Source organism: Triticum urartu, chromosome 2A (genome assembly GCF_056163025.1).
Source record: "Triticum urartu cultivar PI428250 chromosome 2A, HENAU_Tu73, whole genome shotgun sequence".
NCBI lineage: Eukaryota > Viridiplantae > Streptophyta > Magnoliopsida > Poales > Poaceae > Triticum > Triticum urartu.
The window spans coordinates 637598585-637670673 of record NC_141874.1 but is presented as its reverse complement, the minus strand read 5'-3'; positions in this window follow the sequence as shown (position 1 = coordinate 637670673).

The window sequence follows — 72089 nt, the reverse complement described above, 5'->3', positions numbered from 1 at the left end:
CGAACAGCGACCAGTCTCGCCTTATCATGACAGTCAGTTTTCGGCTTTCTCTACTGAGGTGCTCGTCCGGAAGAACCGGGACACAGTCACAGTAGTTCTCCCACTTCTACCTTAGCCAATATAGCGGAACGTAAGGTACCAAAGCATGGGAGTCGGGCAAACCCAACTATTGACCCAAGACATGATTCGGAGTTGATGCATATAATGTTATAAGTTCGAGGTGCCGCACTGTGGAAAGTGTTCGAACTTCTCGCGCCGTATTATGGGGTAAACGAAAGCCCCTGGCGTACTGACCGTACCCGAATTGACGGGTGCGGATTGTCGTAAATGGACATAAAGGAAAAAAAGAAGAAGAATGAATAATGCAATAATAGACTAATGCTATGCATTGTTATTTAAATAATATGTCGAAGCGTACTGGTACAGGTAGTGCAATAAGCAGAAAGTAGGACTATTCGAAATGTCCTATCCAAGGGCAAGCTGCGTATAGAAAGCAGGTATTATTATTAGAGACCACCTGGGGGTTCCCATGTACGTCTTAGCTTCTTGCTGCCTTGGTTGTTCCTTCCCGTAATGTGTCCGGCAATCATACTGCCGGAAAGGGCTTCCAGAGAGTTAGGCCCTGAAAGAGAAAAGAAATGATAAAGATATGTAGCCCCTAGGGAGGTTAAGCCGCATTGCGGAATGTGCCCTGATCGTGCCCCGCCTATGTCCATGGTATTTTCAGTGCGTAATTATGTACGCTCGGCACGGATTTCTTTGCTTGACTGGGACTGGGACGGGGGCGAATTGCTAGGAGAGCTCTGAACGTGCCAGGCGATCCTATTGCAGTTTACTCCGGACATGCTTGAAGGTGTTCGGGGGCTGTATCGTTGAATTGGTGGTTTGCCTTGAAAGGCTGCTTTGTGCTTCTGCTGCGAGGGCCACAGTGTGCTCTTCCATGCGGAGCGAGCGTTCTGTGTTTCCATTCACTGTTATGACCCCCCCCCCCCCCGAGGTCCTGGCATCTTGAGCTTGAGGTATGCGTAATGCGGTACTGCATTGAATTTTGCAAATGTAGTTCATCCGAGTAGTGCATGATAGCCACTGCGAAACGGGACGATGTCGAAGATTAACTCCTCGCTTCGGAAGTTGTCCGGTGATCCGAATACTACTTCCAGTGTGATTGAGCCCATGCAATGGGCCTCTACACCTGGGATGATGCCTTTAAAGGTGGTTTTGGTGGGTTTGATCCTCAAGGGATTGATACCCATTTTTCGCACTATATCCTGATAGAGCAGGTTCAGGCTGCTGCCACCATCCATAAGGACTCGAGTGAGATGAAATCCGTCGATGATGGGGTCTAGGACAAGTGCGGCGGATCCGCCATGACGGATACTAGTGGGGTGATCCCTGCGATCAAAGGTGATCGGGCAAGCAGACCATGGGTTGAACTTTGGGGCGACGGGCTCCATCGCATAGACGTCCCTTAGTGCACGCTTCCGCTCCCTCTTGGGAATGTGGGTTCCGTATATCATGTTCACCGTCTTCACTTGTGGGGGGAACCCCTTCTGTCCTCTCGTGTTCGGCGGCCGGGGCTCTTACTCGTCATCACTATGCAACCCCTTGTCCTTGTTTTTAGTATTTAACTTGTCGGCCTGCTTGAACACCCATCATTCTCTGTTGGTGTGATTCGCTGGCTTGTCGGGGGTGCCGTGGATTTGACACGAGCGATCCACTATGTGATCCAAACTGGAAGGAGCCGGAGTACTTCTTTTAAATGGCTTTTTCCGCTGACTGGATCTAGAGCCTCGGAATCCGGCATTGACTGTCGTATCCTCGGTGTTATCGCCGTTATTGCGGCGCTTTGGTCTGTTACGACGTTGTCTGCTGTTGGCATCTTTGGTATCCGAAGTGCTCGGATTCCTCGATGTGTTATTGCTGCGAGCCAGCCAGCTATCCTCGCCCGAGCAAAAGCGGGTCATGAGTGTCGTGAGGGATGCCATAGACTTTGGCTTCTCCTAGCCAAGGTGGCGGGCAAGCCACTCGTCACAGATGTTGTGCTTGAATGCCGCGAGGGCCTCTGCATCCGGGCAGTCGACAATTTGTTTTTTCTTAGTCAGGAGCTGAGTCTAGAATTGTCTGGCCGATTCCCCTGGCCGCTAAGTTATATGGCTCAAGTCATCAGCATCCGGTGGTCGCACATAAGTGTTGGGGAATGTAGTAATTTCAAAAAAATTCCTACGCACACGCAAGATCATGGTGATGCATAGCAACGAGAGGGGAGAGTGTGATCTACGTACCCTTGTAGATCGATCGCGGAAGCATTATATCAACGCGGTTGATGTAGTCGTACGTCTTCGCGTCCGACCGATCCAAGTACCGAAAGCATGGCACCTCCGAGTTCTGCACATGTTCGGCTCGGTGACGTCCTCGCCTTCTCGATCCAGCAAGAGGGGCGAAGTAGTAGATGAGTTCCGGCAGCACGACGGCGTGGTGACGGTGTTGGTGAAGAACAATCTCCGCAGGGCTTCGCCTAAGCACTACGAAAACTATGACAGAGGATAAACTAGAGGAGACAGGGTTGCCGGCACACGGCTTGGTGTTTCTTGATGTGTCCTTTGTGCTAGCCCTGCCCCTCTATTTATATGTTGAGCCCTGGGGTCGAAACTTGGAGTAAAAGCCTCCACAAAGTCGGTTTCACCCGAAAGGCAAGAGTCCTTCTCGGACTCCAGGGCCAGACACCAGGGTTCCCGGCGTCTGGACCCAGATGCCAGGGACCCTGGCGTCTGGCCCCTGGACTCCGCAAAACTTCCTTTTGCGCTTTCCAAAAACCTTGTGGGCTTTCCCCTTTGGCCCAAATAAAGTGTTCTCGTACCCAAACATTTCGGGAAACATCCGGAACCCCTTCCGGTGATTTCCGGAACCCTTCCGGTGATCAAACACTATTATCACATATATCAAACTTTATCTCTGGACCATTCCGGAGTTCCTCGTCATGTCCGTGATCTCATCCCGGACTCCGAACAACATTCGGTCACCAACATACATAACTCACATAGTAATATATCGTCAATGAACGTTAAGCGTGCGGACCCTACGGGTTCGAGAACTATGCAGACATGACTGAGACAAATCTCTGGTCAATAACCAATAGCGGGACCTGGATGCCCATATTGGCTCCTACATATTCTACGAAGATCTTTATCGGTCAGACCGCATAACAACATACGTTGTTCCCTTGGTCATCGGTATGTTACTTGCCCGAGATTCGATCGTCAGTATCCAATACCTAGTTCAATCTCGTTACCGGCAAGTCTCTTTACTCGTTCCGTAATACATCATCTCGCAACTAACTCATTGGTTGCAATGCTTGCAAGGCTTATGTGATGTGCATTATCGAGAGGGCCCAGAGATACCTCTCCGACAATCGGAGTGACAAATCCTAATCTCGAAATACGCCAACCCAACATCTACCTTTGGAGACACCTGTAGAGCACCTTTATAATCACCCATTTACGTTGTGACGTTTGGTAGCACACAAAGTGTTCCTCCGGCACACGGGAGTTGCATAATCTCATAGTCATAGGAACATGTATAAGTCATGAAGAAAGCAATAGCAACATACTAAACGATCGGGTGCTAAGCTAATGGAATGGGTCATGTCAATCAGATCATTCATCTAATGATGTGATCCCGTTAATCAAATAACAACTCTTTGTCCATGGTTAGGAAACATAACCATCTTTGATTAACGAGCTAGTCAAGTAGAGGCATACTAGTGACACTCTGTTTGTCTATGTATTCACACATGTATCATGTTTCCGGTTAATACAATTCTAGCATGAATAATAAACATTTATCATGAAATAAGGAAATAAATAATAGCTTTATTATTGTCTCTAGGGCATATTTCCTTCAGTCTCCCACTTGCACTAGAGTCAATAATCTAGTTCACATCGTCATGTGATTTAAAAGCAATGGTTCACATCACCATGTGATTAACACCCATGGTTCACATCGATATGTGATCAACACCCAAAGGGTTTACTAGAGTCAGTAATCTAGTTCACATCATTATGTGATTAACACCCAAAGGGTACTAAGGTGTGATCATGTTTTGCTTGTGAGATAATTTTAGTCAACGGGTCTGTCATATTCAGATCACTAAGTATTTTGCAAATTTCTATGTCAATAATGCTCTGCACAGAGCTACTCTAGCTAATTGCTCCCACTTTCAATATGTATCTAGATCGAGACTTAGAGTCATCCAGATCAGTGTCAAAAACTTGCATCGACGTAACCCTTTACGACGAACCTTTTTGTCACGTCCATAATTGAGAAACATATCCTTATTTCACTAAGGATAATTCTGACCGCTGTCCAGTGATCTACTCCTAGATCACTATTGTACTCCCTTGCCAAATCAGTGCAGGGTATACAATAGATCTGGTACGTAGCATGACATACTTTATAGAACCTATGGCTAAGGCATAGGGAATGACTTTCATTCTCTTTCTATCTTCTGCCGTGGTCGGGCTTTGAGTCTTACTCAACTTTACACCTTCTAACGCAGGCAAGAAACTTTTTCTTTGACTGCTCCATTTTGAACTACTTCAAAATCTTGTCAAGGTATGTACTCATTGAAAAACTTATCAAGCGTCTTGATCTATCTCTATAGATCTTGAAGCTCAATATGTAAGCAGCTTCACCGAAGTCTTTCTTTGAAAAACTCCTTTCAACCACTCCTTTATGCTTTACAGAATAATTCTACATTATTTCCGATCAATAATATGTCATTCACATATACTTATCAGAAATGTTGTAGTGCTCCCACTCACTTTCTTGTAAATACAGGCTTCACCGCAAGTCTGTATAAAACTATATGCTTTGATCAACTCATCAAAGCGTATATTCCAACTCCGAGATGCTTGCACTAGTCCACAAATGGATCGCTGGAGCTTGCACATTTTGTTAGCACCTTTCGGATTGACAAAACCTTCTGATTGCATCATATACAACTCTTCTTTAATAAATCCATTAAGGAATGCAGTTTTGTTTATCCATTTGCCAGATTTCATAAAATGCGGCAATTACTAACATGATTCGGACAGACTCAAGCATAGATACGAGTAAGAAACTCTCATCGTAGTCAACGCCTTGAACTTGTCGAAAACCTTTTGCGACAATTCTAGCTTTGTAGATAGTAACACTACTATCAGCGTCCGTCTTCCTCTTGAAGATCCATTTATTCTCAATTGCTTGCCGATCATCGGGCAAGTCATCCAAAGTCCAAACTTTGTTCTCATACATGGATCATATCTCAGATTTCATGGCCTCTAACCATTTCACGAAATCTGGGCTCATCATCGCTTCCTCATAGTTCGCAAGTTTGTCATGGTCTAGTAACATGACTTCTAGAACAGGATTACCGTACCACTCTGGTGTGGATCTCACTCTGGTTTACCTACGAGATTCGGTAATAACTTGATCTGAAGTTACATGATCGTCATCATTAGCTTCTTCACTAATTGGTGTAGGAGTCACAGGAACAGATTTCTGTGATGAACTACTTTCCAATTATGGAGCAGGTACAGTTACCTCATCAAGTTCTACTTTCCTCCCACTCACTTCTTTCGAGAGAAACTCCTTCTCTAGAAAGGATCCATTCTTAGCAACGAATGTCTTGCCTTCGGATCTGTGATAGAAGGTGTACCCAACTGTCTCCTTTGGGTATCCTATGAAGACATATTTCTCCGATTTGGGTTTGAGCTTATCAGGATGAAAACTCTTTCATATAAGCATCGCAACCCCAAACTTTAAGAAACGACAACTTTGGTTTCTTGCCAAACCATAGTTCAGATTGTGTCGTCTCAACGGACTTAGATGGTGCCCTTTTAAACATGAATGCAGCTGTCTTTAATGCATAACCCTAAAACGATAGTGGTAGATCAGTAAGAGACATCATAGGTCGCACCATATCTAATAAAGTATGGTTATGACGTTCGGACACACCATTATGCTGTGGTGTTCCAGGTGGCGTGAGTAGTGAAACTATTTCACATAGTTTTAACTGAAGACCAAACTCATAACTCAAATACTCTTCTCCACGATCAGATCGTAGAAACTTTATTTTCTTGTTACGATGATTTTCCACTTCACTCTGAAATTCTTTGAACTTTTCAAATGTTTCAGACTTATGTTTTATCAAGTAGATATACTCATATCTGCTCAAATCATCTGTGAAGATCAGAAAATAATGATACCTGTCGCAAGTCTCAATATTCATCGGACCACATACATAAGTATGTATGATTTCCAACAAATTTGTTGCTCGCTCCATTGTTCCGAAGAACGGAGTCTAAGTCATCTTGCCCATGAGGCATGGTTCGCAAGCATCAACTGATTCATAATCAAGTGATTCCAAAAGCCCATCAGCATGGAGTTTCTTCATGCGCTTTACACCAATATGACCTAAACAGCAGTGTCACAAATAAGTTGCACTATCATTATTAACTTTGCATCTTTTGGTTTCAATATTATGATTATGTGTATTACTACGATCGAGATCCAACGAACTATTTTCATTGGGTGTGTAACCATATAAGGTTTTATTCATGTAAACAGAACAACAATTTATTCTATTACTTAAATGAATAACCGTATTACAATAAATATGATCAAATCATATTCATGCTCAACGCAAACACCAAATAACACTTATTTAGGTTCAACACTAATCCCAAAAGTATAGGGAGTGTGCGATGATGATCATATCAATCTTGGAACCACTTCCAACACACATCGTCACTTCACCCTTAACTAGTTTCTGTTCATTCTGCAACTCCCGTTTCGAGTTACTACTCTTAGCAACTGAACCAGTATCAAATACCGAGGGGTTGCTATAAACACTAGTAAAGTACACATCAATAACATGTATATCAAATATACTTATGTTCACTTTGCCATCCTTCTTATCTGCCAATCACTTGGGGTAGTTCCGCTTCCAGTGACCAGTCCCTTTGTAGTAGAAACACTTAGTCTCAGGCTTAGGACCAGAATTGGGCTTCTTCACTTGAGCAGCAACTTGCTTGCTGTTCTTCTTGAAGTTCCCCTTCTTCCCTCTGCCCTTTTCTTGAAACTAGTGGTCTTGTATACCATCAACACTTGATGTTTTTCTCGATTTCTACCTTCGTCAATTTCGGCATTATGAAGAGCTTGGGAATCGTTTCTGTTATCCCTTGCATATCATAGTTCATCACGAAGTTCTACTAACTTGGTGATGGTGACTAGAGAATTCTGTCAATCACTATCTTATCTGGAAGATTAACTCCCACTTGATTCAAGCGATTGTAGTACTCAGATAATCTGGGCACATGCTCACTAGTTGAGCGATTCTCCTCCATCTTTTAGCTATAGAACTTGTTGGAGACTTCATATCTCTCAACTCGGGTATTTGCTTGAAATATTATCTTCAATTCCTGGAACATCTCATATGCTCCATGATATTCAAAACGTCTTTGAAGTCCCGATTCTAAGCCATTAAGCATGGTGCACTAAACTATCAAGTAGTCATCATATTTAGCTAGCCAAACATTCATAACATCTGCATCTGCTCCTGCAATAGGTCCGTCACCTAGCGGTGCATCAAGGACATAATTCTTCTGTGCAGCAATGAGGATAAACCTCAGATTACGGATCCAATCCGCATCATTGCTACTAACATCTTTCAACACAATTTTCTCTAGGAACATATCAAAATAAACACAGGGAAGCAACAACGCGAGCTATTGATCTACAACATAATTTGCAAAATACTACCAGGACTAAGTTCATGATACATTTGAGTTCAATTAATCATATTACTTAAGAACTCCCACTTAGATAGACATCCCTCTAATCCTCTAAGTGATTACGTGATCCAAATCAACTAAACCATGTCCGATCATCACGTGAGATGGAGTAGTTTCATTGGTGAACATCATTATGTTGATCATATCTACTATATGATTCACGCTCGACCTTTCGGTCTCCGTGTTCCGAGGCCATATCTGTATATGCTTGGCTCGTCAAGTATAACCTGAGTATTCCGCGTGTGCAACTGTTTTGCACCCGTTGTATTTGAACGTAGAACCTATCACACCCGATCATCACGTGGTGTCTCAGCACGAAGAACTTTCGCAACGGTGCATACTCAGGGAGAACACTTCTTGATAATTAGTGAGAGATCATCTTATAATGCTACCATCAATCAAAGCAAGATAAGATGCATAAAAGATAAACATCACATGCAATCAATATAAGTGATATGATATGGCCATCATCATCTTGTGCTTGTGATCTCCATCCCCGAAGCACCGTCGTGATCACCATCGTCACTGGCGCGACACCTTGATCTCCATCGTAGCATCATTGTTGTCTCGCCAATCTTATGCTTCTACGACTATCGCTACCGCTTAGTGATAAAGTAAAGCATTACAGGGCGTTTGCATTGCATACAATAAAGCGACAACCATATGGCTCCTGCCAGTTGCCGATAACTCGGTTACAAAACATGATCATCTCATACAATAAAATTCAGCATCATGTCTTGACCATATCACATCACAACATGCCCTGCAAAAACAAGTTAGACATCCTCTACTTTGTTGTTGCAAGTTTTACGTGGCTGCTACGGGCTTAAGCAAGAACCAATCTCACCTACGCATCAAAACCACAACGATAGTTTGTCAATTTGACTCCATTTTAACCTTCGCAAGGACCGGGCGTAGCCACACTCGGTTCAACTAAAGTTGGAGAGACTATCGCCTGCAAGCCACCTATGTGCAAAGCACGTCGGGAGAACCGGTCTCGCGTAAGCGTACGCGTAATGTCGGTCCGGGTCGTCTCGTCCAACAATACCGCCGAACCAAAGTATGACATGCTGGTAGGCAGTATGACTTATATCGCCCACAACTCACTTGTGTTCTACTCGTGCATATAACATCAAACCATAAAACCTAGGCTCTGATACCACTGTTGGGGAACGTAGTAATTTCAAAAAAATTCCTACGCACACACAAGATCATGGTGATGCATAGCAACGAGAGGGGAGAGTGTGATCTACATACCCTTGTAGATCGATCGTGGAAGCGTTATATCAACGCGGTTGATGTAGTCGTACGTCTTAGCGTTCGACCGATCCAAGTACCGAAAGCACGGCACCTTCGAGTTCTGCACACGTTCGGCTCGGTGACGTCCTCGCCTTCTCGATCCAGCAAGAGGGGCAAAGTAGTAGATGAGTTCCGGCAGCACGACGGCGTGGTGACGGTGTTGGTGAAGAACAATCTCCGCAGGGCTTCGCCTAAGCACTACGAAAACTATGACAGAGGATAAACTAGAGGAGACAGGGTTGCCGGCACACGGCTTGGTGTTTCTTGATGTGTCCTTTGTGCTAGCCCTGCCCCTCTATTTATATGTTGATCCCTGGGGTCGAAACTTGGAGTAAAAGCCTCCACAAAGTCAGTTTCACCCGAAAGGCAAGAGTCCTTCTCGGACTCCAGGGCCAGACGCCAGGGACCCTGGCGTCTGGCCCGTGGACTCCGCAAAACTTCCTTTTGCGCTTTCCAAAAACCTTGTGGGCTTTCCCCTTTGGCCCAAATAAAGTGTTCTCGTACCCAAACATTTCGGGAAACATCCGGAACCCCCTCCGGTGATTTCCGGAACCCTTCCAGTGATCAAACACTATTATCACATATATAAAACTTTATCTCCGGACCATTCCGGAGTTCCTCGTCATGTCCGTGATCTCATCCCGGACTCCGAACAACATTCGGTCACCAACATACATAACTCACATAGTACTATATCGTCAACGAACGTTAAACGTGCGGACCCTACGGGTTCGAGAACTATGCAGACATGACTGAGACAAATCTCCGGTCAATAACCAATAGCGAGACCTGGATGCCCATATTGGCTCCTACATATTCTACGAAGATCTTTATCGGTCAGACCGCATAACAACATACGTTGTTCCCTTTGTCATCGGTATGTTACTTGCCCGAGATTCGATCGTCGGTATCCAATACCTAGTTCAATCTCGTTACCAGCAAGTCTCTTTACTCGTTCCGTAATACATCATCTCGCAACTAACTCATTGGTTGCAATGCTTGCAAGGCTTATGTGATGTGCATTACCGAGAGGGCCCAGAGATACCTCTCCGACAATCGGAGTGACAAATCCTAATCTCGAAATACGCCAACCCAACATCTACCTTTGGAGACACCTGTAGAGCACCTTTATAATCACCCATTTATGTTGTGACGTTTGGTAGCACACAAAGTGTTCCTCCGGCAAACGGGAGTTGCATAATCTCATAGTCATAGGAACATGTATAAGTCATGAAGAAAGCAATAGCAACATACTAAACGATCGGGTGCTAAGCTAATGGAATGGGTCATGTCAATCAGATCATTCATCTCATGATGTGATCCCGTTAATCAAATAACAACTCTTTGTCCATGGTTAGGAAACATAACCATCTTTGATTAACGAGCTAGTCAAGTAGAGGCATACTAGTGACACTCTGTTTGTCTATGTATTCACACATGTATCATGTTTCCGGTTAATATAATTCTAGCATGAATAATAAACATTTATCATGAAATAAGGAAATAAATAATAACTTTATTATTTCCTCTAGGGCATATTTCCTTCAATAAGTGCCCTGGAAGTTGTCAAGGAATGCGTCTTCCAGATCCTCCCAACTGCCGACGGAGTCTGCTGGCAAGCTATTCAGCCAATTGTGAGCTGCTCCTTTGAGTTTTAGTGGGAGGTACTTGATGGCGTGTAGATCGTCACCACGAGCCATGTGGATGTGAAGGACGAAATCCTCAATCCATACGGCGGGATCTGTTGTACCATCATATGATTCGATATTTACGGGTTTGAAACCCTCCGGGAATTCGTGATCCATAACTTCATCAGTGAAGCATAGGGGGGTGTGGCGCCTCTGTGTCGGGCTATATCCCGACGCAGTTCATATGAATCTTGTCTGCTGTATTCGGCCCGGCCGGATTTGCTTTTAGCGTATCTGGCGTGACGATCATCGTCCCGTGTTGGCGCGCGTGCCCGTGACCCGTATATTGACCTTGCAAGTTTTGCCTTACTGTACAATATGTCCCGCAGGTCCCGTGTGTTGCCCCGAGCCTTGGTATTTTGGATTGAGTGGCGGCGGGGTGCAGGCTGAACTTCAGGCTGAAACGCCTCTTTGGCTCGGCCACGTAGTGGCCGGTCAACCGCATCGTACGCTGGTGCATGGGGTTTCAATGCTTCCTCCTCGAGGTGAGGTAGCAACCTGCGTTTTGGGTAACTCTTGGAGGGGCGCTCGAGTTCGTATTCCTCGGCCGCAAGGACTTCGGTCCATCTGTCTGCTAGCAAGTCTTGATCAGCTTGAAGCTGTTGTTGCTTTTTCTTCAGGCTATTTGCTGTGGCCATAAGCCGGCGCTTGAAGCGCTCCTGTTCGACGGGGTCCTCAGGCATGATAAATTCTTCGTCGCCGAGGCTCGCCTCATCTTCAGAGAGAGGCATGTAATTGTCCTCCTCTGGTTCTCCATCTGCTGCCTGCTCTGGAGGGCTGGCTTGTTCATCCTCCGTCTCTACATCGTGCTGGAGGGGATAGTGATTGTCTCCGGCACTATCCGGAGTGTTATTATCTCCTGTGCCGGTATCACTACTTTTGCTGTGGCGGGACTTAGAGCGGCGCTGCTGACGTCGGCGCTTGGGTTGCTTCTTAGAGGGGTCATCCTCCGTTGTCTCGTCACCATTGCCTTATTTAGGGGTGTCCACCATATATATGTCGTATGATGATGTAGCGGTCCAGCACCCTGTGGGCGGTGGTTCCTGATCGTTGTCCATACCGTCGATGTCTTCGGAGTCGAAGTCGAGCATGTCGGTTAAATCGTCGATAGTGGCTACTAAGTGGGTGGTGGGTGGGCAGCGAATTTCTTCGTCGTCTGCATCCCATTCTAGCTGGACATAGTTCGGCCAAGGTTCTCCTGACAGGGAGATGGACCTTAATGAATTTAGCACATCGCCGAAGGGCGAGTGCTGACAGATATCCGCGGAGGTGAACTCCATGATCGGCGCCCAATCGGATTTGACGGGCACGGATATAAGCGGCTCAGAGTCCGTGGCCGGAGGTGAATCCAGTGGTTTGGCGCCACGGCTCTCGTAAGGGGTGAAGTTAGTATCTGGCTCCATCGCCACTGAGAGTGCGGTCTCCATGGCGGGGTCTATCCCTCCGCTCTCGGATGGCGCGATTTGCTCCGGATTGATGGCCCGAGTAGTTGCAGATGTGATCTCCCGAACACTGTCCGACGGCAGAGTTACGTCGTGCTCGTCGTGACTGTGCGGCACACCTGACACGGGCTCGAATCCGTCGAAGGTCAAGTCTCCGCGGATGTCGGCAGTGTAGTTTAAGTTTCCGAATCTGACCTGATGGCCAGGGCGTAGCCCTTGGTCTGCTCCAGATGGCCAAGCGAATTGGCCCACAGTGCGAAGCCGCCGAATACAAAGATCTGTCCGGGGAGGAAAACCTCACCCTGGACTGCATCGCTACCGATGATCAAAGGAGCCATCAAGCCTTATGGTGATGACATAGTGGAACTCTCAATGAGAGCACCAATGTCGGTGTCAAAACCGGTGGATCTCGGGTAGGGGGTCCCGAACTGTGCGTCTAATGCGGATGGTAACAGGAAGCAGGGGACACGATGTTTACCCAGGTTCGGGCCCTCTTGATGGAGGTAATACCCTACGTCCTGTTTGATTGTTCTTGATGATATGAGTATTACAAGAGTTGATGTACCACAAGATCGTAGAGGCTAAACCCTAGAAGCTAGCCTATGGTATGATTGCATATATTGTCCTACGAACTAAACCCTTCGGTTTATATAGACACCAGAGGGGGCTAGGGTTACACAGAGTCAGTTACAAGGGAGGAGATCTCCATATCCGTATTGCCTAGCTTGCCTTCCACGCCACGGAGAGTCCCATCCGGACACGGGACGAAGTATTCCATCTTGTATCTTCATAGTCCAATAGTCCGGCCAAAGGATATAGTCCGGCTGTCCGGAGACCCCCTAATCCAGGACTCCCTCACCCATCATTATCAAGATTCATATTGCAAAACAAAGATTTAATAGGGGACAAATCAATCACTTTTAGACCTTCATCCTTATTATCATTAAAACTTTCCGGTTTAGCGGCCATCTTATTAACTAAGGTGGCCTGCTTATCCGAGATTTCAACAATTAATTTTTCAAGATGAGCAAGATGAGACTTTAAACCATAAATTTCTTTAGACATATCATCGATCTCTTTATTCATGAAACCAATAAAACTTTTTTGTTCTTTAAGCTCGTTTCTAAAGAAATTGTTATGCTCAAACTGCAAGGACATAAAACTTCTGACGTTGTTTTCGATTTCTTCCAACCTTCTAAGATGAAGATCAACTCCTTTTGGTAAAGCCATAAGGGCAACAAGCAACAAGAGGTAAGCGAAAAAGAGGCGAACGGAAAAGAGAGGGAGAATAAAATGGAAAGGGTGAAGTGGGGGAGAGGAAAACGAGAGGCAAATGGCAAATAATGTAATGCGAAGGATAAGAGTTGTGATGGGTACTTGGTATGTCTTGACTTGGCGTAGATCTCCCCGGCAACGGTGCCAGAAATCCTTCTTGCTACCTCTTGAGCACTGCCTTGGTTTTCCCTTGAAGAGGAAATGATGATGCAGTAAAGCAGCGTAAGTATTTCCCTCAGTTTTTGAGAACCAAGGTATCAATCCAGTAGGAGACCACGTGCGAGTCACCTCATACCTACACAAACAAATAAGAACCTCGCAACCAACGCGATAAAGGGGCTGTCAATCCCTTCATGGCCACTTGCAAGAGTGAGATCTGATAGAGATGATAATAATAAGATAAATATTTTTGGTATTTTTATGATATATATTGAAAGTAAAGATTGCAAAATAAAGTAGTTTGGAAACTTGTATGATGGAGAATAGACCCGGGGGCCATAGGTTTCACTAGTGGCTTCTCTCAAGAAAGCATAAGTATTACGGTGGGTGAACAAATTACTGTCGAGCAATTGATAGAAAAGCGAATAATTATGAGAATATCTAGGCATGATCATGTATATAGGCATCACGTCTGAGACAAGTAGACTGAAACGATTCAGCATCTACTACTATTACTCCACACATCGACCGCTATCCAGCATGCATCTAGAGTATTAAGTTCATAAGAACAGAGTAACGCCTTAAGCAAGATGACATGATGTAGACGGATAAACTCATGCAATATGATGTAAACCCCATCTTTTTATCCTCGATGGCAACAATACAATACGTGTCAGTTCACTTTCTGTCACTGGGATCGAGCACCGCAAAATTGAATCCAAAGCTAAGCACTTCTCCCATTGCAAGAAAGATCAATCTAGTAGGCCAAACCAAACTGATAATTCAAAGAGACTTGAAAAGATAAACCAATCATACATAAAAGAATTCAGAGGAGATTCAAATATTGTTCATAGATAAACTTGATCGTAAACCCACAATTCATCCGATCTCGACAAACACACCGTAAAAGAAGATTACATCGAATAGATCTCCAAGAGAATCGTGGAGAACTTTGTATTGAGATCCAAAGAGAGAGAAGAAGCCATCTAGCTACTAGCTATGGACCCGAAAGTATGAAGTAAACTACCCACACATCATCGGAGGGGCCATGGAGTTGATGTAGAGGCCCTTTGTGATCAATGCCCCCTCCGGTGGAGCTCCGGAAAAGACCCCAAGATGGGATCTCTTGTGTACAGAAGGTTGCGGTGGTGGAAATAGGGTTTCGTGGTGCTCCTGGATGTTTGCGGGGTATATGGATATATATAGGAGGAAGAAATACGTCAGTGGAGCAACGAGGGGCCCACGAGGGTGGAGGGCGCGCCGCCCTACCTCGTGGCCTCCTCGATTGCTTCTTGACGTCCACTCCAAGTCTCCTGGATCACTTTTGTTTTGAAAATAACGCTACTGAAGCTTTCATTCTGTTTGGACTTCGTTTGATATTCCTTTTCGGTGAAACTCTAAAATAGGCAAAAAACAGCAATTTGGGTTAGGCCTCCGGTTAATAGGTTAGTCCCAAAAATAGTATAAAAGTGTAAAAATAAGCCCATTAACATCCAAAATAGATAATATAATAGCATGGAGCGATCAAAAATTATAGATGCGTTGGAGACGTATCATGGGCATGGCATAACTTCGGCCGACCCGACAAGATCTGCTTGCCCTCGCTCAAGCGACTCTGGGAGGCGAAGAAGGTGGCTACCGCCGAAGAAGAAGGTGTCGTGGCGCAGGCGGCGACGACGAAGGAGGAGTACGACATGTCATTCATCCTCTCCAACTCGTTGATAGAGTACCACCTCCACGTCAAGAAGTCCGATGATGATGAGTAGATTTAGGTTTTTATTATGTTTTAAGTTAGTATGAACTCTCTTTGTTTCTATTGAATTTCAACGATGTCTGTGGCACGAACTAGTAGTTGAAATTATGCGGTATGTGTTTACCAAATTTGATCTTTCATGTCGTTCGCGGTACCGCAAATTCAGTTTATGTATAGTGGTTGATAAGACAGTCTTATCTTAATGTAACCATGTAATCTAGAGATGACAGGAAAATATGGTGTATAATGGGTTCTCTCGTTATTCCTAAAAATGTGGTGAGAGATTGTTGCTAAGAGATCTCTACTCCTAATGAAGCAGTTGGTAGCCTGGTATAGTTTATTTTCGTTCGGTTTTCCTTTGTCCCACCACCCCCTTGTACTAATTGTATCTCTCCTCCTACCATCATCTATTTTAGTCTATTTTTGTTTTTGGTCTCAAGATCTACCACTTCTCCCATCGATTCTTTCAGCTCACCTCTCATGCAACGAATAAGAAAACGCACACCTCGATCTATTTCCTAGGCCGTGAAGCACGCTGCCACCACCATCGTGAAGCCCTCCACCGCCAATATCTTGCTCCTCTATCGACTGCTATTTTCTTAAGCTTGCGTTGGTTTTCCCTTAAAGAGGAAAGGGTGATGCAGCAAAGTAGAGATAAGTATTTCCCTCAGTTAAGAACCAATTGATACGTCTCCAACATATCTATAATTTTTTATTGTTCCATGCTGTTATATTATCAATCTTGGATGTTTTATATTCATTTACTAGCAACTTTATATCATTTTTGGGACTAACCTATTGACATAGTGCCCAGTGCCAGTTGTTGTTTTCTGCTTGTTTTTTACTTTGTAGAATATCAATACCAAATGAAGTCCAAATGCCACGGAACTTATTGGAGATTTTTTTCTGGACAAAAGACACCCAGTGAGCCAAAGAAGTGTACAAGAGGAGGCCCTTGGGGCCCACTAGGCACCAGGGCGTGCCAGAAGGCCCATGCACACCCTAGTGGGTAGTGGAGCCCATGGGAAGCTTCTCCACCGACCTTCGCCTCTATAAATACTCTAAAATCCCCAAAACCCTAGGGGAGTAGACGAAACACAATTCCAACCGCCGCAAGTTCCAGAACCACGAGATCCAATCTAGAGGCCTTTTTCGACACTCTGCCGGAGGGGCCAACGATCACGGAGGGGTTCTTCATCATCACCCTTGATCCTTCGATGATGCGTGAGTAGTTTACCACAAACCTACGGGTCCGTAGGTAGTAGCTAGATGGGTTCTTCTCTCTTTTTGATCTTCAATACAATGTTATCCTCGATGTTCTTGGAGATCTATTTGATGTAATGACTTTTTGCGGTGTGTTTGTTGGGATCCGATGAATCGTGAGTTTATGATCAGATCTATCCATGAATATTATTCAAGTCTTTGCTGAATTCTTTTATGCATGATTGTTATAGCCTCGTATTTCTTCTCCGAAACTTCGGTTAGGTTTGGCCAACTAGATTGATTTTTCTTGCCATGGGAAGAGGTGCTTTGTGATGGGTTCGATCTTGCGGTGCTCAATCTCAGTGACAGAAGGCGACATGACACGCATGTATCATTGCCATCACTACAAAAAAAAAGACACATCCGTGACATTTTGGGCCAAAAGAATTTTTTTCTGTCATACATATGACACTTCTATGATGATAATTGTGACAAAACCCGGTATCATCATAGATGTGGTGGGCTCCTACTTCTATGACAAAAAATCATGACAGAAAATGGGCTTTTCGTCCTGGGCGGGCCGGAGACGCAGCTGCATGACATTCTTTAGGCCGTCCATGATGGAAAAAACCGTGGTAGAAGCGAGGGGAGGAAAATTTCGGGGAGTTCCCGGTTACGGTGGGAGGTCGGGGGCCGAGCGATGCGCGTTTCTCTCGTACACATACGCGCGTGTGTGCGAGGCGTTGGCTCTAACTGAACCCGAGCGAGGCGTTGGGCTCTAACTGAACCCGAGCGATTGCACTGCAGGCTACGCGTTACTGAACCCGAGCGATCGATCGATGGCTGTTAACTGAACCCGATCGAGCGATTCCTTCGCTACTGCTGCTAACTGAAGTCGATCGATGCTGTCTCTAGGATGAACAGTGAGCGTTGCGGGGGGGTTTGGATGAACAGTGAGCGGTGGCGTTGCCTCTAGATGAACAGGACCCCGTGGTGTGGTGGAGGGCTGGATGAATAGTAGACGGTGGAGGGGTGCCCATGGAGGGGTGGTTGAACAGGACCCCGTGGTGTGGAGGGCTGGATGAACAGTAGACGGTGTAGGGTTGCCCGTGGAGGGGTGGTTGAACAGTAGCCAGTGGAGTAGCGCGCGGTGGAGGCTGGATGAACAGGAGCCCATGGAGGCTGGAGGAGGTCGACGGTGGAGATGAACAGTATCCCGTGGAGTCCCGTTTTGCGGTACGCCACACCCCTCCCGATGAACAGGACCCCCGTTTCGACCGTAGCGCTCCAACACAAGTCCGTTTCATCCGTTTTGCGGTACGCCACACCCCTCCCGATGAACAGGACCCCTGTTTCGACCGTAGGAGGTCCGTTTTGTCTGTTTTGCGGTACGCCACACCCCTCCCGATCAATAGGACCCCCATTTTGACCGTAGGAGGTCCGTTTCCTCCGTTTTGCGGTACGCCAGACCCCTCCCGATCAACAGGACCCCGTTCCAAACGTAGGAGGTCCGTTCCCTCCGTTGTGCGGTACGCCAGGCCTCGTTTCCATCGCTTGTTCCGTCCAAGCCCTCCCGATGAACACGACCACGCATTCCGTTCTGACCCAGCCGGTTGGCTCCCACGCGTTCCGTTGCCTCCCGATGAACACGACGCATTCCGTTGCCTCCCCATGAACACGACGCATTCTGTTGCCTCCCCATGAACACGACGGCGATGTTGTTTCTCCGTTTCGACCCAGCCATGTACACAAGCCCTGGCCGTACGTATGCGCGAGTAGGCGTTCGAGACCCCGCCCATATGTACACATACGTGGCCATATTTTCTTTCTTGCACCCTGGCCACTGTACGTACGTGTACATGCTACGTGCGCGCCTCTACTACGACACGTACGCGCCTCTACTACAACACGTGCGCGCCTCTACATCCACCAGTATATATGTACGTACACGTTCATGACCAGAATGACAACTCTACGTATGCTTCGACCAGGTGGGTCCCGACTGTCAGGCACTTCCTTGCCTGCGAAGATGTAGCTGGTGGGTCCCAGCAGTCAGGGGGGTGAATCGTTTTTTTTTGCCTGGATGCACTTCCTTGCGTGCGAAGATGTAGCTGGTGGGTCCCAGCTGTCAGGGGGGCGAATCGTTTTATTTTGCCCGGACACACTTCCTTGCGTGCAAAGATGTAGCTGGTGGGTCCCAGCAATCAGGGGGAAATGTTTTTTTCACGAAATACAGTGGCCCATTCGGTGGGTCCCCGCTGTCAGGTGGAGGAATCATTATTTTGCGCGTAATAAGGAGGCACTTCATTGCTGCGGCTGTGGACCCAGCTGTCAGCCTCTCCACGTACAGTCCACGTCCGATGGAAGTCGTTCCTTGACCATGTTGACCACGCCGCGCCGAGAGCACCATGGCGGTGGACGACGGCGAGGACTAGGAACGGGATGACTCGGAGCCGGGGAAGACGCAGCAGTGGATGCCCACGCGAAGAGGAGTACGAGGGTTCACTGGTTCGGCTGCGGTGTGAGGCTGTTGTCGCCGCGGAATAACAGGGGGTGTGGGTGAGTAGAGGGATGGCCTGGCCAGCGGTGGGAGTAGTAGGGGCGGTGAGGCCTCCGCGGCATCACAGCCGGCCACGGGAGGCAGGAGCACGTGGCACGACCGGCGCTGGTTTGGGCGGCTGGAGCAAGAAAACCAGAGGTTGAAGAAGCACTACGGCCGTTGGATGAACATCGTACGGTAACAGGAGCTAGAGTCGTTCATATTGACTAAGTTGACAAAGCCCTCCGTCCCCATCAACTTGGTAGGCCCACAAGTCAGCCTCCCACTATGCTAGGTTCCAGCTGGCAGAGGGAATATTCATTTTTTTGTGCGTAATAAGGAGGCACTTCCTTGCGTGCGAAGATAGCTGGTGGGTCCGACATGCCAGCGGGGGTCATGTTATTTTCGCGAAATACAAAGGCCCTTCTGGTGGGTCCCAGATCAGGTGGAGGAATCATTATTTTGCGCGTAATAAGGAGGCATTTCCTTGTGTGCGGCCGTGGGCCCAGCTGTCAGCCTCTCCACGCACAGTCTACTTCCGATGGTGTCGTTTGTTGACCACGTTGACCATGCCGCGCCGAGCGCATCCAAGGTGGTGGACGACGGCGAGGCCCTGGACAGCAACGAGCCGGAGATGGGAAGACACGGGAGTAGAGTCGCAGACGGAGAGGTGTACGAGGGTTAACTGGTTATAGTGCGGTGTGGTTCGGCAGTCGGTGGAGAAGAACAGGAGGTGTGGAGGGGTGGATGGATGGTCTGGCCAACGGTGGAGTAGCGCTTCATAGCGAAGCGTGCTAAGCAGAGCTGCTAGCAGCAGGAGGCGGGAGGTGGTCCCGGCGGCACTGGAGGAAGAAGACGAGAGATTGAAGATGGATGCCGGTCGTTGGATGTAAATCCAATGGCTAACATGTCAGAATCATTTGTTGACTAAATTGACAACGACTTGCATTGGCTTCGACCTATTGGCCCACATTTCAGCCTCCAAAAATGTGGCACGTATTCAACCCATTTTTTCAGAATTTACAGTCTTTTTTTGCGCGGTAGAATTTACAGTCAATTTGATCTTTTTTTTGAATTACAGCCATTAGCTGGGTTGGGTGAACAAATAATGTAGCGTCTGTGCGGCCCATTTATTGTATTTCCTAAAAAATTACAGGCCATTTCCACTTTCTCGAAATACACGATTTTGCTGGGCTGATTCTAATTATAATGTTGGGTTGGGCCGGCAATGTTATCAAAAAATAAAAAGGGCTGAGCATTTTGTTATAAATATATTTAAATAATAAGTGATATTATTACATTCGTCCTTAAATCTTACCAAGCTTTTGTACACAACCACTAGGATTTTCGTGCCAAAACAATCCAGGATTTTATTTGTTAAGAAATTATTTTTATAAGTTAATAAGATGTGGGATATTGTTTTCTTACATATGTAAGTATCTGTTAAATATATGATAACAATAAAAATAATATATAATAACATATAAAATAATTTAAATATATATAATATAGTTAGAAGGGAAACATAAGTTGGACCTGGCGTTCCTATTCTTATATAGAAAAATAGAACAGACCTCTGCGTTTTCTTCAAAAAAAAATACATAAATTGGGCTGCCAAAAATAAAACCTCGGATGGGAGGTCCATAGGCCGGTCGATACATGACGGCCCTAAGAAAATACAAATAGGCCTATGGACCTCCCATCCGAGGTCGTGGGCTGCGCATATTAAAAATGAAAGCCTAGACGGGGCAGCCCAAAACCACGTCCAACACTTGCCAAAACTTCGTCCCTCGTTTTCTCTGTGTTTCGCATACTCGACATTGTGTGGGCATTTTGACTGTGCATCATATGAAGATGTGCTATGCATTAATGTTGATCAGCATGATGTTAACTGGCTGGTAGTTCCATTTTTGACCATGAATAAAACTTCCAACATGATGTTAACCCTTTTTGAAAAGGCCGTGTTAATATAAATGCTCTGCCTCTGAAAGTTGCAGTTTCTTATCTGAAACTGAAACTTGCAGTTTCTTCTCTAAGAATCACATTGTCTACACTTTTATACTCCTATGAAACTACATTTTAAGTGCTAAAACTAAATCTCTAGAATTCATAAAATACTTCATATGCTCAATACTGCAAATCTGAAATTCAAAAGACATTCATATCTGAAAGTACTCTTAAAATACACAACACAAAACACAATTCACAACATGCAAATACTGACAACCCTAAGCTCCTCCTGACAATTCACAACCTGCCCGACTATTGGGCTGGGGGCAGCCCCCTCCTATTCCCCGGTGGCAGACAGCCGCCCCGTGAGACGATGTGAACGGCGAGGGAGACGATGGCGGGGAAGCGTCATCGGGCCAACTGCTTTTCTCCTCTTGCAGTTGGGTTCGGTCGACGAAGACTCCACCGGCTCGCTCTGGCAGGACACCCTCACAAACGGCACCCTGTAGATGCTCGATCCTTCAATCTCTGGTGGATGCTCCATCTGGGATCGATACTCCCACCACCGCTCCCTCACGATCAGATTCGGTGAATCTGTTTGCTCCATGGCCCAGAGGAGCAGCTCTATGTACTCCGGCGCGACTCCCTCCGGGAGTATCGTCGCCTTTTCGCTCTGTTGAAGATATTTGGCCATGGATATCGCCGTCGCCGCTAGTTGGTTGCTACCTCTTTTAGCACTGCGTTGGTTTTCCCCGAAGAGGAAGGGATGATGCAGCAAAGTAGCGTAAGTATTTCCCTCAGTTTTTGAGAACCAAGGTATCAATCCAGTAGGAGGCTACGCGCGAGTCCCTCGCACCTGCACAAAACAAATAAATCCTCGCAACCAATGCAAATAGGGGTTGTCAATCCCTATAGGGCCACTTACGAGAGTGAGATCTGATAGATATGATAAGATAATATTTTTGGTATTTTTATGATAAAGATGCAAAGTAAAATAAAGGCAAAGTAAATAACTAAGTAGTAGGAGATTGATATGATAAAGATAGACCCGGGGGCCATAGGTTTCACTAGTGGCTTCTCTCGAGAGCATAAGTATTCTACGGTGGGTGAACAAATTACTATTGAGCAATTGATAGAAATGAGCATAGTTATGAGAATATCTAGGTATGATCATGTATATAGACATCACGTCCGAGACAAGTAGACCGACTCCTGCCTGCATCTACAACTATTACTCCACTCATCGACCGCTATCTAGCATGCATCTAGAGTATTAAGTTAAAAACAGAGTAACGCCTTAAGCAAGATGACATGATGTAGAGGGATAGACTCATGCAATATGAAGAAAACCCCATCTTGTTATCCTCAATGGCAACAATACAATACATGCCTTGTTGCCCTTACTGTCATCGGGAAAGGACACCGCAAGATTGAACCCAAAGCTAAGCACTTCTCCCATTGCAAGAAAGATCAATCTAGTAGGCCAAACCAAACTGATAATTCGAAGATACTTGCAAAGATAACCAATCATACATAAAAGAATTCAGAGAAAATTCAACTATTATTCATAGATAGACTTGATCATAAACCCACAATTCATCGGTCTCAACAAACACACCGCAAAAAGAAGATTACATCGAATAGATCTCCACAAGAGAGGGGAGAACATTGTATTGAGATCCAAAAAGAGCGAAGAAGCCATCTAGCTAATAACTATGGACCCGTAGGTCTGAGGTAAAGTACTCACAATTCATCGGAGGGGCTATGGTGTTGATGTAGAAGCCCTCCGTGATTGATGCCCCCTCCGGCGGAGCTCCAGAACAGGCCCCAAGATGGGATCTCGTGGATACAGAAAGTTACGGTGGTGGAATTAGGGTTTTTGCTCCGTATCTGATCGTTTGGGGGTACGTGGGTATATATAGGAGGAAGAAGTACGTCAGTGGAGCAACAGGGAGCCCACGAGGGTGGAGGGCGCGCCTGGGGGGGTAGGCGCGCCCCCTACCTCATGGCCTCCTGTTACGTGTCTTGACGTGGGGTCCAAGTCTCCTGAGTTGTATTCGATGAGAAAATCACGTTCCCGAAGGTTTCATTCCGTTTGGACTCCGTTTGATATTCCTTTTCTTCGAAACCCTAAAACAGGCAAAAATAGCAATTCTGGGCTGGGCCTCCGGTTAATAGGTTAGTCCCAAAAATAATATAAAAGTGGATAATAAAGCCCAATAATGTCCAAAACAGTAGATAATTTAGCATGGAGCAATCAAAAATTATAGATACGTTGGAGACGTATCAAGCATCCCCAAGCTTAATTCCTGCTCGTCCTCGAGTAGGTAAATGATAAAAACAGAATTTTTGATGTAGAGTGCTACTTGGCATAATTTTAATGTAATTCTTCTTAAATGTGGTATGAATATTTAGATCCGAAAGATTCAAGACAAAAGTTCATATTGACATAAAAATGATAATACTTCAAGCATACTAACAAAGCAATTATGTCTTCTCAAAATAACATGGCTAAAGAAAGTTATCCCTACAAAATCATATAGTCTGGCTATGCTCTATCTTCACCACACAAAATATTTAAATCATGCACAACCCCGATGACAAGCCAAGAAATTGTTTCATACTTTTGACATTCTCAAAACTTTTTCAATATTCACGCAATACATGAGCGTGATCCATGGATATAGCACTATAGGTGGAATAGAGTGGTGGTTGTGGAGAAGACAAAAAGGAGAAGATAGTCTCACATCAACTAGGCGTATCAACGGGCTATGGAGATGCCCATCAATAGATATCAATGTGAGTGAGTAGGGATTGCCATGCAACGGATGCACTAGAGCTATAAGTATATGAAAACTCAAAAAGAAACTAAGTGGGTGTGCATCCAACTTGCTTGCTCATGAAGACCTAGGGCAATTTGAGGAAGCCCATCATTGGAATATACAAGCCAAGTTCTATAATGAAATATTCCCACTAGTATATGGAAGTGATAACATGAGAGACTCTCAACTATGAAGATCATGGTGCTACTTTGAAGCACAAGTGTGGTAAAAGGATAGTAGCATTGTCCTTCTCTCTTTTTCTCTCATTTTTTCTTTTATTTGGGCCTTTTCTCTTCTTTTTTATGGCCTCTTTTCTTTCTATTTTTTTATTTGGGCTTCTTTGGCCTCTTTTATTTATTTTTCGTCCAGAGTCTCATCCCGATTTGTGGGGGAATCATAGTCTCCATCATCCTTTCCTCACTGGGACCATACTCTAATAATGATGATCATCACACTTTTATTTTTCTTACAACTCAACAATTACAACTCGATACTTAGAACAAAATATGACTCTATGTGAATGCCTCCGGCGGTGTACCGGGATATGCAATGATGCATGAGTGACAAGTATGAAAGAATTATGAACGGTGGCTTTGCCACAAATACTATGTCAACTACATGATCATGCTAAGAAATATGACAATGATGGAGTGTGTCATAAACGGAACGGTGGAAAGTTGCATGGCAATATATCTCGGAATGGCTATGGAAATGCCATAATAGGTAGGTATGGTGGCTGTTTTGAGGAAGGTATATGGTGGGTGTATGATACCCTCGAAAGGTGCGCAGTATTAGAGAGGCTAGCAAAGGTGGAAGGGTGAGAGTGCGTATAATCCATGGACTCAACATTAGTCATAAAGAACGCATATACTTATTGCAAAAATCTACAAGTTATCAAAGCAGAGTATTATGCGCATGCTCCTAGGGGGATAGATTGGTAGGAAAAGACCATCGCTCGTCCCCGACCGCCACTCATAAGGAAGACAATCAATAAATAAAGCATGCTCCGACTTCATCACATAATGGTTCACCATACGTGCATGCTACAGGAATCACAAACTTCAACACAAGTATTTCTCAAATTCACAACTACTCAACTAGCACAACTTTAATATCACCATCTTTATATCTCAAAACAATTATCAAGTATCAAACTTATCATAGTATTCAACACACTCATAAGAAAGTTTTATTATTAATCTTGTATACCAAGCATATTAGGATTTTAAGCAAATTACCATGCTATTTAAGACTCTCAAAATAATCTAAGTGAAGCATGAGAGATCAATAGTTTCTATAAAAAAAATCCACAAGCGTGCTCTAAAAGATATAAGTGAAGCACTAGAGCAAAATTATATAACTCAAAGGATATATGCGAAGCACATAGAGTATTCTAACAAATTCCAAATCATGTATGCCTCTCTCAAAAGGTGTGTATAGCAAGGATGATTGTGGTAAACTAACAAGCAAAGACTCAAATCATACAAGACGCTCCAAGCAAAACACATATCATGTGGTAAATAAAAATATAGCTCCAAGTGAAGTTACTGATAGAAGTAGACGAAAGAGGGGATGCCTTCCGGGGCATCCCCAAGCTTTGGCTTTTAGGTGTCCTTAGATTATCTTGGGGGTGCCGTGGGCATCCCCAAGCTTAGGCTCTTGCCACCCCTTGTTCCATAATCCATCAAATCTTTACCCAAAACTTGAAAACTTCACAACACAAAACTTAAAGTAGAAAATTTTGTGAGCTCCGTTAGCGAAAGAAAATAAAAGACCACTTCAAGGTGTTGGGGAACGTAGTAATTTCAAAAATTTCCTATGCACACGCAAGATCATGGTGATGTATAGCAACAAGAGGGGAGAGTGTTGTCTACGTACCCTCGTAGACCGGAAGCGGAAGCGTTATAACAACGCGGTTGATGTAGTCGTACGTCTTCACGGCCCGACCGATCAAGCACCGAAACTACGGCACCTCCGAGTTCTAGCACACGTTCAGCTCGATGACGATCCCCGGACTCCGATCCAACAGAATGTTGGGGAAGAGTTCCGTCAGCACGATGGCATGGTGAAGATCTTGATGTTCTACCATCGCAGGGCTTCGCCTAAGCACCGCTACAATATTATCGAGGATTATGGTGGAGGGGGGCACCGCACATGGCTAAGAGATCAATGATCAATTGTTGTCTCTATGGGGTGCCCCCCTGCCCCCGTATATAAAGGAGCAAGGGAGGGAGGCGGCCGGCCTAGGAGGAGGGCGCGCCAAGGGGGGAGTCCTACTCCCACCGGGAGTAGGGCTCCTCCTTCCCTTGTTGGAGTAGGAGAGAAGGAAAGAGGAGGAGAGGAACAAGGAAAAGTGGGCTGCACCCCTTGTCCAATTTGGACCAGAGGGGGGGCGCGCGCCTCCTTCCTTTTGGCCTCTCTCCTCTATTCCCGTATGGCCCAATAAGGCCCATATACTCCCCGGCGAATTCCCGTAACTCTCCGGTACTCCGAAAAATACCCGAATCACTCGGAACCTTTCCGATGTCCGAATATAGTCGTCCAATATATCGATCTTTACGTCTCGACCATTTCGAGACTCCTCGTCATGTCCCCGATCTCATCCAGGACTCCGAACTCCTTCGGTACATCAAAACTCATAAACTCATAATATAACTGTCATCGAAACCTTAAGCGTGCGGACCCCACGAGTTCGAGAACAATGTAGACATGACCGAGACACGTCTCCGGTCAATAACCAATAGCGGAACCTGGATGCTCATATTGGCTCCCACATATTCTACGAAGATCTTTATCGGTCAGACCGCATAACAACATACGTTGTTCCCTTTGTCATCCGTATGTTACTTGCCCGAGATTCGATCATCGGTATCTCAATACCTAGTTCAATCTCATTACGGGCAAGTCTCTTTACTCATTCCGTAATACATCATCCTGCAACTAACTCATTAGTTGCAATGCTTGCAAGGCTTAAGTGATGTGCATTGCCGAGAGGGCCTAGAGATACCTCTCCGACAATCGGAGTGAAAAATCCTAATCTCGAAATACGCCAACCCAACAAGTATCTTCGGAGACACCAGTAGAGCACCTTTATAATCACCCAGTTACGTTGTGACGTTTGGTAGCACACAAAGTGTTCCTCCGGTAAACGGGAGTTGCATAATCTCATAGTCATAGGAACATGTATAAGTCATGAAGAAAGCAATAGCAACAAACTAAACGATCAAGTGCTATGCTAACGGAATGGGTCAAGTCAATCACATCATTCTCCTAATGATGTGATCCCGTTAATCAAATGACAACTCATGTCTATGGTTAGGAAACATAACCATCTTTGATCAACGAGCTAGTCAAGTAGAGGCATACTAGTGACACTCTGTTTTTCTATGTATTCACACATGTATTATGTTTCCGGTTAATACAATTCTAGCATGAATAATAAACATTTATCATGATATAAGGAAATAAATAATAACTTTATTATTGCCTCTAGGGCATATTTCCTTCACAAGGTACTGTAATGAACTCATTCTTTATTTATATGGATGTTATACCTACTGTATTCCAACTTCTCTATGGTTTATAAACTATTTTACTAGCCATAGATTCATCAAAATAAGCAAACAACACACGAAAAACAGAATCTGTCAAAAACAGAACAGCCTGTAGTAATCTGTAGCTAGCGCAAGATCTGGAACCCCAAAAATTCTAAAATAAACTGATGGACATGAGTAATTTATCTATTAATCATCTGCAAAAAGAATTGACTAAATATCTCTTTCCAAATAAAAATGACAGCAGTTCTCGTGAGCGCTAAAGTTTCTGTTTTTTACAGCAAGTTCAACAAGACTTTCCCCAAGTATTTCTAACGGTTCTACTTGGCACAAACACTAATTAAACACAAAAAACACAACCAAGACAGAGGCTAGATAATTTATTTATTACTAAACAGGAGCAAAAAGTAAGGAATAAAAATAAAATTGGGTTGCCTCCCAACAAGCGCTATCGTTTAACGCCCCTAGCTAGGCATAACAAGCAAGAATAGATCTAGGTATTGCCATAATAGTAAGATAGATTATTAAAACTCATTTCATATTCTCTACGTTCAGCAGCAAGTTTTCTTTGAGGCAAGCAAAAGCAATCAAAAGGGCTAAATTTATTGGGACAAAAGTCCCCAAGATCAACCTTGGGAGGTATAGGTTCCTCCTTCGGTCCTTCATATTGCACAACCAATTCATCATTATAAGCATTCTTTTGACAGAACTTTGTGAGCCTATATTCAAGAGAGTATCCCAATTCATTATTTCGAATAGCCAAATCATCATTAAGTTCAGAAATTCTATCAACTAAAACATTGGTAGGCACCCTTTTTCTAAGATTTTCATTGAAAGCAACATAGTCTAGAGATTGAAAATGCATTATTTCTTCTTGATCAAAGAGGATGGCCTCTATGGGAGGACGGCAAACATCCACCCCATAATGCGCAAAGATTTCTTTGGCCTCTTTTATTATGAATCAAAACTCATCAGCCAAAAAGATAGTAAGGGCACGCTTAACAGAAGAATGTTCAATATTAGAAAATTCTAAGAAAATCCTTTGTATGGAAGGATGCATGTGCATGAATTGTCTTTCAAGTTCAACTACAAGCATGGCAATAGCGTCCGCAAGACTACTGGTTCTATGACGGATAGAACTACCCATAGAGGGTAAAGCACCGGCACAAGTAAATAAATCTTGAATAACTCCTTTTCCAATAATATTACCACTACGCACACGGAATCTTTTTATATGTGAGATAGTGGGTTCTTTAGTAGGAGCATCAAAATTATTTATCGACGATAGTATCCCCAATTTCAGACATAGAGGAAGAAGGTAAAGAACTAGCCATGACGACAAGCAAACAAACTAACACACAAGCAAACAAAAAGCAAGTGGGCAAAAAGAGGCAAATAGAGAAAGAGAGGGGGGATAGAGAGAGAGGGCGAATAAAACGGCAAGGGTGAAGTGGGGGAGAGGAAAACGAGAGGAAAATGGCAAATAATGTAATGCGGGAGATAAGGGTATGTGATGGGTACTTGGTATGTTGACTTTTGCGTAGACCTCCCCGGCAACGGCGCCAGAAATCCTTCTTGCTACCTCTTTTAGCACTGCATTGGTTTTCCCGAAGAGGAAGGGATGATGCAGCAAAGTAGCATAAGTATTTCCCTCAGTTTTTGAGAACCAAGGTATCAATCCAGTAGGAGGCTATGCGCGAGTCCCTCTCACCTGCACAAAACAAATAAATCCTCGCAACCAACGCAAATAGGGGTTGTCAATCCCTATAGGGCCACTTACGAGAGTGAGATCTGATAGATATGATAAGATAATATTTTTGGTATTTTTATGATAAAGATGCAAAGTAAAATAAAGGCAAAGTAAATAACTAAGTAGTAGGAGATTGATATGATAAAGATAGACCCGGGGGCCATAGGTTTCACTAGTGGCTTCTCTCGAGAGCATAAGTATTCTACGGTGGGTGAACAAATTACTGTTGAGCAATTGACAGAATTGAGCATAGTTATGAGAATATCTAGGTATGATCATGTATATAGGCATCACATCCGATACAAGTAGACCGACTCCTGCCTGCATCTACTACTACTACTCCACTCATCGACCGCTATCCAGCATGCATCTAGAGTATTAAGTTAAAAACAGATTAACACCTTAAGCAAGATGACATGATGTAGAGGGATAGACTCATGCAATATGAAGAAAACCCCATCTTGTTATCCTCGATGGCAACAATACAATACGTGCCTTGCTGCCCTTACTGTCACTGAGAAAGGACACCGCAAGATTGAACCCAAAGCTAAGCACTTCTCCCATTGCAAGAAAGATCAATCTAGTAGGCCAAACCAAACTGATAATTCGAAGAGACTTTCAAAGATAACCAATCATACATAAAAGAATTCAGAGAAAATTCAAATATTATTCATAGATAGACTTGATCATAAACCCACAATTCATCGATCTCAACAAACACACCGCAAAAAGAAGATTACATCGAATAGATCTCCACAAGAGAGGGAGAGAAGATTGTATTGAGATCCAAAAAGAGAGAAGAAGCCATCTAGCTACTAACTATGGACCCGTAGGTCTGAGGTAAAGTACTCACACTTCATCGGAGGGGCTATGGTGTTGATGTAGAAGCCCTCCGTGATCGATGCCCCCTCCGGCGGAGCTTCGGAACAGGCCCCAAGATGGGATCTCATGGATACAGAAAGTTATGGCGGTGGAATTAGGGTTTTTGCTCCGTATCTGATCATTTGGGGGTACGTGGGTATATATAGGAGGAAGAAGTACGTCGGTGGAGCAACAGGGGGCCCACGAGGGTGGAGGGCGCGCCTGGGGGGGAGGCGCGCCCCCTACCTCATGGCCTCCTGTTACGTGTCTTGACGTAGGGTCCAAGTCTCCTGAGTTGTATTCGATGAGAAAATAACGTTCCCGAAGGTTTCATTCCGTTTGGACTCCGTTTGATATTCCTTTTCTTCGAAACCCTAAAACAGGCAAAAAACAACAATTCTGGGTTGGGCCTCCGGTTAATAGGTTAGTCCCAAAAATAATATAAAAGTGGATAATAAAGCCCAATAATGTCCAAAATAGTAGATAATATAGCATGGAACAATCAAAAATTATAGATACGTTGGAGACGTATCATTGGTCCTTGTTGTCAAACCAAGACTATATCTCCAACATCCTAGCTAGCTTCACAGGGTCGCCGTCTGCGATCCTCACGTATCGGTTGTACTCCTCCATCGATCTACTTCTCCACAGCACCTTCACTCACCGGCGGTGGTTTTTGAATGGAAGAGGAGAGGAGCGGTGCTGGTTTTGGATTAGAACGGGAGAGGAGCGACGCTGGTTTTGGACTGGAACAGGAGAGGAGGGGCGGTGGTTTTGAAATGGAAGAGGAGAGGAGCGGTGCTGCATTTAGATTGGAACAGGAGAGGAGCGGCGGTGGTTTAAGAGGAGAAGAGCGGCGCTGGTCTTGGAAGTATTTTTTGTTGTTTTGCGTATTTTGGGTCAAAGTTTGACCACGTACTGTATTTGTCAAGCAAAATGTGAATGCATGTCACCAAACATTGTATCGTTTGGTTCGTATCTGAATGTACTTTCAAATTATATTATTTTTGCAACGTATAACATATATTTTATGTGCGAAAATCATGGTCAATTATGACCCAGAATAAAAGGGGACTAGTTAATGTGGGGTCACTTTCTTAATTGAAGGGTAAATTGATTTTCATTTTGATCCAGTCACAGCGCGCTGGCCCTCTCCTCCAATCCTAAATCGCTGCGGCACGCTCCTCTCCCTCTTCTCGGTTCGACAGAGACGCGATAAGACGAGGGAGTAGGCTGCTGCAAACGTAGGGTTGTGTGATTTGACAGCAAGTTACTGCTGGACAGGTGGGGGCCCGTGATTTGACTTGCCATTATCATTTTAACTGCGGCTCTACGATCGGCGTGAGTCTCCCGATTCCTGACCACCTCCATTACGAAGAAAGAGATAGAGAGGAGTAAAAAATGCACTTATAGACAACCTTATAGCCAACCTTGTTGTAGTATGAGTGACTAAGCTATGTATGACATGCCAACATCAGATAGCGTAACGCACCGTGTTAAATCTCCAAGGGCGCGACCGCGCGAGCGACGCGACGGTCGTGGTAGGCGCGACCATGATACGGGCTGCTGGTAGCCCTTGGATCTGAGATCAAACGGTCACATGCTAAGTTGCTAAAAATTTGCAGAATAACCCTCCAGGATAGGATATTCACCCATAGGTCTAGAATCATGCCATGCAACCGTTCGATCTCAGATCCATGGGCTCTCGGAAGCCCGTATCATGGGAGAATGGAAAGCCACTACCCTGCCATTCGCACACTGGCAGTTTGCTCCTACTCGTCCCCGCAAGTCCTTCAATACTACGGCGGTCCGCTCCTAGTCGTCCCGTCCATTCACATTATGACAGTTCCACTAATCCAAACCCTCCTCCCAAATCCATGGCGTCCCAAATCTCCACGATCGGCGGTGGGTACAAGGTTAGAACCATCACCGGCGATGAGTTCGACGTCATCTACACCCGTTCTTCCGCGACGGTGAAAGGATGCCTTTCTCACTTCAGACGCATGTTCGAAGACTCAGATGATGAGTGGGTTGCTGGGCTAGATGTTGAGTACACCACAGTCCTGGGACGAGAGAAGGATCTAAAGGATGGAGAGAGGAAGAAGCCCGCCGTGATCCAGGTTTGCATGCATGACTTATGCTTGGTCTACCACATATGCCATGCCGATGTTGAGTGCCAGGATTTTAAGGACTTCCTTGAGAGCAACCTAGTCAAATTCGTTACTGTAGACTTTGGTAACGACAAAGAAGTCATGCGTCGGATAGGCCTCGTTGTAGGCAACACCTTCGACCTCCAGAAGAATCGGCTGGTGTCCTCTCGTCAGCCTTCAATGCTGACCCTGGCAGGAGCCATGGTTCATCCTTCGTACGGTAAATTGGAGAAACCTCCATACACGTTTCATCATCATGCATGGCAGCGGAATGTACTAGATATAGACCACATCCACTACGTTGCAATGGATGGCTACCTTTGCTTCAATATCTACAAGGGTTGGATGAAGAGCAACAGCCAAGTGTGCGGTTCAAGCAAAGAAGTATCGGCCAAGAGGAAGAGGGACAAGGAAGAAGTCGAGGACGTGGACGAGGACTCCGAGTAAGGTGGCAGTGTCGTTGCTCATGGTGGTTCTAATGCAGTGTCTACCGGAATAGTTGCAAAGTTTAATTTCGGGTGTGCTTAATTTAATTTGAGGGGTGTGTTGTGCTGAGCCCCCAGCAGAACTATGTTATGTTTCTTCTCGTTACTTTAACTCTTCAGTACGTACATACTAGTATTTCTTACATTTCATCTTTTAGTTGGTATAGTACTACCACTCGTTTCTTCATATTATATACGTACAATATATATGGCCAACATCATATAGCCAGCAGTTTAGTTGTCAAAGAATTTCAGGGTGCTTAGTTTTGTCCAAGAATTTCAGGATGCTTAGAGGGTGCTTGGATCCAAGGGACTTATTTTAGTTTGACTAAAAATAGTCTCTTTAAGAGGCTAAAGTTCCAAGCACCCCTGACTAAAGAGGGGCTAAAACTAGTCTTGAGACTAAAAAATTTTAGTCAGGGGTACCCCTACTAAAATGTGGATTAGTCCTCTCTCTACTGATTTAACTCCTCTCCTTTAACACAGGCGAGTTCTGGATTGGAGGGTTTGGAGGATAATAAATGCTCATTAACTTGATTTTAGCCTTTTTAGTATTTGGATCCAAGCATGGGTGAGGCTAGCATGTTTTAGTCCCACTACTTTTAGTCATGGGACTAAAACGTATCCAAGCACCTTCTTAGTTTTATTTGAGGGGTGGTTGTGCTGGACACCATTATTGTGACTACCTTTTTAATAGTACTATATGCACAATTTGGCGACGAGCACTCTCTATATGTAACACCTTTTTTAATTTCAAATTTTGCTCCATGGCGCAATCCATCGATACTACTGTTGTACAAAAGTATACATTTTTAAAAGGCTAGAGGGCGGGGCAGTCTAGCTTGGTCGGTTTCACGAGAGGCTAGGGCCTTTGTGATTTGACGGCTCATTACTGCTGGAAGACGGGGCCTTGTGATTTGACTGCTCGTATAAATGCGCCGACGACCTAATCGAGGAGGAGCAAAGAACCATGCGGTATACTCAAGTTTTCCACTAGAGTAGTACTGCGACGGAGGAGCACGAAACACGGCAGCCCAGTGCCATATGGCGATAAAAATGATCTAATTTGCTAGTCATCTCATTGTTAGCATTGTTCTATTCATTCCCTCAAAAAACCATAGTTCTATTCATGCCTCGCAGAGAACGTGACACGTGCGGCGAAACACCCGAAGCAAAAGATGAAACACAGGAGCAAAAGAAGAAGGAAGATTATCACCCCAAATGATCTAATTCGCCGCGGAGTTGTAACTGCTTCTTCATCGCCTCCACGACCTCCATCTCCTTGCGCGTCTCCTCTGCCATCTTCTTCATTCTGTCCATGACGCGGGATTTCTCGACGCGAGTCTTCATCATCTGTTCCACGGCCGCATTACGTACCTTGACAGCAGCCGGGTGCTCGATGCGGAGCTTCGCCAACTCCTCCTTCTGTTCCATGACGAGGGCCTGCAGCATCTTCATCGAGGAACTACTATTCTCATGCAGCTTCTTCCAGCCGGCATTCTTCTCCTTCAACAGGTCGATCTCGTGGCAGAGCTTCGCCTTGTCCTCTTGAAGTCGCAGGATTTCGCCGGTCGCCTTCTTCTCCGAGGCAATGCTCTTCTTCAGCAGCATCACCAAGCCAGCGGTCAACTCCCCCTGCTGATTGAGCTCAGCAGGCATGTCATCGAGGCTCTCCTTCAGCAACTCCATCAAGCCTTGGATGAACTCCTTCTGCTTATTGAGGTGCTTATTGAGCTGATCGGGCATGCCGTCGAGGGATAACGACTCCAGCTCCGCCGGCTCGGCATGTTCGCCTCCGCGGCTAGGGCGCTCCTGGGAGCCATCGCCTGCCCGTGAGAGATATTTCGAGGTCTCTGCGTGGCGGCGAGCCCTCTCTTTTTTCCGCAACCTTGGTTGCCGCTCCCTTGTTACTAGTAGTTCTCGACCTAGAGCTCTGCTCACCGGCCATGGCAACGACGGACGAAGAAGAAGCACTTATGAGGAGGAAATGTAGAGTAATTTTCGGTTAGGTAGTTCCCCTTTTTATAACCTAAGTACTAGCACTAGTACTAATACTTTCATAGTGGGAACACGTTCAGGTTTGGTACGTACTAGTAGGTGTGAGCAGGCTTTCGAATGTGATGGGAACAAGGTAAAGATTAATTGATGGTTTTGGTTTCGAGGCCCGAAACGGCTCCCGATGAGTTTAGCGGAACATAAATTTCAAGTACTACAGTGCTCAAATGCGTAAATATTATGTTACTGTCAAAAATTGGCACAAAATACGAAGGAGACTGAGGGAGTCCTAGATTAGGGGGTGTCCGGATGGCCGGACTATACCTTCAGCCGGACTCCTGGATTATGAAGATACAAGATTGAAGACTTCGTCCTGTGTCCGGAAGGGACTTTCCTTGGCGTGGAAGGCAAGCTTGGCGATACGGATATGTAGATCTCCTACCATTGTAACCGACTTTGTGTAACCCTAACCCTCTCCGGTGTCTATATAAACCGGAGGGTTTTAGTCCGTAGGACAACATACAGAACAACAATCATACCATAGGCTAGCTTCTAGGGTTTAGCCTCTCTGATCTCGTGGTAGATCTACGCTTGTACTACCCATATCATCAATATTAATCAAGCAGGACGTAGGGTTTTACCTCCATCGAGAGGGCCCGAACCTGGGTAAAACTTCGTGTCCCTTGCCTCCTGTTACCATCCGGCCTAGACGCACAGTTCGGGACCCCCTACCCGAGATCTGCCGGTTTTGACACCGACATTGGTGCTTTCATTGAGAGTTCCCGTGTGTCGTCGCCATCAGGAAGGATGCCTCGCCCCGTCTTTAAAGACGGCACCATTGCTAAGGGAGCTTTGGCTGTCGGCCAAACCCTCCAGCTAGGTGGTTTTCTTATGACCACCTGTTCGGCTTCTACGCCGACGATGACCTCTCGAGCCATCGAAAACAATCTTCAAGTCAGCTCGGAACTTGCCGAGCAGTTAGATCCAATGGAGCTCTCCTCCATAAACGAGCTCTTGGATCGCATCGCCGCCCTGGGAGTCGCTACGGATTACGACCAGATTGGGCCTAAGCCTGATCTGAGAGAGATTAACTCTCCCCAAGTCACCCATCACGTTGCCATGGTAGAGGGACAATGCGGTGACCCTTCATCTATCTTAAGGACTAGCTATGTCCGGATTCCCAATCCCTCCAAGCCGGATATCCGCGGAGGGGAGGATATCACTCAAGACCTGAACTCAGAGTCAGGCGATGGGTTGGATTCATTGGACAACATCCAGGAATCCAAATTTTCGAGTTTGGAAATTCCTCGGCCTCTGAGCCTCAGATGGGGTGAGGCTTCGGATCTAATTCCACCCACCCACCCGAACATAAGCAATCTATCCCAAATCAGGCAAGAGCCCGAAGAAACAGCACATCATTACTGGGCCAGATTCCTCCTAGTTAGGAACAGGATAAGGGACTGCCGCAAGGAAGACGCAATCTCAATCTTCTGCAATAATTGCACGGACAAGGGAGTCCTCAACGCCATAAGTCGCCGTGATATTACACGCTTCGCTGACTTGGCATCCATTGTACGAAAATACTGTGTGATGGAAAGCGCCTGGAAAACCAAAATAAAATTTTGGGACGATCCGGCCCTGAATACAAACCCAGTCCGAAATAAAAGGGCGCATCATCGCCAGACACCCGGGTCAAACACCAAAAAGCAAAAGCCCTCTACACGGCATGGAACCGTACTGGAAGAATGGCTTAATGGACCCTGTAAAATTCACAGTACAGAGGATGCCGCACCAACTCACAGCCTTAGAGCATGTTGGATACTCCGGCAGGTGGCCAAAATTGGCGAAGATCTCCTAATTCCGGAGGCCACAGAAAGCCACCCCAGAGACACCAATACGGTATTAACAGTCTTCGAGACCTTCGCATCAAATAATATGCGAAAAAGGACACTCCGCAGCCTTGCCGAAGTCTACCAAGTAGCAACAATAAACCCATGGAGTGACACGGCTATTACCTTTAACGCCAGTGATGAACCTAAATTCCGAACAGCCCGAGCACCAGCCGCATTGGTCCTCAGTCCAATAGTGGACGGCTTTCGTCTTACCAAGGTACTCATGGACGGCGGCAGCGGATTGAACCTCATTTATGAGGAAACCCTTCAAAAAATGGAAATAGACTGGAACCGCGTTGAGCGAAGCAGCACAACCTTTAGAGGAATAATCCCCAGTCGAGAAGCGCGCTGTATAGGAAAAATCACACTAGATGTGGTGTTCGGCACGCAGGATAATTACAGGTCCGAAGAGGTCACGTTCCATGTGGCTCCGTTCAGCAGCGGTTATCACGCTCTGTTAGGGCGGGAAGCGTTTACAATCTTCCAAGCAATACCCCATTACGGGTACATGAAGCTCAAGATGCCCGGGCCTAAAGGGATCATCACTCTCGCTAGTGATCCGGACATAGCACTCCGCGCTGAAAACAAGATAGCCGCACTAGCCCTCGAGGCACTATCCGAAGCCCTAGCGGCTGAGGAACTGACTGCGCTGCGCTCCACGGTGAATAGGGACGATGTGGTACTCGACAAAAGATCCAAGTCCACCTCCTTTAAACCGGCGGACGAAATAGTCAAATTCTAGGTCCATCCAATGGACCCCAATAAAACAGCTTCCATTGGGGCACAGTTAAACCCTGATGTAGATGCCGCACTGCGAGAGTTCCTACAAGAGAACTGGGACATTTTTGCCTGGCACCCTTCAGACATGCCAGGAATCCCACGCAGACTAGCCGAGCACAGCCTAAATATCCTAAAAGGATTCAAGCCTGTCAAACAAGCTCTTCGGCGTTTTTCCGAACCTAAGAGACAGGCTATGGGAGAGGAGCTAGCAAAGCTATTGGAGGCCGGATTCATCAGAGATATAAAACATCCGGACTGGCTAGCAAACCTGGTGATGGTACCAAAGAAGGACAAATCCTGGCGCCTGTGCGTTCATTTTAAAGACCTTAACAAGGCTTGCCCAAAGGACCCCTTCCCCCTCCCCCACATCAATCAAATTATTGACGCTACCGCAGGACACTATTCATTGTGTTTCCTCGATGCATACTCCGGCTAACATCAAATCAAGATGGCAGAATCAGACCAAGCCGCAACGGCATTTATTACACCATACGGCCCATTCTGCTTCAACACAATGCCCTTTGGGCTCAAAAAACGCCGGCGCAACATATCAGCGCATGATTCAGACATGTCTGGCAAACCAGATCGACAAAACAGTGGAGGCATATGTAGATGATGTGGTCGTCAAAACAAGACATGACGAATCTCTAGTAGACGACTTGAGGCTCACATTTGATAACCTCCGAACATACGACATCAAGCTCAACCCAGAAAAATGCGTTTTCGGCGTCCCAGTCGGAAAGCTCTTGGGCTTCATTGTATCCGGTAGAGGAATTGAAGCAAATCCAGCCAAGATCCAAGCTCTGTCACAATTGGATATCCCAAAGGACCTCAAACAAATACAAAAGTTAACCGGATGCGTGGCGGCTCTAAGCTGCTTTATCTCCCGCTTGGGAGAAAAGGCCCTACCCCTTTACCGCCTCCTTCAGCGCACCGAACACTTTGAATGGACGGATGCAGCCACGGCCGGACTCGACGAAATAAAATCCATATTGGCAACAAACCCAGTCCTGGCCGCGCCAAACATTGGCGACCCAATGCTATTGTACATTGCAGCAACACATCAGGTTGTAAGCGCAGTGCTCGTCGTCGAATGAGAAATGGACGAACACAAACTCCCCCTTCAAAAGCCGGTCTATTATGTGTCCACTGTCCTCACTCCGTGCAAATCACGGTACCCGCATTATCAAAAGATTGCGTACGCGGTATTCATGGCATCTCGGAAGCTACGACACTACTTTCAAGAGCGTTCAATAATAGTAGCCTCGGAAGTACCACTTAACAATATTATAAACAACCGTGATGCAATGGGCCGGATTGCAAAATGGGCCATTGAGCTCCTCCCATTCTACATAACTTATAAGCCACAGCGAGCCATCAAGTCGCAAGTTTTGGCTGACGTCGTCGCAGAATGGACGGAGGTCGAACTCCCTAAAGAGTACGACACATATTCAAATTGGATCATGCATTTCGACGGCTCCAAGATGTTGGTCGGACTAGGGGCTGGCGTCGTTTTGACATCCCCCACAGGAGACACAGTTCAATACGTACTCCAGATTATGTACACAGACTCCAACAATGCAGCCGAATATGAGGCCCTTCTACATGGTCTCCGGATGGCAGTATCCATGGGCATTCAATGCCTAGAGGTGCGTGGGGACTCGAACCTCGCAATATCCCAAATAAATGGAGACTTCGATGCCAAGGATCCAAAAATGGCAGCCTACCGCAATGCCGTTCTCAAAATGTCAGCTCGGTTCGAAGGGCTTGAATTTCACCATATAACCCAGGAAAATAATCAGGCGGCAGATGTCCTGGCACACATTGGCGCAAAACGCGATGTAGTCCCCCCCCAACATCTTCTTGGAAAGGCTGTTCAAGCCATCCGTACTATGGGAAGGGGAGCCAAACAATAACAGCCCGGACCCAACCACACTGCCCGACACCGAACATTCTGACACAATCGGAGGCTCTGCCAATGAAATAACACCTTCAACCCACGTAATAATGGCCGTCATCGCCCCGTGGACAGAACCATTCCTCGCCTACCTTACTAGGCAGGAACACCCCGAGGACCAAAATGAGGCACGCTGCATAGTGCGGCGATCCAAAGCCTACAAAGTCCATGAGGGAGAGCTTTATAAGAAAAGCACTACCGGAGTCCTTCAAAGGTGCATCTCCGAAGAGGAAGGGCGGAACCTCCTGGCTGAAATTCATGCCGGACTCGGCGGTCATCATGCTGTAGCTCGGTCCCTTGTAAGCAAGGCCTTTCGTACAGGCTTTTATTGGCCGACGGCCCGGGTAGACGCCCAGGACTTAGTCCAACGATGCGTCGGTTGCCAGCTCTTTGCAAACCAAAGCCATATGCCACCCACCACCCTCCGAACTATCCCCATCACTTGGCCCTTTGCGGTCTAGGGGCTTGACATGGTTGGACCCCTTAAAGGCGGAACCCACAAGCAAAAATACTTACTGGTCATGGTGGATAAGTTCACCAAATGGATAGAAGCCAAGCATGTTAAGACGGCCGAATCCGGACCAGTGATAGACTTTATATCCGGGGTTGTACACCGTTACGGCGTCCCCCACAGCATCATCACTGATAACCGCACGAACTTTGCGGCCGACGAGGTAAAACTCTGGTGCAAAAACATGGGCATCAAGCTCGATTATGCTTCCGTCTATCACCCACAAACTAACGGCCAGGTCGAACGTGCAAATGGTCTTATCATGAGCGGCATCAAACCCAGATTAGTGCGGTCCCTCAAGGAATCTAACACGCACTGGGTAGAGGAGCTCGACTCCGTACTCTGGGTGCTGCGGACCACGCCGAATCGCACCACCGGATACACACCATTCTTTATGGTGTACGGCGCAGAGGCAGTTTTTCCTTGCAACATAATTCATGACTCACCTCGAGTGCGCATGTACGAAGAAAGAGAAGCCGAGCTCGATCGGCAGGACAGTTTGAACGCATTGGAGGAGGAGCGTGACGTGGCAAAAGCCCGTTCCGCATTCTAGCAACAGCAGGCTCGAAGATACCAAAGCAGAGAAGTACGGGCCAAAAATTACAACGTTGGCGAATTAGTTCTATGCCTGCCGGACAAGAAAAAGGACAAACTCAAGCCCAAGTGGGAAGGTCCGTTCATAATTGACCAAGTCCTGACTGGTGGAGCATACCTCCTGCGAGATGCATCGGATAACCGACTCGAGCCGAACCCATGGAACGCAGCCCGTCTCCGAAGATTCTATGCCTAGCGCCGGACTCTGTGTTCGTCTCCTTCCTCTATCCATTTTTTATATATTGTCTGTCTTACATTTCTCTCCTTCTCCCCTTCCTTTCTCTTATAGCCTTTAAAGGCTCATCAAATGACGTGTTATTCGCACTCATTAAACCTGGGGGCTTCTTTTACCAGAAGCTTATTTATACGGGCTTCATGCCCAACACATGTGTGACACTTCCGCATGTACCTTTTATTTCACCATTATATGCATCGATATGACTTAAGTTTTGGCCAAGCTGGGTTGCCTGGCTCCTGTGCTTACCCCTACGTTCCCGATTATTCGGCTAGGCGGTAAAGGGAGCACCTCTTCGATTGTTACTGCCGGATCAGCCGGATGTGTACCTCAGACTGGGTGAAGCGGAAAGCTAGCATTCTTAAGGGAATATTCGGTCGGTGACCTAAAAGTTTATCTTTTTACCTATTTATTTATGTGCCCCTGATGCTTTTTCCTACGTCTTTTTCGCAGAATGGGCTTGCACTTTAGGGCATGCCTCCCAGGGAAAGGAACCCCTAACGGAACTATTCTCCGTGGAAGATGTTTCTTACTAACCATGTAATATAACATAACTAGTCGGGCACTTGTCTGTTCACGCACTAATGACCCCTCCGCCTGGTCTCCATGCATTCCTCGGTTCTTATATAACCACATGGGAATTCGGACACACTCCGGACTGTCAGGTCCCGAGGTTGAAGCGAAAAGGTCGGCCATGACAAACGATCTACAATCCGGCTAGAAGGCATTATAAATGTCAATTAAATTACATAGTCATTCTGACTGATTGTATTCCTCTTCAATACCATCTAACAGGCTGTCTAATTTATAGTCTTGCTGGGAATACTTTGCGGCCAATTCTACTTGGCCGTATACTAAGCTTACAGGGATCTCCTTCCCATCGGGCCCCACAGGACCAACCTCGGCCATGTGGTTGGCGTCAGCCTTTGTGTACCGCGTCTTCACCATGGCCCAGGGCTCCCTAGTGCCTTGACAGCAGGCCGATATCTTCCACAATCGGAAGCGCCGCCGTGCTCCCTTTAGCTTCTCCGCAAGCTCTCCAAGACCTTCGGGCACGGAGATGGATGGCCACAGGGCCTGGGCGACGCCTCGCATCGCCTTCCGAACTCGCTCGAGCAGTTGCGAGAGCTCGAGAAGAAGGTCACCCGTAGAACCGAGCATCTCCTATGCAGGACGACCTATTAGCACACCATAGACATTACTCTGTTAGTCGACTTCCCCGCCGAACCTTTTTTTTCTCCAAAGGTTCGCTCAAGCACTTACTAAATATGTCGCGCCGAAGCCGCTGATTCTCCTTAACGGAGTCCGACAGCTGGGCATGAACATCTTTCAGCTCGACGCCCAGCTTGGTGTTGGCATCTTGGAGATCGTTCTTCTCCCGCCTCACCTTCGTCAGCACCTTCTCACCAGCCTTCAGCTGGCGTAGGAGGTGTTGCCTTTCCGGATTCAATCTGGCGCCATCTGCAATTTCATTTGTCAGATTCACACCCATGCCGTGCTTCACAAAACACTTATCTTTCGAAGTGTATATTACCAGAGGGGATCTCCTTGGGCTCCCCTGCCGTGGCTAGTGCGGCCTCAAGTTGGGCTTTGCACTCTTCCAGCTCCTGGGACAGTAGGGAATTCTTTTCTGTAAGAACATGCATAACATATGATCCTTAAATCAGTTATTCTAACTGTTTCAAGTCTCGGGGGCTACTGGTATGTATATATAATTACCAAAATTTTCTTACCCGTATGTCTTTTACATATTGCTCCATGGCTCTGGCTAGACCATTTCGAGCGGCACGGAGGTACGCATCTCCCGAATTGAAGGCATCTAATGCCTCTCGGGAGAAACAAGCATCGCGAAGAATTGTCCGGCGACGCCTGTGGTTCATGGCGCTCTCCACCTCAGAGTTGGTGGCAGACAACCTGTCCACGTCCTCCGTCGGAGGAGCGTCCGGTGCGCGCCTTGTGTTCGCCTCCGCCTCCGGACCAGGCTTTGGAGCCTGGCTGGGGGAGGCGCGATTGGCAGCCTCTCCGGATATAGTCCGGCGAGGTCTCTTTGTCCTGAAGAGAACACGAATGTTAACATGCCTTGAAGGTATAACACCTAGGATAAGGGGCGCGCCATACCTTTGCGCTAACGTCTCAATCCGGACTGCACCTCTTTTCTGTCCACAGGGCCCTGCGGCCCCTCGTTGGCTTGTTGCCACAGGTTCAGCCTCCCGTCTCAAAAACCTCCCCTGCAAAGTTCGGTTGTAATCAGGAAACTAAAAACACGAGAGGGCGGACCCCTATTCGGGGTACTGGGACTTCGATCTCAGTTACCTGGGAGGCCAGGATTAGCCCTGGGTAGTCGACCGTAATGGCCACCAAGGCGTTATCCTTGCTCAATTGATGGAACACTCCATCATTCAGCTCCACAGATACGTCCGGATCCTCTTGAGAGGCCGGGTCGAGGGACCGTCCTAGGTCCTCGGGTTGTGGAGGAGGGTTGTTTATTTCTTTAATAGCCTGGCGCAGTTCCTGCGTTGAAGTCGCTAGACTGAATATTTAACGATGAGGATATACAACGGATGGGCAAGATGCGACCACTTACCCAGCTTGGAGGATTGTACATAGAAAATCCACCCTTAGGGTCGACGCGGAGAAAATCCTCCTCGTCTCCCTTGTACAAAGCGGACAAGGTCTTTGTTAGAGCCGCAGCCGAATCCGGCCCCTTACGGCCGTAGCGGGTGGCGTCGTCCTCCCCGTTGAAGTCCCACATGGGGTGGCCTCTATACTGTAGCGGTTGCACCGCTCGCATGATGCATGCGGCCATGACCCCGATCATGGTCAGTCCGGAATGAGCTAGCAATCTTATCCGGCCCATCAGGTAAATAATGTCCTTGTCACTTTCCCTCTGAGGGCTCCGTGGACACCAACTTAGGCGCTTCTTTAGTGGGGCACTGTCGAACTCAGGGAGGCCGATCCGGACAGGATCCGGCAGCGGGACGTCCTCTATGTAAAACCATTCCGAAGGCCAGTCCTCGGACGCCTTCTTTGGGGTTCCGGATAGATATCCGGTCCCGGCGATGCGCCACACTTCGGCTCCGCCCACTTGATATATTGACCCCTTCTTAGAATGGGGCACGAGGCAGAATAGCTCTTTCCACAGCCCGAAATGAGCCTCAACACCCAAGAACAGCTCGCAGAGGGCTACGAAGCCCGCGATATGCAATATGGAGGCAGGCGTGAGATTGTGTAGCTGGAGGCCATAGAACTCCAGGAGCCCCCAGAGAAATGGATGTATTGGAAATCCGAGCCCCCTTATTACATAAGGGACGAGGCACACCCGCTCTCCTTTGGAGGGATTAGGGGCACTCTCCGCTTGCTCTCCACCATTATAGATGGCAAGACTGGCTCGAACCGGGACCATATAGGCCGGGGGAGAAATCCCTTGGTCTGGAGCGTCACTAGCTCGCTATGCGGGATGGAGCATCTCTCCCAATATCCAGGCTGAGGGCTGGAAGGGTGAGAGGAGGAGTTGCGACGGCTGGCCATGGTGGTATGGACCTTTGTCGGATGCGCTCTGATGAACACTCGCGAAGGGGAGAAGGTGTGGTTTGGATCTAATCCTTGTCCCCTTAAATGGGCGGCTCATTTACGCAGCTAAGGGTGTGTATGTAAAAACACTCAGACGTTTCATATTTGTTTGACACGTGGGAGACGGCCATTATTGGGCGTAGGAGCCGAGGAGCGCAACATTTACAAGAAACCGGACTTTATTCAACAGGTACACGGAATTTGGAGAAGAACCCGCCTTGCAATGCCGAAGACAATCTGCGCGTCGGACTCATCGTCATTGAAGCCTGGTTCGGGGGCTACTGAGGGAGTCCTGGATTAGGGGGTGTCCGGATGGCCGGACTATACCTTCAGCCGGACTCCTGGATTATGAAGATACAAGATTGAAGACTTCATCCCGTGTCCGGAAGGGACTTTCCTTGGCGTGGAAGGCAAGCTTGGCGATACGGATATGTAGATCTCCTACCATTGTAACCGACTTTGTGTAACCCTAACCCTCTCCGGTGTCTATATAAACCGGAGGGTTTTAGTCCGTAGGACAACATACAGAACAACAATCATACCATAGGCTAGCTTCTAGGGTTTAGCCTCTCTGATCTCGTGGTAGATCTACTCTTGTACTACCCATATCATCAATATTAATCAAGCAGGACATAGGGTTTTACCTCCATCGAGAGGGCCCGAACCTGGGTAAAACTTCGTGACCCTTGCCTCCTGTTACCATCCGGCCTAGACGCACAGTTCGGGACCCCCTACCTGAGATCCGCCGGTTTTGACACCGACAGAGACCAATGGAATACTACTAGCAACCCATGATTTAACTACTCGCATGCGCGCAGTGGAGTACTAATGTCTTTCTTCCGGTACCATCAATGAAGTGAACGACTTTACACGCGTCAAATTATCACATGGAGTGGATATTGGTACAAAATTGCGTCTGCCCGTGTACCCGCGTGTGCGTGCGAGGGAATGAGTGCGTGCGTGGCGTGCGTGCACATCTTCACTTCGTGCATGTACCGCCAGTATGGCTCAGGGAGGACGAGTACATTCTTCTGGAACCAGCAGGACGTCACTGTGATCAATCCATGCAAGGAGGTCGCGACAACGCCTCCACATGTGCCACGTGGCTTCATGAACTGTAAGAGAGACACTGTGTAGCGTGTCATTGGTATTCTAATTTACGTGTTTTGCACATACTCGAAGTACTAGTAAGGTACACATGCATTGCACGCATCAGATTTTGCAACCAAATTATGAATAAATACCACACTATAGCATGTAAGCTCTGAGTCATATATGCCTGATGTAGCCCTTCGTTTAATTCTTATAGTTCATCTCATTCAAAATCAATTAGTTTTTATAAAAAAGCATGGGATTATAGTGGAATGTCTTCTTGAATCCTACAGGATTGTACGAGTGTTTGATTGTGCATAGAAAAAACGCAGAATTCTTTCAAAGAGGTTTGAGTGGATGGGATGCTTCTTATGAAATCTAGTGCAAATGAATCATATGGAAAAATTCCTATGGTTTACAATCCTACGAATCAAACAACCAAGATAGGAAAAATTCCTAATGATTAGAATCCTCCAAAATTCCTTTGAGAATCCTTTGAATCAAAGAAGCCCTTAATCTATTTTATGATTCATGGAAATGTGCGTTGTAAAGCGTAAAGTAAAAACAAATAATGGTAATTCAACTAGAAAAAAAGTTTGGGCAGTTATGATGCGGAAGATTCTAGAACAAAAGAGAACCAGTGTTGTTTTGAGGTTTGTGCATTATGCTTAAGTTCAACCATGGAGTCTGCTAGATTGTACATGTGGCAAAATCCGGTGGGGGGCTAGAAGATGGTGCGAGGGGACGAGTGGAGGGAGACTATGAAGGAATGAACAAGTGTGAGATCAATATTTATAGAGAGGGGGCGAACACGTGCGCTGTTGCGCACAGTGGCGGAGCCATGAAAAATAAATGAGCTAGGAGGGCAAGCATTACTAATCCTTTATGAGGAGGGTCAATTCATGAACTTAAACCATTTTTAGCAGCAATTGTCTAATGATCACATTCATATTAGCCTCGATATATAGTGATGTTAGGGGGGAGGGGGCAAGGCCCTTACTGTCCCCTGTCTTCGCCATTGTGCACGCATCTGAGAGATGAAGCGGAAGGCATGGATGGTGAGAGGGGGACGTTGGATATATAATTAATGTGGGTGTATTAGCTATATATGTTAATCCTATGTAGAGAGGTATAGATTGATCGATGTGGACATGGGAAAGAGGGTGAGACCTCACTGGATATATCGATTGATCAGTTTGTGTGGAAAACTATGAAAGACCTAGCTATATACACACATACATAAAGGAACATCGATCGTTGCGCATGCACGCGTGAGAGAAAAAGAATGCCCGATATGATGGAGAGGGGGATGTGTGTGGGTGTGTGCCTTCATGGGAGACCGACCTGAAGAAAAAGTTTGCATGCGTGCGATGGATCATGCCGACTGGTAGTGTGTGTGCATGCATGCACGAGAGAAAGTTAGTGGTACAATTATAAAGAGAAGACTACTGTGTGGGTGTAAAAGAATAGGTGAGGTCATAATCAATGTAAAGTTGAATTCAAATATTTGAATAAGAGATCCTGATGTTTGAAACCCATGCATGCATGAATATAACGGAGATCTGCGCAGTGTGGTTTGGAAACGAGCATGTTGTAATGTATACACATTGAACAAGGTCAGACTGAGTTTAATTTGAGATACCAATGGCAGACATCATTTGGCCACGTCGCATCCGTGCATGTACACACTATTCTAATTGGAGATAATGGGCGGCTTTCGCAGCACATATCTATATCTATACCCCTATATATATTTTTTATATTTTATATTTTTTATATTGTGTGCGGGTAACTTTAACTTTGAAAGATGGTCGTTGGATGAGGCGAATCCGATGGTCCAAAGATGGCAAATTTGAGCACTACTGGCCGTTGGATATCATCTAGATTTCGCCACATGTATAATCTAGAAGACTCCATGGTTGAACTTAAGCATAATGCACAAACATCAAAACACAAGCACTTCTTATTTGTTCTAGAATCTTCCGTATCAGAATTGCCCAAATGTTTTTCTACATGATTTGCCATTATTTGTTTTTACTTTATGTCTTATGATGCACAATTCCATGAATCTTAAAATAGATTAGCTTTCTTATAAAAACTAGATGATTTTGAATGAAATAAACTATAAGAATTAAATGAACATCTACATCATGCATATATGACTCAAAACTTTCATGCTATAATGTGGTATTTATTCATAATTTAGTTGCCAAATCTCATATGTGCAATGCACGTGTACCTTACTCTAGTCTAAATGGTGTTTGTGTGTGTGTGTTGTGCGTGTTGAGGTGCAAATTGTCTTTTTGGGGGGGGGGGTACACGTTAAGCTTGTTCTTCCGAAATTTCAAGCCGCGCCTTGTTATGCCGAAAATTCAAGCAAGCGTCTCTGTCTATCGTGCTGTCAAACTCCCGCCTCTTCAGCCCGCGCCTTGTTAGCCCAAAATATTTAAGATATATCTTTGTCTCGTTGTGCTCCGACAACTCCCTCCATCTCAACCCGCGCCTTGCTATTCCGAAATTACAACGCGCGCGAAAACTCCCACCTCCTGTGAAATCCCGACACGTGAAATGCCCGTGGTACCCCTGAACCGAAAGAACCGCCTCAAATTGGTGGGGGTACTTTCGTAACTTACCCCACATTTCGGACAAGCGCGTCTCTAAGCCATGGTTCCCCACTGCCATCCCATCCGCCCACCCATTCGTACACCGAGGCCGCGAAAACCCGCGATGAAACCCCACACCCTGCTCCGTCCGCCACCCAGCCGGAGCCTCTTCCCCGATGATGTCGTCCACAGCAACACCTCGACGTCCCTCATCCATCGTACCGGATGAGGATCCGTCGTCGATCTCATCGTCCCGCCGGTTCAGCCACCCCGTCCTCCACCTCCAAGGAGCTGCCCCGACGTTCCCCTCGTCTTTCGCGCCACCTCCATTCCCACACCACCGTCTTCACCTGCATCACCGAAAGAGCATCATCATCACCGTTTCCTCGGATGAAGCTACGGCCTAATCGGCGCCACCAAAGAGGTTGTACACTAATCGCCGCATTTTCTTCTTGATTCGATCTCACGGTGCTGCTGGCGCTCGGTCCCGAGCCGACACGGCGCGGCTCCATCCATGGCGGCGTCGCTGGCCACTTCCTCCACGTGTCGCTCCCTCGGCGGTGACGTCCACATCAGTAGGAGCTGCTGCTGCTTTAGCTCTCGCTCGCGCTGCTGCTCTGCTCTTGCTCTCGGTCCCCTACCTGGTCTGCTCTTGCTATTGCTCTTGCTCACACTGCTGCTCTCGCTCTTGCTCTTGCTTGCGATGCTACTCCGATTTAGCTACACTTCAGTCGACTGAATCGACTTTTGGGTCAGTCGATTTTCAGGGGGTGGGGGGCTCGCCGGGGTGAAGGAATAACCAGCCGCAGCGGGGAGGGGGGCTCACCGGAGAGGTACCCCACTATCTATCTTAGGGTTCAGGATGGGGGCGGTGGTCGCCGGCAGTGGCGGGGCGTTGGCGGGGCAGTGGCATGGGGATCGCCAGAGAAAAACCTCGGCATGGGGGGGCTAGAGGGATGGCCGGGGCGGCGGCGGACCGGCGGTGGGGAGTGTTTTCGGGGCGGGCGGGGTGGCGCACCGCCGGCCGCGGGCAGCGGGGGACTGCTATTTGGCCGGTGGTGGCTGGCGGCTCAGGGGGTGGAGGTTGAAGATGAACCGCAGGCCCTTGATTTCGTATCCAACGGCTACAAAATCGACTGACCAGAGATGAAAAAGTCAGTCGACCGACGTGTAGCCTCACCTTGCTAGTGCGTTCAGTTTTGACAGCAAAATTCAGTTTCGACAGTTAAGTTCAGTTTCGACAGTTAAGTTCAGTTTTGACAGTTAAATTCAGTTTCGACAGTTAAGTTCAGAGATGAGCGGCTGATGTATTTTACATCTAGCACTTTGTGGTTATGTATTTTACGTCATGTATTGGAGATGCTATTAGAATTCCACTCAGGTTAACGTTGTTCGTTGTCTCTCTTGTCCTGCTTCAGCCTCGGCGTCGTACAACTCCCCGGAGCTGCTCCAACGATGAAACCCTCCATCACAGCAGAGCAGTACCTCAGGCTCCATCTCCAAATGCCTAAGATCTTCTTCCCCTCCTCCGACAGCCAAGTCAGCCGGAGCATCCTCACCGGCCAACCCAATCACGCTGAGATCGACATGGCTTCGCCAAAGAGGTTGTACACTTGTTGCATCTCTTTTTTACTCTACATGTTATATATATTGTCCACTGAGCACTCGTAGTAACAGAAAATATGATTATTTTATCCTACTATATGACAAGTAGTGAGGTACTAGGCAACTTAGCTATCCGTGATGGACTATCTTGAACGCCATCATTATTTATCTCTGTGCGTTTGAGCTGTGCATTTGTCGATGGGCCTGGGAGTTGAGCTAGTATGGCAGTGGCCTGGGACCAAAGTAATAGAAGTAGCACAAAAACATTTTTTAGTGTAGGATTTTCCTTGCTCAAGCCTGCCTACTAGAATCGCCAGTGCTTGAAAGGAAAAGTGAATGAAAAACATCAGAATTGGAAAGTTTCCTATGGTACTACTTTTCATGAATTTGGTGCAAAGGAATGGAGCAAAGGAAAACTGTAGGATTTGTTCCTTTAGTGTCTCCTTGAAAGAAAAACCGTAGGAATTCTAATTTCCACTTATCCTCCTTTTCATATTCCTATTCATCAAGCACAAGACTAAGAGATAGTAGCATAATAGCATTATAACCGTACATTTTCTTGTGATTTGACTTAATCTCACCATGCTTTTTTGCATCCTGTGATCTTCCAATTGTTGTGAATCAAACACCCAGATTGGCAGAAATCCTGTGTTTTTAAATTCTCTGTTTTGCACGTGCATTCCTATCCTATTCCTGTCTATTTCCTATCCCTGCATTGTTAGAATCCTCAAATTCAAACAAGCCCTTACTCAATTACTTCTGTTACAGATATGTGTCAAAGAAAACCTTGTGTGGTTTGTCCTGCTCCTGCGGCGCTGTGTTCCACCCCAGCTCAGCTGCTCCAACGACGGAAGGGTTCACCACAGCAAGGATCCACTCTCCAGACTGTCTTTTGCTGCCTCAGATCTTCTTCCCCGCTGCCGGCAGCCACGGCAACTGCATTACCATCATCAATTGAGCAGATGACCTTGAGGACTACACGGGTCCGCAAGAGAGGTCGCACTCTTCCATGTCTGCTTACGTTATGAGTCGCTTAATATGATGACATGCTACATTATCATCGTGTTCACCTATTAGACTCCGAGTCAGGTCCAAACTAATGCTGAAACTTGAGTTTTTAAATGGTTGTGGGGTACATATTGGGGCAACAATCAGTACTATCTGTCTACTATCTGGTTAATCTCCGGTGTCTACTATGAGTTTCATGTTGGGTGCAAACAAACATTAAAGGAGCCATTATCTGCATTTTTTAACTAAAGCTATTATCTGCCTGCTGTCATAGGTTTTGGGTCTATCCACAATTTGCTACCATCACTCTGGATTTGTGCATGCACTCCTTACATAATCTCACTATGTTTTATTCCTATGCATGCCAGTTCTTGTACACAATGGAACTGATCATGTAGAGCAAAAGAGACGAGCCTTGCGTGGCAATAAAATTTCATGCAGACATCGTTCCATGGTGGGCGCAAAGGCAGTCCCCCTCCACCCATTTCGGATCGTAATCAAGAGGAAGATAACTGTTCTGAGGGGGATTCAGAAGGAGAAGACCACTCCTATTTACCCCATGAGGTCTTCACTCTAACTTGGCATGCTGATGTTGGTAATATCATGCATATGGTGCCTTGTATTGCTTACTGTATACATTAAAAATGTCATCTGCTTAGTTTAGACATGCTTTGTGTCAATGCCATCTGTTTAGTTTCTTTATCGTATATGTGAATCATGCAATGCCATCTTGTCTAGCCAGGCATCATATATGTGAATTTTGCAATGCCACCCTGGTTAGCCAGTCATCTTATATGTGAATTATATCATGCCATCATTTTTTATTACGTGTTAAATTTGTCAACAATTTTAGTACATTCAATTACTCTTCCTGTGCATTGGCCATTCGGCACGGTCATGGAAAAATCTGGAGTGGAAACAAGGTCTTCAGAGCAGACAATGCTATCTGACGAAGCGCATGTCTTGCTGGTTACCGATAGCTCCTCAGAGGAGGATTCAGAGACAGATGACCAGTCATATCCCCCCCCCCCCCGAGGTGCATGCCCTAACTTGGCAGGGTTATGTTGCTCATATCGTGCGTATAGTATCTTGCATTGCTATGTCATTTGCTTAGTTTAGACATGCTTTGTGTGAATGCCACATGTTTAGTGTCTAATTACCATATATGTGAATTATGCAATGCCATCTTGTTGAAAGACATTATATATGTGAATTATGCAATGTTATCTTGTTGCAAGGCATTATGTATGTAAATTATGCAATGCCATGTAGTTTAGCCAAGCGTCATATATGTGAATTATATCATGCCGTCCTTTTTTTTGTATTTCTCATTGCTTTTGTCGATAATGTTTGTATATTCAACTGCTCTTCCTGTGCATCGGCCATTTGAATTGGTGATGGAGAAATCTGGAGTGAAAACAAGGTCTTCAGAGCAGACAATGCTACCTGCTGAAGCAGATATCTTGCTAGTTACAAATAGCTCTTCAGAGCAGGATTCAGAGGCAGATGACCAGTCCATTATCCCCCTGAGGTGTATGCTCAAACTTGGCAGGGTTATATTACTCATATAATGCATATGTTGTATTGCAATGCTTAGTTTTTACATCATATACACAATATTGAATGCCATCTCCTTAGTTGACACATCATATATGTGATTGCCCTCTGCTCACTTCCTTAGTATATAAATCATATATTTGAATTATGTCATGCCATGATGTTTACATAGACAACATATATCTGAATTATGGCATGCCAACCCATTTTCTAAAGACATAATATAGTTATATCATCTCATCCTGTTTACATAGTCATCATATTTTAAATTATGTCATTCTATCCGTGAATTATATCATGCCATCATGTTTCCATTGACGGCATGTTTGTGATTTATGGCTTGCCAACCACTTTAATAGACACATCGTATAGTTATATCATGTCATCCTGTTTACATAGTCATCATATTTTGAAGTATGTCATTCTATCATGTTTAGTTAGCCATCATACATGTGAAATTGTGTCATGCTATCCTATTTAATTAGCCATCATATATGTGAAATTATGTCCTGCTATTCTGTTTGCTTAGACAACATAAATGTGAATTATTTCATGCCCTATTTTCTTCCCTACTATCCATTGCACCTGTCTATCTTACAATGTCTGTACATTCAATTACTTTTCTTGTTTATCAGCCATTTCAATTGGAGGGAGTGATGGCAGTATCTGTGGGAGTAAAAACACGGTCTTCAGAAAGATCGTGCTACCTGTCGATGCAGATAGAACCACGGTTGTACTTGCCCAAGAACCAGCCCCACCACACATAACCCACACTCATGCAGATTGTACCCCTACCCAGTTGGACACAGAACCAGCTACACCCCTTCTAACCCCAACCCCAGCAGATAGACACCCAGTTCCCGTTGACACAGCACTGTCTCCACCACAGAGCACCCTAACACGAGCAGTTAGTAAGGCAACTGCAGTGCCCAAATCACGAGGACCACCACTCCGAACCTGAAGTCAACACTTAAAGCAGAAGAAGAATTGTTCTCAGGTCAGGTTCCGTAGCTATGGTTCATACTACTTTGCTCTTGCATCACTGTATTTACTGATACCAACTAATTTCAAATTTGAAGGATGCAATTGAAACTCCAATGGCGCAACAGGTATGTTTTAAACCTGTTTCTTCAACGTGTTTGGCCGTTTGCTGTTGTAACTTGCTCTATGTTGATTTCAGTTTCAATTGAATAAACAGTTATGTTCTCATGCCATGCACATGACAAGTGTTGTTATTGCCGTGTAGTTTCCCACACTTATATTCTGTCTATGCTGCTTTGTCTTAAATAGATATGATTCGAACTATATCTATCTTGATTTGGCAACATAAACTAGAATGATATAGACCATACAGTGACCATACTACATAGGTATATGTTTGTTTCATGTTGTTATCCTGTCCACCTTACTACTGAACTGGTTTACCAAAATGAGTTTCATATACTACATTGTAAACCTGAGATGTGTTTGTTTGTTTCTCTTTTAGAACGTGGATAAAATATTGGAGAAGAGCACCCTGTTATGCAATGGTAAAGTAAGTAATGCAGATAAGGTTCAAGATAGTGAGACATCCCTGTTGGTCTCCAAGAAAGCTGATAAAAACTATATTGAAGACACTGAGACAACCCCAAAGTCCTGTCTTGATGTAGTGTTCGAGTTACTGGCTACCACTGCTGGCATCAGCTCTTCGAACTCGTTGCCTGAATCAGTTCGGCTTCTTGAGTCTCAACTTCAAGTTGAAAGACATCGATTAGATGTTATGCGACAGGAAGCCGAAGGACTGAGGAAGTCCCTGCAGAATTCAGATGCATACTTTCTGGTGCAACAACAAGCGCTGGAGGACTTAAGCGCCAAACAAGAGAAAGTTAATAAGCTTGCTAAGCATCTTGCCAGCATTATGGGTACCCAGGATATTGTTTCTTGAGCTCTTCTGAAGTGGTTTCAGTTCTGGACTTGTTTTGCTGCGGCGTTTATATGCTGCTGTGTTCCCTATATTTGCACTGGTGGCGAACTTTGATGCCCAGTGGATGTAATATATGTAATAGCCGTGATAGCCCACTGTAAGTTGTTTGCTTATTTATTTCCTTGTTGTCTTGTTTATTAGTTTGCTTGTAGTCAGTGCAGTTCTTTTTCTGTGGTTTGCTAGTGGCTGCAATAACCTATTTTTTAAAACTAGGCCATAATAACCATGGGCTAATATTTACTGTAGTGACACTGGGCCTCCTACGGGCCGTAGAAACAGTGGGCCTTCTACGGGCCATATAAACTGTTGGGGAACGTTGCAGAAAACAAAAATTTTCCTGCGGTTTCACCAAGATCCATCTATGAGTTCATCTAGCAACGAGTGATCGGATTGCATCTACATACCTTTGTAGATCACGCGCGGAAGCGTTCAAAGAATGGGGATGAGGAAGTCGTACTCGACGTGATCCAAATCACCGGAGATCCTAGCGCCGAACGGACGGCACCTCCGTGTTCAACACACGTACGGTCAGGGTGACGTCTCCTCCTTCTTGATCCAGCAAGGGGGGAGGAGAGGTTGATGAAGATCCAGCAGCACGACGGCGTGGTGGTGGATGCAGCAGTCACCGCAGCAGGGCTTTGCCATTCTTCTACGAGAGGGAGAGGTGTAGCAGGGGAGAGGGAGGCGCCAAGACTCAAGGGTGCCGCTGCCCCTCCCTCCCCCCCCCTTTATATAGGCCCCCAAGGGGGTGCGCCGGCCCTAGGAGATGGGATCTCCTAGGGGGGCGGCCAAGGGGTGGAGTGCCCCCCAAGCCAGGTGGGGCGCCCCCCCCCCCCCCACCCTAGGGTTCCCAACCCTAGGCGCATGGGATGGGCCAAGGGGGGCGCACCAACCCACTATGGGCTGGTTCCCCTCCCCACTTTAGCCCATGGGGACCTCCGGGATGGGTGGCCCCACCCAGTGGACCCCCGGGACCCTTCCGGTGGTCCCGATACAATACCGGTGACCCCCGAAACTCTCCCGATGGCCGAAACTGCACTTCCTATATATAATTCTTCACCTCCGGACCATTCCGGAACTCCTCGTGACGTCCGAGATCTCATCCGGGACTCCGAAAAACTTTTGGGTTACTGCATATTCATATCTCTACAACCCTAGCGTCACCGAACCTTAAGTGTGTAGACCCTACGGGTTCGGGAGACATGTAGACATGACCGAGACGGCTCTCCGGTCAATAACCAACAGTGGGATCTGGATACCCATGTTGGCTCCCACATGCTCCTCGATGATCTCATCGGATGAACCACGATGTCGAGGATTCAAGCAACCCCGTATATAATTCCCTTTGTCAATCGGTACGTTACTTGCCCGAGATTCAATCGTCGGTATCCCAATACCTCGTTCAATCTCGTTACCGGCAAGTCACTTTACTCGTACCTTAATGCATGATCCCGTGACCAGACACTTGGTCACTTTGAGCTCATTATGATGATGCATTACCGAGTGAGCCCAGAGATACCTCTCCGTTATACGGAGTGACAAATCCCAGTCTTGATCCGTGTCAACCCAACAGACACTTTCGGAGATACCCGTAGTATACCTTTATAGTCACCCAGTTACGTTGTGATGTTTGGTACACCCAAAGCACTCCTACGGCATCCGGGAGTTATACGATCTCATGGTCTAAGGAAAAGATACTTGACATTGGAAAAACTCTAGCAAACGAACTATACGATCTTGTGCTATGTTTAGGATTGGGTCTTGTCCATCACATCATTCTCCTAATGATGTGATCTCTTTATCAATGGCATCCAATGTCCATAGTCAGGAAACCATGACTATCTGTTGATCAACGAGCTAGTCAACTAGAGACTTACTAGGGACATGTTGGTGTCTATGTATTCACACATGTATTACGATTTCCAGATAACACAATTATAGCATGAATAAAAGACAATTATCATGAACAAGGAAATATAATAATAATCCTTTTATTATTGCCTCTAGGGCATATTTCCAACATAAACAGTGGGCCTTCTACGAGCCGTAGAAACAATGGGCCTTCTACGGGCCATAGAAATAATGGGCCTTCTATGGGCCATATCACCAATGGGCCTTATACGGGTTGTATGATCGATTGGCCAAACATGGGCCAAACAGACCGCATTCTGGCCGTAAACGGGCTAGAGTTGGAATCGTCCATTCATGGGCCGACCATAACGGGCCATCGTTAATAGGCCGCATTTGATGACGCTATGAAAACGGCCCAACGTATTAATGGACCACAAACGGGCCGACTGTAACTGAAGGAAATATGCCCTAGAGGCAATAATAAAGTTATTATTTATTTCCTTATTTCATGATAAATGTTTATTATTCATGCTAGAATTGTATTAACCGGAAACATAATACATGTGTGAATACATAGACAAACAGAGTGTCACTAGTATGCCTCTACTTGACTAGCTCGTTAATCAAAGATGGTTATGTTTCCTAACCATGGACAAAGAGTTGTTATTTGATTAACGGGATCACATCATTAGGTGAATGATCTGATTGACATGACCCATTCCATTAGCTTAGCACCCGATCGTTTAGTATGTTGCTATTGCTTTCTTCATGACTTATACATGTTCCTATGACTATGAGATTATGCAACTCCCGTTTGCCGGAGGAACACTTTGTGTGCTACCAAACGTCACAACGTAACTGGGTGATTATAAAGGAGCTCTACAGGTGTCTCCAAAGGTACATGTTGGGTTGGCATATTTCGAGATTAGGATTTGCCACTCCGATTGACGGAGAGGTATCTCTGGGCCCTCTCGGTAATGCACATCACTTAAGCCTTGCAAGCATTACAACTAATGAGTTAGTTGCGAGATGATGTATTACGGAATGAGTAAAGAGACTTGCCGGTAACGAGATTAAACTAGGTATTGAGATACCGACGATCAAATCTCGGGCAAGTAAACATACCGATGACAAAGGGAACAACGTATGTTGTTATGCGGTCTGACCGATAAAGATCTTCATAGAATATGTAGGAGCCAATATGAGCATCCAGGTTCCGCTATTGGTTATTGACCGGAGACGTGTCTCGGTCATGTCTACATTGTTCTCGAACCCGTAGGGTCCGCACGCTTAAGGTTTCGATGATAGTTATATTATGAGTTTATGAGTTTTGATGTACCGAAGGAGTTCGGAGTCCCGGATGAGATCGGGGACATGACGAGGAGTCTCGAAATGGTCGAGACGTAAAGATCGATATATTGGACGACTATATTCGGACATCGGAAAGGTTCTGAGTGATTCGGGTATTTTCGGAGGTACCGGGGAGTTACGGGAATACGAGGAAGAAGCAATGGGCCTTAATGGGCCTTAGTGGGAAGGACCAGGAGGTGGCGCGCGCCCCTCCCAAGCCCAGTCCGAATTGGAGAAGGGGTTTGGGGCGCGGCCCCTCTCTCCCTTCCTTCCCCTCTTCCCCCCTTTCCCCCCTTTCCCCCCTTTCCCCCCTTCTTCTCCTAGTTGGACTAGGAAAGGTGGAAACCTACTCCAACTAGGAGTAGGAATCCTACTCCTCCTTGGCGCACCCCAAGGGCCGGCCGGCCTCCCCTTGCTCCTTTATATACGGGGGCAGGGGGCACCCCATAGACACAAGTTGATCCACGTGATCATATTCTTAGCCGTGTGCGGTGCCCCCTTCCACCATAGTCCTCGATAATATTGTAGCGGTGCTTAGGCGAAGCCCTACGACAGTAGTACATCAAGATCGTCACCACGCCGTCGTGCTGACGGAACTCTTCCCCGACACTTTGCTGGATCGGAGTCCGGGGATCGTCATCGAGCTGAATGTGTGCTAGAACTCGGAGGTGCCGTAGTTTCGGTGCTTGATCGGTCGGGCCGTGAAGACGTACGACTACATCAACCGCGTTGTCATAACGCTTCCGCTATCGGTCTACGAGGGTACGTAGACAACACTCTCCCCTCTCGTTGCTATGCATCACCATGATCTTGCGTGTGCGTAGGAAATTTTTTGAAATTACTACGTTCCCCAACAGTGGTATCAAAGCCTAGGTTTTATGTGTTGATGTTATATGCACGAGTAGAACACAAGTGAGTTGTGGGCGATATAAGTCATACTGCTTACCAGCATGTCATACTTTGGTTCGGCGGTATTGTTGGACGAAGCGGCCCGGACCGACATTACGCGTACGCTTACGCGAGACCGGTTCTCCCGACGTGCTTTGCACATAGGTGGCTTGCGGGTGACAGTTTCTCCAACTTTAGTTGAACCAAGTGTGGCTACGCCCGGTCCTTGCGAAGGTTAAAACAGCACCAACTTGACAAACTATCGTTGTGGTTTTGATGCGTAGGTAAGATTGGTTCTTGCTTAAAGCCCATAGCAGCCACGTAAAACTTGCAACAACAAAGTAGAGGACGTCTAACTTGTTTTTGCAGGGCATGTTGTGATGTGATATGGTCAAGACATGATGATAAATTTTATTGTATGAGATGATCATGTTTTGTAACCGAGTTATCGGCAACTGGCAGGAGCCATATGGTTGTCGCTTTATTGTATGCAATGCAATCGCGCTGTAATGCTTTACTTTATCACTAAGTGGTAGCGATAGTCGTGGAAGCATAAGATTGGAGAGATGACAACGATGCTACGATGGAGATCAAGGTGTCGCGCCGGTGACGATGGTGATCACGACGGTGCTTCGGAGATGGAGATCACAAGCACGAGATGATGATGGCCATATCATATCACTTATATTGATTGCATGTGATGTTTATCTTTTATGCATCTTATCTTGCTTTGATTGACGGTAGCATTTTAAGATGATCTCTCACTAATTATCAAGAAGTGTTCTCCCTGAGTAAGCACCGTTGCGAAAGTTCTTCGTGCTGAGACACCACGTGATGATCGGGTGTGATAGGCTCTACGTTCAAATACAACGGGTGCAAAACCGTTGCACACGCGGAATACTCAGGTTATACTTGACGAGCCAAGCATATACAGATATGGCCTCGGAACACGGAGACCGAAAGGTCAAGCGTGAATCATATAGTAGATATGATCAACATAGTGATGTTCACCAATGAAACTGCTCCATCTCACGTGATGACCGGACATGGTTTAGTTGATTTGGATCACGTGATCACTTAGAGGATTAGAGGGATGTCTATCTAAGTGGGAGTTCTTAAGTAATATGATTAATTGAACTTAAATTTATCATGAACTTAGTCCTGGTAGTATTTTGCAAATTATGTTGTAGATCAATAGCTCGCGTTGTTGCTTCCTTGTGTTTATTTTGATATGTTCCTAGAGAAAATTGTGTTGAAAGATATTAGTAGCAATGATGCGGATTGGATCCATGATCTGAGGTTTATCCTCATTGCTGCACAGAAGAATTATGTCCTTGATGCACCGCTAGGTGACAGACCTATTGCAGGAGCAGATGCAGACGTTATGAACGTTTGGCTAAGCTCAATAGGATGACTACTTGATAGTTTAGTGCACCATGCTTAACGGCTTAGAATCGGGACTTCAAAGACGTTTTGAACGTCATGGACCATATGAGATGTTCCAGAGTTGAAGTTCATATTTCAAGTAAATACCCGAGTTGTGAGATATGAAGTCTCCAACAAGTTCTATAGCTAAAAAGATGGAGGAGAATCGCTCAACTAGTGAGCATGTGCTCAGATTGTCTGGGTACTACAATCGCTTGAATCAAGTGGGAGTTAATCTTCCAGATAAGATAGTGATTGACAGAATTCTCTAGTCACCATCACCAAGTTAGTAGAACTTCGTGATGAATTATAATATGCAAGGGATAACGGAAACGATTCCCAAGCTCTTCGTGATGCTAAAATCGACGAAGGTAGAAATCAAGAAAAACATCAAGTGTTGATGGTAGACAAGACCACTAGTTTCAATAAAAGGGCAAAAGGAAGAAGGAGAACTTCAAGAAGAATGACAAGCAAGTTGCTGCTCAAGTGAAGAAGCCCAAGTTTGGTCCTAAGCCTGAGACTAAGTGCTTCTACTGCAAAGGGACTGGTCACTGGAAGCGGAACTACCCCAAGTGATTGGCGGATAAGAAGGATGGCAAAGTGAACAAAGGTATATTTGATATACAGATTATTGATGTGTATTTTACTAGAGTTCATAGCAACCCCTCGGTATTTGATATTGGTTCAGTTGCTAAGAGTAGTAACTCAAAACGGGAGTTGCAGAATGAACAGAAAATAGTTAAGGGTGAAGTAACGATGTGTGTTGGAAGTAGTTCCAAGATTGATATGATCATCATCGCACACTCCCTATACTTTCGGGATTAGTGTTGAAACTAAATAAGTGTTATTTGGTGTTTGCGTTGAGCATGAATATGATTTGATCATGTTTATTGCAATACAGTTATTCATTAAAGTCAGAGAATAATTGTTGTTCTGTTTACATGAATAAAACCTTCGATGGTCATACACCCAATGAAAATAGTTCGTTGGATCTCGATCGTAGTGTTACACATATTCATAATATTGAAGCCAAAAGATGCGAAGTTAATAATGATAGTGCAACTTATTTGTGGCACTGTTGTTTAGGTCATATCGGTGTAAAGCGCATGAAGAAACTCCATACTGATGGACTTTTGGAACCACTTTATTATGAATCACTTGGTACTTGCGAACCATGCCTCATGAGCAAGATGACTAAGACTCCATTCTCCGGAACAATGGAGCGAGCAACAAACTTGATTGGAAATAATACATACTGATGTATGCAGTCCAATGAGTGTTGAGGCTCGCGACGGGTATCGTTATTTTCTGACCATCACAGATGATTTGAGCAGATATGAGTATATCTACTTGATGAAACATAAGTCTGAAACATTTGAAAAGTTCAAATAAATTCAGGGTGAAGTGGAAAATCATCGTGACAAGAAAATAAGGTTTCTATGATCTGATCGTGGAGACAAATATTTGAGTTACGAGTTTGGTCTTCAATTAAAACATTGTGGAATAGTTTCACAAACTCATGCCACCTAGAACACCACAGCATAATGGTGTGTCCGATCGTCATAACCGTACTTTATTGGATATAGTGCAATCTATGATGTTTCTTACCGATTTACCAATATCGTTTTGGGATCATGCATTAGAGACAGCTGCATTCACATTAAAAAGGGGCACCATCTAAGTCCGTTGAGACGACACAATCTGAACTGTGGTTTGGCAAGAAACCAAAGTTGTCGTTTCTTAAAGTTTGGGGTTGTGATACTTATATGAAAAAGTTTCATCCTAATAAGCTCAAACCCAAATCGGAGAAATATGTCTTCATAGGATACCCAAATGAGACTTTTGGGTACACCTTCTATCACAAATCCGAAGGCAAGACTTTTGTTGCTGAATTCGGAGTTTTTCTAGAGAAGGAGTTTCTCTCGAAAGAAGTGAGTGGGAGGAAAGTAGAAAACTTGATAAGGTAATTGTACCTTCTCCCTTATTGGAAAGTAGTTCATCACAGAAATCTGTTCTTGTGACTACTACACCAATTAGTGAGGAAGCTAATGATGATGATCATGTGACTTCATATCAAGTTACTACCGAATCTCGTAGGTAAACCAGGGTGAGATCCGCACCAGAGTGGTACGGTAATCCTGTTTTGGAAGTCATGTTACTAGACCATGACGAACTTGCGAACTATGAGGAAGCGATGATGAGCCCAGATTCCGCGAAATGGCTTGAGGCCATGAAATCTGAGATAAGATCCATGTATGAGAAAAAAGTATGGACTTTGATTGACTTGCCCAATGATCGGCGAGTCATTGAGATTAAATGGATCTTCAAGAGGAAGACGGACGCTAATAGTAGTGTTACTATCTACAAAGCTAGAATTGTCGCAAAAGGTTTTCGACAAGTTCAAGGTGTTGACTACGATGAGAGTTTCTCACTCGTATCTATGCTTAAGTTTGTCCGAATCATGTTAGCAATTGCCGCATTTTATGAAATCTGGCAAATGGATAAACAAAACTGCATTCCTTAATGGATTTATTAAAGAAGAGTTGTATGTGATGCAACAAGATGGTTTTGTCAATCCTAAAGGTGCTAACAAAATATGCAAGCTCCAGCGATCCATTTATGGACTGGTGCAAGCATCTCGGAGTTGGAATATACGCTTTGATAAGTTGATCAAAGAATATAGTTTTATACAGACTTGCGGTCAAGCCTGTATTTACAAGAAAGTGAGTGGGAGCACTACAACATTTCTGATAAGTATATGTGAATGACATATTGTTGATCGAAAATAATGTAGAATTATTTTGCAAAGCATAAAGGAGTATTTGAAAGGAGTTTTTCAAAGAAAGACATCGGTGAAGCTACTTACATATTGAGCATCAAGATCTATAGAGATAGATCAAAACGCTTGATAAGTTTTTTCAATGAGTACATACCTTGACAAGATTTTGAAGTAGTTCAAAATGGAACGGTCAAAGAAAGAGTTCTTGCCTGTGTTACAAGGTGTGAAATTGAGTAAGACTCAAAACACGACCACGATAGAAGATAGAAAGAGAATGAAAGTCATTCCCTATGCCTTGGCCATAGGTTCTATAAAGTATGCCATGCTGTGTACCAGATCTATTGTATACCCTACACTGATTTTGGCAAGGGAGTACAATAGTGATCTAGGAGTAGATCACTGGACAGCAGTCAAAATTATCCTTAGTGGAATAAGGATATGTTTCTCAATTATGGACGTGACAAAAAGGGTTCGTCGTAAAGGGTTACGTCGATGCAAATTTTGACACTGATCTAGATGACTCTAAGTCTAAATCTGGATACATATTGAAAGTGGGAGCAATTAGCTAAGAGTAGCTCCGTGCAGAGCATTGTTGACATAGAAATTTGCAAAATACATACGGATCTGAATATGGCAGACCCGTTGACTAAACTTATCTCACAAGCAAAACATGATCACACCTTAGTACTCTTTGGGTGTTAATCACATAAGCGATGTGAACTAGATTACTGAATCTAGTAAACCCTTTGGGTGTTGGTCACATGGCGATGTGAACTATGGGTGTTAATCACATGATGATGTGAACTATCGATGTTAATCACATGGTGATGTGATCTAGATTATTGACTCTAGTGCAAGTGGGAGACTGAAGGAAATATGCCCTAGAGGCAATAATAAAGTTATTATTTATTTCCTTATTTCATGATAAATGTTTATTATTCATGCTAGAATTGTATTAACCGGAAACATAATACATGTGTGAATACATAGACAAACAGAGTGTCACTAGTATGCCTCTACTTGACTAGCTCGTTAATCAAAGATGGTTATGTTTCCTAACCATGGACAAAGAGTTGTTATTTGATTAACGGGATCACATCATTAGGTGAATGATCTGATTGACATGACCCATTCCATTAGCTTAGCACCCGATCGTTTAGTATGTTGCTATTGCTTTCTTCATGACTTATACATGTTCCTATGACTATGAGATTATGCAACTCCCGTTTGCCGGAGGAACACTTTGTGTGCTACCAAACGTCACAACGTAACTGGGTGATTATAAAGGAGCTCTACAGGTGTCTCCAAAGGTACATGTTGGGTTGGCGTATTTCGAGATTAGGATTTGTCACTCCGATTGTCGGAGAGGTATCTCTGGGCCCTCTCGGTAATGCACATCACTTAAGCCTTGCAAGCATTACAACTAATGAGTTAGTTGCGAGATGATGTATTACGGAACGAGTAAAGAGACTTGCCGGTAACGATATTAAACTAGGTATTGAGATACCGACGATCAAATCTCGGGCAAGTAAACATACCGATGACAAAGGGAACAACGTATGTTGTTATGCGGTCTGATCGATAAAGATCTTCGTAGAATATGTAGGAGCCGATATGAGCATCCAGGTTCCGCTATTGGTTATTGACCGGAGACGTGTCTCGGTCATGTCTACATTGTTCTCGAACTCGTAGGGTCCGCACGCTTAAGGTTTCAATGATAGTTATATTATGAGTTTATGAGTTTTGATGTACCGAAGGAGTTCGGAGTCCCGGATGAGATCGGGGACATGACGAGGAGTCTCGAAATGGTCGAGACGTAAAGATCGATATATTAGACGACTATATTCGGACATCGGAAAGGTTCCGAGTGATTCGGGTATTTTCGGAGGTACCGGGGAGTTACGGGAATACGAGGAAGAAGCAATGGGCCTTAATGGACCTTAGTGGGAAGGACCAGGAGGTGGCGCGCGCCCCTCCCAAGCCCAGTCCGAATTGGACAAGGGGTTTGGGGCGCGGCCCCTCTCTCCCTTCCTTCCCCTCTTCCCCCCTTTCCCCCTTCTTCTCCTAGTTGGACTAGGAAAGATGGAAACCTACTCCAACTAGGAGTAGGAATCCTACTCCTCCTTGGCGCGCCCCAAGGGCCGGCCGGCCTCCCCCTTGCTCCTTTATATACGGGGGCAGGGGGCACCCCATAGACACAAGTTGATCCACGTGATCATATTCTTAGCCGTGTGCGGTGCCCCCTTCCACCATAGTCCTCGATAATATTGTAGCGGTGCTTAGGCGAAGCCCTGCGACAGTAGTACATCAAGATCGTCACCACGCCGTCGTGCTGACGGAACTCTTCCCCAACACTTTGTTGGATCGGAGTCTGGGGATCGTCATCGAGCTGAACGTGTGCTAGAACTCGGAGGTGTCGTAGTTTCGGTGCTTGATCGGTCGGGTCGTGAAGACGTACGACTACATCAACCGCGTTGTCATAACGCTTCCGCTATCGGTCTACGAGGGTACGTAGACAACACTCTCCCCTCTCGTTGCTATGCATCACCATGATCTTGCGTGTGCGTAGGAATTTTTTTGAAATTACTACGTTCCCCAACAGTAACTACGGGCTGAATTTGGCCCACAAGCAGAAAATGATAGTAACGGGCCGTAAGTAAAAGAATGCTGGAAAATAGCACAAGAATAAATGGGCTCTAAGAAGGCCGAAAGATAACATGGGCTGGAAACGGCCCAACGGAATAACGGGCCGTTAATGGGTATAAAGTGATACACTGTTCTTTACGCGCCAGTTTCACCACGGGCCATTAATGGGTGTAAAGTGATACACTGTTCATTACGGGCCAGTTTCACCACGAGCCGTTAATAGGCCAAGAGTTACATAGGGCCTCATATGGGCCGAAAGACGTCATGGGCCATACATGGGCCAGGAGTGAAAACGGGCTGGAATCATATTGGATGGCCCAGATGACGTTATTGGGCCTAATTCGAATAGGGCGTAACAGGCCTTGGGTTAGCGGGCTGTAAATGGGCTATATGCGAACAGGCCGTTAACAGGCTTTCCATGGGCCGGCCCGCCACCTTTTGACCAAGTCAAACGGGTCGGCCTTTTCACATGAATGGGCCTCTGTTGGGCCGTGCCACGTGTCGACGTATCATAGGCGCCTTCTATCCAATGAGTGGATGACATCTGTCCCAGCGATGAGCCGACACGTGTTTCCTCTAGCCAATGATGATTTTACACGTGGAAAATCCCCATTGGTCGGGGCTGTTAACGGGTTATCGGATCCAAAACCCGACCCGATAGCTTAACGGCATTCCGTTACGGTGGATGCCACGTGTCGGTCACCCTTGACGAAAGCACTTCTGTGACGCGCGATTTATCATCATGGAAGTGGACACTTCCGTGATGATAATTTTGGTAATGTCATGGAACACTTCTACGACAGCACAGGTATGACTATCTTGATTCTGTCATAAAATCGTCATGGATGTACATGCATGACAGAAAACACGACCTACTGTGACAAACACGTATCATCACGGAAGTGTATTTTTTTGTAGTGCATTAAGGATAAAAAGATGGGGTATATTCCTACATTAATAGATCTTGTCATCATCATGTCATCATTCTTATTGCATTACTCCATTTTTCCATGAATTTAATACACTAGATGCATGCTAGATAGCGGTCGATGAGTGGAGTAATAGTAGTAGATGTAGGCAGGAGTCGGTCTACTAATCTTGGACGTGATGCTTATATACATGATCATTGCCTTGGATATCGTCATAATTATTTGCTCTTCTGTCAATTGACCAACAGTAATTTGTTTACCCACTGTATGTTATTTTCTCGAGAGAAGCCTCTAGTCAAATCTAGGACCCCCGAGTCTATTTCCTACCATATTACAGCCCGAAAATACCTTGCTGCACCTTTTTGTGTGTGTGTGTTTTTGCTAGATCTATTTATCAAATCTCATACAATTTAATCTATCTCAGTACTGAGGAGGGATTGACAACCCCTCTTATGCGTTGGGTTGCAAGTATTTGTTGTTTGTGTGCAGGTGTTGTTTACATAGTGTTGCTTGGTTCTCCTACATGATTGATAACCTTGGTTTCATACTGAGGGAAATACTTACCTTTGTTGTGCTGCATCATCCTCTCCTCTTTGGGGAAATACCAACGCAGATACAAGCAATCACCAATGTATTAATCCAGTAGGAGGAACACACAAGTCTCCAATTATTGCACCTACACAAATAAACAAATACTTGCACCCAACGCGATAAAGGGGTTGTCAATCCCTTCATGGTTACTTGCAAGGATGAGATCGAGATGGATATAAAAGATAAGTAAAAGTGCAAAATAAGATAGAAGTAAATAAATTGCAACAAGGTATTTTTGGGTTTTAGATTTTGTAGATCTGAAATTAATATGATAAAAATACACCTAGGGGCAATAGTTTTCACTAGAGGCTTCTCTCTTGAAAGAAATCATATGGTGGGTAAACAAATTACTGTTGAGCAACTGATAGAAACGCGAATAATTATAACGATATCCAAGATAATGATCATGTATATAGGCATCATGTCTGAGACAAGTAGACTGACTCTTGCCTTCATCTACTACTATTACTCCACACATCGACCGCTATCCAGCATGCATCTAGTGTATTAAGTTAACAATAATGGAGTAACGCCTTAAGCAAGATGACATGATGTAAAGGGATAGATTCAATCAATATGAATAAACCCCATCTTTTTATCCTTAATGGCAACAATACAAATACGTGTCATGTCCCCTTCTTTCACTGGGATTGAGCATCGCAAGGTTGAACCCATTACAAAACACCTCTCCCATTGCAAGAAAAATCAATCTAGTTGGCCAAACCAAATCAATAGATCGGAGAGAAATACAAAGCTATATAAATCATGCATAAAAGAGTTCAGAGAAGACTCAAATAATATTCATAGATAATCTGATCATAAACCCACACAATTCATCGGATCTCAACAAACGCACCGTAAAAGAAGATTACATAGAATAGATCTCCAAGAACATCGAGGAGAATATTGTATTGAAGATCAAAGAGAGAGAAGAAGACATCTAGCTACTAGCTATGGACCCTTAGGTCTGTGGTAAACTACTCACACATCATCGGAAGGGCAACAAGGTTGATGTAGAAGCCCTCCGTGATCGAATCCCCCTCTGGTGGAGTATCGGAAAGGCCCCAAGATGGGATCTCACGAGGACAGAAGCTTGCGGCGGCGGAAAAGTATTTTTGGTGTGCCCTCTTGTCTACGGGGAATATTTGGGTATTTAAAGAAGAAAAATTAGGGTTGGAAGTGTCACAAGGGGCCCACAAGCTTATGGGGCGCACCCTATGAGCTTATGTCCATCTCGTGGCCCTTCTGACCTCCTACTGATGCTTCCAGGGTGTCTTGTGGTCCAAGATTTTTTTTCAAAAGTTCCGTTCCATTTGGACCCCGTTTGGTATTGATTTTTTTGTAAAGGGAAAAACAAGGAAAAAAACAACTGACACTTGACAATAGGTTAATAGTTAGTCCCATAAAATGATATAAAATAGCATAATAATGCATATAAAGCATCCAAGATTGATAATATAATAGCATGGAGCAATCGAAAATTATAGATATGTTGGAGACGTATCACCAACCTCCGTGACTGCCGCCGCCGCCATTGTAGATTCCAGGTCATGGCACCGTGAGACGACATCGCTGTCGTCGCCACCATTGCGGAACCCTAGGGCAGGGCGGGCAGCGAGGAGCGGCACAAGGAGGCCATGTTGGGCATGCCCTGAACCCCAGGGCAGGGCGGGCAGTGAAGAGCGGCGCAAGGAGGTCGTGGCGGCTGTGCCCTACCCTCCTCTGTGTGCTGGTGTTGGTGATGCAGCGCATGATCGACCGCGACATTGGCAAGCCTGAGTACCGCTGCGCTTGCACCTGCATTGACACGTCCGCCGACGGTGACTACTAGAGGACCGAGTGCGGCGTCCACTACTCCATGCAGGATCAGGTCGCCACCTACCCAATCCCCTTCCCGCTGCGGTGGCCGGACGTGCTTCAGCTGCCCTCATCCGAGTTGAGGGCCGTCAGGACCGCCTCCCGATGTTCGACGGTTTGACTGACTCGACTTGTCGGGACACTTGGTCTTTCCCCACTGCTTTCCTCTTCACCGGAGGCAACGCTCGCTCGCCCAAAGTATGTATGATATTTAGCATGGTACATTAGCTAGCTATATGAGACGATATCTTTGTGCTTTTCTTCTTCTTCCTGAACACGCATATGAATGTTTGTGCATTGGAACGATAGGTCTTACGGATCAACTGTCCCCTGCTCTGGCTTTGCCTTTTAATTTAACTGGATATCTACTTACCCTATCCAAGATTGTTCATGTGAGTTCCTTTAAAACCTAATTTTGCACCCAGCTAGATCATATAGTTGTTAATGTATGGATTTTTTTTATTGGATCTGTTTATCTCAGTGCTCTGACACGCCGACTTCATTTAGACAATTTTTGGAGCCAACTTTTACTCCAAGGAATACTCTGTATATTGTTCAATCTCGGTGTAGGTCCAATTTCTCGGAAACAGTTTCAGTCAATCCTGGGCCGAAACCCTTTAAACTCGGTAAGTAGCGTTCTTCCTTTGTTGAAATCCCATTTCAATGATGATGTATTGCGTTGTGTGTTGGTTAAGATGAAGCAAGGAGAAAAACAATGCCGATGTATTGCGCTGCATGTTCCAGTCAATTTGTTGGACAACTGTACACGTATGTGTTTTCTCAAGCCCACTGATTTAAGCCTCAACGTCTTCTTCAAGCCCGGTGAGTAATTAATTTGTTGACTGAACATACTACCTGAGAAGGGACATGGGAAGAAACCTGAACTATTCCCCTTAGTTCATGTTGTCTCTACAATTTACTACTGTATATGTAGTGCTACCTTAATTAAATTATCGCAACTAAGCTCATGTTGTGCTTAAGATTAAATGGGATATAATGGAGATGCAGGTGGGAAGTTCAGGGATACTCTTGAGAGTGCCTATTATGTGGCTCCGGAGGTGCTGAAGCAGAGACATGGAGTCAATGATGGCATATGGAGTGCTGGAGTTATACTCTACATTCTGCTCTCTAGTGTTCCTCCTTTCTGGGCAGCAGGGCGGGTGCGTTTTGTGGCTGGTTATGTCGATTAATTTTGGGGTTGTGATGGATGCAGAGGCTGCAGATGAATATATTTATCCTACAGGAACCCTCAGTGTCTCCTTTTCTCCCTTGGTTTTAATTACCTGAGAATGAGGAAGGTATATTTGATGTTGATCTTCAAGGTTCTATTCATTTCTCATTGGCCATCAATTTCTAACGGGGATAAAGAACTACCACAAACGGGAGAATCAGACTTATCTCTGTTATGTGAGTAGAGAACGAGAATGCATATCCTGATTGGCGAAGGTCAACATGATTAAGTCCAACAAGGAAAAAATGCTAGAGAGGGGGACCAACCAAAGGGTGAATATCTTGTGCACAGGGTCCTTTTGTTGGCATCTTTGAATGTTTTGAGAAAATAGCTAATAAATATGGTTGACATTCATAAATATTTTTTGAAAATAAAATCTAAAAATATACGACTTAGATGAGATAGGCCATATTTGCAATATGGAACACCCGTGTCACAAATTTGAACTCAAATTCATAACATAGATCAAGAAAAAAGACGAATTCGATAGTACACAACATTAGGTGGGCTTTAAATTTGGCTCATTACCACTGTCTATACTATTTTGGTTTTTCGAGTTGGATCTCAAAAGGTACTTGATTTTTGTGATAATCAGTTTGTTGTGTGCCTATCTGCGCACCTTTTCTCAGTTTGTTTGAAATGTTTTTAAGTACAAATGATGTCGGGTGCAGTACATACTTACCCGCGGTTAACAATTTGGGACTAATATTTGACATGAACTAAACAATTTGCAATGTTTTCAGGCTGATTGTTGATAGAAGAATGGAATGGTCATGCTATTGATACAGAACACTCTCGAAAGTTGGATATCTCTCTTTTGTGCTATTATTGCTGAAATTAAGAGGTTCATTACAAGGAATTGTCAGGTTTCTTGTACCTTGTAATAGTGACACGCATGGACGTGTGAAGTTGAGTGATATTGATACTATTTAATAGTGGATGGTATAAGTTTTTCGGTGGCGAGCGATTATCTGGATTCGAAGGCACCAAGACTGTCGAGAAAGAAGCCTAAGAGACTTTGGATTTGTCGGTATTTGATGAAACCAGATGCCACCATGCTTAACACATATTTTTAAATTAAAATAATAATGTGATACATGTGTATATTTTTATTATTTTATGGCAATACATGGTCATCTGTCTTTTGCCCGTAACAACGCATGACACTGTTAAGATAGAACCATTGTACATACCCAGTATTTTCGCGAACAAAAATTGTTGTACCGCGGTTTGCGGGATCATGCTCTAATACTCCCTTCGTTTTAAAATAAGTGACTCAACTTATAGAGGGAGTGCTGGAATTTTGTCTATTTTGGGCCTAGCCCAATACCAGTTTTAGAAATTCCAAATAAATCCTAGAGGCCCATGCAGCCCATTCATGCAAGGCAATAGGTGGAACTAAAGTTTAGTCCCGCATTGCTAGTTTAGAGAGAGTTGGACCTCTTTATAAGGGAGGCTCTTTCTCCACATGTATGAGGATGAGAACAAGAGTGACATCCACGCACGCTCCTCCTCCGCCGCCCGCCTTGCCACGCCACGCCTCGTCACGACGCGCTGCGAGTTGCGGGAATGATCCGATGTCTAAATTTTTGACACGCACGACGGGTATACGAAAGGTCATGCGGAAGCTGAAACGTTTTTGTTGTAGTGGAGAATGAATACGAACGGCGCACCTCTTCGCCTGCTGCCTGTTCGTTTCGTCTCCCTCGTTCCCTTCAGCTCCCGGCCCAGCCTCTCGCCTCCTTCTCTCGTGCCTATAAAAGGGAGGTCGCTCCTCTCAGAGATACGCATCAGAACTTCTTCCTCTCGCCCTAGTTCCTGAGCACTGCATCGCTGCTACGTTCTTCCCCATCCCGGCTTGCGGCGTGCACCGCAGGTCGGGACAGTAGACCTCCGAAACCGCACCTTTTGAGTCCTATACGGGAGAAGGGTGATAAGATTTTTGGGGAGCGCTTCGCGCGACTACTGACTTCTTCGTCACGGGCGCCCCGGACTCCGACTACTACTTCCCCGACGACGACTTCTTCCCCGACGTCGACAACCTCCTCGACGACATGGCTGGCGAGGACACCGACCCCAAGTCCAACGCTTCTGCTGCTGCTGTCTGGTACGTGTTCTTCTTCTTTCTATTAAAGACCCTGCTACAGTATCTTGTTCTAGTGTTTGCCCTAGATATGTTAGACTGTTTCATATATGCAACTTGCTATACTGTCTGCTCCAGATGTGTTTAGTTACAGTTCATATATGAAGTTGCTATTTACCTTCTCTTTGTCAAATCGCATGACTTGTTTTATCACTGCTATACTAGTCGTGCTTTATCTAGTATTTCTATTAATAAAATCATTTGGTAAATTCCTCATATTTCCAACAATCCAAAAACCTTATTATAGGCAATTTACCCCAAGTGGTTTTGCTGCT